General features: G+C 39.6%; 2 protein-coding genes across 2 annotated transcripts; one reads left to right on the plus strand and one right to left on the minus strand.

The window, feature by feature from the left end:
- The first annotated feature begins 32137 nt into the window (after positions 1-32137).
- LOC145819691 (protein IQ-DOMAIN 11-like) lies at positions 32138-36221 on the plus strand. Its single transcript, XM_082913596.1, has 5 exons — positions 32138-32499; positions 32576-32923; positions 34058-34285; positions 35355-35486; positions 35573-36221. Exons 1-5 carry the CDS (start codon positions 32428-32430, stop codon positions 36134-36136), a joined length of 1344 nt encoding a protein of 447 aa, XP_082769722.1. The 5' UTR covers positions 32138-32427; the 3' UTR covers positions 36137-36221.
- A 9234-nt stretch (positions 36222-45455) lies between these two features.
- On the minus strand, positions 45456-49540 carry LOC114313805 (F-box protein FBW2). The gene is made up of 2 exons (XM_028260212.2): positions 49163-49540; positions 45456-46281 (listed from the first exon to the last, which is right to left on the minus strand). Exons 1-2 carry the CDS (start codon positions 49495-49497, stop codon positions 45744-45746), a joined length of 873 nt encoding a protein of 290 aa, XP_028116013.2. The 5' UTR covers positions 49498-49540; the 3' UTR covers positions 45456-45743.
- Positions 49541-72089: the final 22549 nt, after the last annotated feature.

Below are 72089 nucleotides of genomic sequence, written 5' to 3' on the forward strand. Positions count from 1 at the left end.
ATGACAATGCATGAACTGAAATGCATGACAATGCATGAACTTGAAATGCATGACAATGCAAATGAGATGCGCATGATAATGCATGAACTGAAATGCATGACAATGCATGAACTTGAAATGCATGACAATGCATGAACTGAAATGCATGGCAATGCAAATGAGACGCGCATGACAATGCATGAACTGAAATGCATGGCAATGCAAATGAGACGCGCATGACAATGCATGAACTGAAATTCATGATAATGCATGAACTGAAATGCATGGCAATGCAAATGAGACACGCATGACAATGCATGAACTGAAATGCATGACAATACATGAACTTGAAATGTATGACAATGCATGAACTGAAATGCATGGCAATGCATGTAATATGGTAAGGTGTCTGATAATGCGAATGAAACATGCAAAGCAACGCGGATGGAGGGGGCGCAAGACAATGCAACCTAAGGGATGGGCACGGCGATGCAAGCATGGTGTGCGTAACAACGCATATAGATGTGCATAACAATGCTAGAAATGGTGTGCGCTTATTACGAACATGACAAAGTATTGCAATGCAACGTATTTAAAGCAGTTTTCGAATCTCACAAGATACAAAAGGATACGGAAAAGGATACACCTTGCGCGTGCCGAGCACCGCATACAGAAGACACGGTTCGAGGTCAACACGGGGGCCGATTAAGCTTCAAAAGTCTACTTCCTTGCACTGTCTTGAGGAATGAAAGTCCCAAACAACACAACTGACCCAAACAAGGGTATTGGAGGTGCATCGACCACAAGGGGAGTCCATCGGCCATCCATCAGCCACAAAATAATCTCATCGGCCAAACATTTAGCCGATCGGCTAACAATTTGGCCGATAGGCCAAAAATGGTAGTTTCGGGGCAGTTTTGTCTTTTAGCCACGGGTCTTTAAATATAAGGTTCCAAACCTTATATTTTCACTTCACCCTAACTCGAAAATCCTTCCTCTCTCTCCCCAGGTGATTTTCTTCCCTTCGATCTGTGTTTTTTTCCCGTTTTAGAGCCTTTTCTGTCGTTCGATTCGTGAAACCCTCCCCGTTTCGCACACTTTGAACCGATCGAAACTCGTTTTCGGTGTCCCTTTCTCGGTTTCCACCACTTGAGGTTTACTTCTCCCGAGTTATACCTCGATCTTCGTGTCTTTTCCTCACTCCGACCTTTTCTCCCATTTTTTGCCCTCTCGGGGTTGACTTTTGTATTGACTTTTTGCATTCTCACCCATTTTTCAGATTTTTGGCCATTTTTGCACTCTTCTTGAGATGGTAGATGACATTCCATGGGGTGGGGCTCCCCTAGACATGGACGTGGACCCTGAGGTTGAGCTCCTACCTCTTCGCATTCGACCATTCGATCCGGCGACCTACAGGTCGGCGATACACGTGTTGCCTCCCGACGATATCCGCCACTTCAGGAGCTATGCTCGGGGCCCGCCAGTGGAGCTTTTGCTGCGCGAGCCAAAGTCACATCTGTCCTATGGTGCTTCTGAGGTACACTCTTCCCTTCTATTTCATTTTCTGCAATGTAGAACATATAACTGCGGTAGTCGATTCTGTTCTTTAACTGCTTAACCCAGATACACTGATATGTCATATGTGTAGTTCACCGTGAGCACGCCTACACTCGATATCTATATAAACTTGAACACATGCACACACACTGCATTCTCAACCGAATATCCCAAGCACACTGATACATCATATGCTGTAGTTCATCTGTGAGCACACCCACACCCGATATCTATGTAAACTTGAACACATGCACACACACTGCATTTTCCCCAATTCTGAAGGCATTCAAACATTGTACATCTAACACTACTTTACATCTGTTTGTCTTTGAACACAGGGAGATTCCCATGCCTTCCGGGGGTATGGGAATATTGCTGCTCGAGGATGGTACATGGAGCTACCCGATGCGGTTTGCCATATTGTCGACTGGGCTGGCTTTGGGACCTTCTGCATGGGACTCTCGCGTCTCACTACGAGCAGGCCCCTTCTTGCTGCTTTGGTGGAGAGGTGGTGGGACACCACCGACTCCTTCCATCTTTCTGCCGCCGGGGAGATGACGATGGCTCCCTTTGACTTCTCCATGCTCACAGGCATCGGAGTAGAGGGTGATCCGATCCCCTTTGATACAGATATGGATGAGTGGGACGCCGCTCAGCTATACTTGCTTGGCACTTAGCCACCTCTTGCCCGGCTAGGGTTTGTGAGATACTCATGGTTCGAGGATCACTTTCGGATTTAGATGCCTACTACTCGGGAGGAGGAGGAGCAGTATGCTCGTGGCTTCATCATGTTCCTGCTGGGGAGCACGCTCTTCGCCGACCGGGGGAACACTGTCTCCCTTTACCTACTGAGCACACTTGTGGACGTGACGCGGATCTGCGGCTATGATTGGGGTGGCGCAGGCTTGGCTACCCTTTACAGATTTATGAGCTCATCCTCCCGCCGCAGCGGGCAGTTGCTTGGAGGCTACTGGCAAGCCTGGGAGGTACACGTTCCCTTTTCTGTCTTTTCAATTCTGTTTTTCCATTATCTGTACATCACACACACCGCGCGCATGTAATCTGCTTTACACTGGTTGTACACTACACACACTGCACAATACACTGCACATACTGCACTCTGCTTTATCTGTATACTACTTTATCTGATAAGCATACTCATATCTACTTTGTTATATTCTGTAGTTATGGGCATATGCCTACTTTCCTAGGCTAGCCCCAGTGCCAGATGTGGAGGTCCCCTTTGGCGTTCTATTTTCCCATCGATTCGATGTGAGATGCAAGCGGAGGCCACGGGAGTCCTTCATGTTCTTCCGCCATTACTTTGACACCATCACCGCAGCCGAGGTATGTCAAACATTACAGTTTATTTAAGCTTCCCTTTATATCGTACCCTCGATAACAGTAGATAACAAACTGTATATTATTTGTAGATCACTTGGCAGCCCTGGGCTCCATTGCCGGAGACAGTGAGAGATCGGTACACGGGCGCTCAGGAGACTGCCCGATTCAAGGTTTTACTAGAGGGCCCAGTCTGTCGGGCATGGTACCTGGGCGAGCACTTCCTGCGCCAGACCTTGGACTTACTAGAGCAGATAGTCCCGGCGCTACCTCCTACCCATATGAGGCACACTGAGAGATATACCCTGAAGGAGATGGCGGACTATACGATCTGCTGGGACTCGGAGCCCTTTAGAGACGAGGGTGACTACACCGAGTTTATCCAGGCCTATCTGATGCGGCCCCTAATCGGTGCTCGCCGAGTCGAGAGAGAGATGCCAGTGGCGCCAACAGTAGGAGCAGGGGTACCGAGGGCACCTCCGGCCTGAGGGAGGAGTGGGTCCCGGAGAGGGCAGGGAGCTGGATGGCCAGAGTTGCCTATGACGATGACATGTCGAGGATAGGGTGGGGAGACTTACCAAATACCCATCGCTCCTCCTCCGGCTGATCATGAGCTTGTCGGAGTCTATGGCTCGACCCCGGTATGTACTACTACACTTTGCATTCTATACAACCATTTCATTTCATTTCTCTTGATATTCTGCAAAATATTGATGCTTTTAACCCTTTTGCAGGCTTCCGTGGAGTATACCCGTCAGTCTCTGGAATTGACTGCCTCTGTGATGGGGATACTGCAGCGGAGCATCGACCTGTTGACCATCTATGGCATCCCGGTGAGTTCTGTCAACCACAGTCTCAAACTCTGCATAATCTGTTTCATACATAATCTGATGCATCACACTATCAACATAGCACTTGATACACAGTTGATACACTATAATCTACATACTACTCACAGCATTGCTCATGGCATTCATACACTGTACTCATACACTGTATTCTATACTGACACACTGCTCACAGCATTCATACACTGTACTCATACACTGTATTCGGTATTTATACTCTGCTTTACATAGCATAACTGATGCACTTGCCATTTGTCCTTTTCAGGCCCCATTCCAAATTCCGGCCACGGGAGGTGCTCCAACTGGACCATCTGTTCCTGCTCAAGGTGGAGGGGGAGCCAGGCAAAAGATGACATTCCATAGCCGGGGCAGACATAGGTACGCTCATGCTGAGAGCAGTTCGCGAGAGCCTTCCCCCGATGATTCTGATGAGGAGGCGGCGTCTTCCCAGGGTGAGGCCGGAGATAGTTCAGATTCTGACTATGGAGATGGCGGTGGTGACCCTAGACCCTCATCCAGGAAGAGGACCAGGACCAACTCCCGCACTTGAGGCCCTCGATATTGATCCAGACATTCTGCTGCTTTTCTCTTTCTTTGCTCTGTTCAGACATTTTGTTGCTTTTCTTTTCCCTCTTTTTCTTTCTCTCTTTTTTTTCTCTTTTTTTTTTTTTTTTTTTTTTTTTGTTGCTTTATTGACCTTTTTTGCTAGTAGTTTGAGCACATTGTACTGCCTCAGGCAGGTTTTACCTTTTTCTTTTTCGAAACTATGTACTTTTGCAAGAGACATATGATGAAATGAAACAACTATTTTGTTCAAAAGGTGTTACATTTGTACATTCTATGCGTCGCATCGCATCGCATCGCATTACATAACAATGAGATGAGATTGAACTTTTGTTTGAAAATTAGGCACTTGCATCGTAATAATCAGGTAGTGAACCGACTAATGACAAAAACAACTCGATAATCAAAACAAACAACTCGATAAGCTAACCAAGTGTAAATACAACTCGATAAACAAAGCAATGACTTAAAGAATGTGAAATACAACTCGATAAGCAAATGTACAACAACTCGATAAACAAATCGAAGTAACGCAGGCGTGACCTTGCAAAATCATCACCAGAAGGCATTGGAAGTGGTGCCAATCACAAATTCTCAGCATGTTCAATACATAAACAGCCTAGGGAACAAGAAAGAAGGCCATTGGCCAAAGGGAAAGACCACCGGCCACAAGAAATGGCCATCGGCCACAAGAAATGGCCATCGGCCAACATTTTTAGACGATCGGCCAAAAAGGATGGTCAGTCGGCACTATTTTTGGCCGATCGACCAAAAATGGCAAGCATTTCCAGAATGTTGACATCTGTCTTCCACTCAACACCTTATCTTCTATAAAAGTCCCAGCTTCGTAGTTTTCCTTATTTCAACACTGATTTGCATCAAATGGAAGAGTTTCTTGCCCAAAATCTCACAACTTGGATTGCCAACTTGGATGGCTCGAAAAGGCTAAATTTTCGGGGTTTTGGCATAAAAGCACTATTTACGCTGGGTCGCACCCCGCTGCATTTTCCGTTCCTCTATGCCGCGACAAGGTTTTGGAATCTGGTAACACACGTCTTTAGTTTTGGTGGTCAAGAGATGTGTCCCACTCTTGAGGATTTCCAAGCTTTAATAGAATTCGAGCGCGACGAGCAAATCTTGCCTCAGTTCCAGTTCGGCCACGTCCAAGCCTTAGGACGAATGTGCGGCCTTACTGTGCATGACACTCGGTCATTGATTCATGATGGAGAGTTGGACACTCTGAGCTTGGTTTGTCGGTTCTCTGATGCTGGTGACCGCGGCGACCTTCATGGGCAGGGTTATCAACGACATGCGCTATGCTTATGCATGCTATCTCATTTCTTACTAGCCCCGAGCTCCAGCGGGTTTAGCACTCGTTTGATTGAGGTCGCCGAGGGCTTGGAAGAGGGAAAAAGCTGCATCGCCATGACATTGGCCGAGACATTGATGGGTTTAGACGCTTTTCATCGTCGAGAGACAGCTAGGTTTGCGGGGGAGTCCACTACTATTGCAAGTAATGTTTCCCACCCCATCTCACATATGTATTGCTCACGTCACTCGGCCCTTAGGCTCGATTTTTCTCTCAAAACCCTTTTGCTTACTTTTTCTCTCAACATACACCTCTCTATTCTTTAGTCTCTCATTTTTTATCCCTCTCCAGGTGTGGTTGATGGACAAATTGAGCGTGGTGGACTCATGTCTGGCATATTCAGCTCGCAGCTATTCCTTCCGGTGACATCTAGTCGATGCTCCAGATGAGGAATGGTGGTACAACTGGATGTGCAGTTTGTCCGTGGACCATATTGCTTGGCGCTGCCCTTGGCTTAACTTGTCAGCAATGAGTTACAGCATGACCTGTCAGCCCGGGATCCAGTTGATTGGCTTGACACACTGCGTGTTCTATTTTCCATTTCGATTTCGGCGCCAATTTGGACATGATCAAACTTGCCCAGAGGAGGAGATTGAGTGCCCTGCTACATTTCTGGTCCGAGGCACTCAACTAGCTTGGTATGTCGCAGCATGGAGGACGAGATAGCTTCTGGCCCCTGCTTCTACTTTCAGTTGCGCCCTCTCTGATGAGTGCATAGATTGGCTCAATGAAGAGGCACAGGTAGGGCCTAGCTTGGCATCAGAGGCTTCGACCAGCTCTGGGAGGGGACGCAGGGACACCTGACTATGCCCCGGATTTATTTGCTTTAATCAGAACTTTCAAGTTTTCTTTACGAATGTAATGAAAAGCAACTTCAACTTTGTATTCAAGAGCAGGAGAACTCCGTATTAAAATCAACGAAACTAAAGGTTATGGGTACTGAAAATTTTCCGTTTGGTCCAAAAATGGTCTAAGTTGCAAAAAGATTAATTTGAGCAAAATCAACTTTTATTAAAACTTTTCAAAACCATTTTCAATATGGATGAGAACTGGACACGTCTGAGATCTGTCACTGAAGTGCACAACCCCGGATTCCAGCAACTGGAAAGTTGCCCCTAGTCTGAGTAGCACTGCACCGGAGATCACAACCGAGCTTTTAAATGCTGAATAGACAAGGATGGCCAAACATGATCAAATGGACAAAGTTGATCGGGGAAGTGTTTATGGCTGGACTTCAGGATGAAGTTGCCTACGTATCCTAAAGATGAGAATCAAGCCTTACGTAGTTCGGCTTGGGTTCACTCGTATATTAACCCTCACCTTTTACGCTCTAACTTTTGCCAAGACCGCCCTTTACGGGTTTTCAACCTTGCGAGCTCAGTTTTTATAATTTCAAATTTTCTGTGCTCTAACTTTTGCCTAGGTCGCCCTTTCAGGTTTTCGGCTTAGCGAGCCTCTCAGGGAAAATATTTCTTCAACTTGTCCATGTTGATCGGTTGGGAGAACTCTGGGCCATCTAGATCCATCAGAATGACAGCTCCACCCAACCAGGTAGACTTGATGATATAAGGACCAGTCTAATTAGGTCTGAACTTGCCCCTAGGGTCATGGATAGGAGCTCGGTTGTCTTTGAGCACTAAATCTCCTTCTTTCAAATTCCTGGACTTAACTTTCTTGTTGAAAGCCCTGGCAATTCTGCGTTGGTAACCCTTAACATGGTATAGTGCTTTCAGCCTTCGCTCATCAAACAGCATGAGTTCTTCGAACCTGCTCTGCTGCCAATCTACCTCAGCTATCTGACACTCAGCCAGTACTCACAAAGACGGAACTTCGACTTCGATGGGTAGAACTGCCTCCATCCCATAAACCAATGAATACGGAGTTGCCCCAATAGAAGTTCTAATTGACGTCCAGTAGCCCCACAGAGCAAATGGTAACTTATCTGGCCAGTCCCGATAGGTTTCCACCATCTTCTGCAAAATGTGTTTAATGTTCTTATTGGCGGCTTCAATTGCTCCGTTAATCTGCGGTCGATATATGGACGACTTATGAAAAGCCACGTTGTATTTGTCCAATAAGTCGATCACTTCTTTCTTGAAGTGGGAACCATTATCTGAAATGATCTCGTTCGGGACCCCGTAGCGACAGATGATGTTGTTCCTGATGAACTTTGCAACATGCGAAGCCTTCAACACGGCATAAGACTAGGCCTTAACCCATTTTGTGAAATAGTCTATCGCAACCAGAATGAATTCATGCCCATTGGATCCCTTTGGAGTAACAGCCCCGATCACATCAATCCCCCAGACTAAAAATGGCCATGGCGAAGTCATGTTGTATAGCTTCGACGGCGGAATATTCATGCGGTTTGCATGGATCTGACATTTGTGGCATCGCCGGACAAAACCAATACAATCCTTCTCCATGGTGGACCAATAGTAATCCTGTCTAAGGATTTTCCACGCTAGCATTACCCCGTTCATGTGCACTCCACACTCTCCTCCATGGATGGCCTCCATTAGGCGCTTCGATTCTTCTGCATCAACACATAGCTTATGCATTTCGAGATGACCTCTCTTGTACAGTTTACCCCCGCAGACAATGAACTGAGCAGCCATTCTTCTAATTGCCCTCTTATCTTTGGCATTTGCCCCTGGTGGATACGCCTCTTTTTCCAAAAAGTTCCAGACATCGTAATATCAGGGGTTCTCATCTTGAACCTCATCTATGGCAGCAATCAACTCATAGGCCGGTACAAACTTCTGGTCAATGATGATCGGACGCATCCGGACTCCAAAAGGGATGTCTATCATAGAATATAGAGTTGCTAGTGAATCTGCGAACCTGTTGTTCTCCCTTAACAGATGAGCGAAGTTCAGCTTCTCAAACTGAGGAATCAACAAGTCCAAGGTCTGGTGGTATATTCTCATCTTTTCTTCTTTGACTTTCCAATCTCCTTTAGCTTGAGATACAACAAGGTTCGAGTCCCTGATGACGTCCAATCATTTTGCCCCTAGTTCTAGGGCGGCTTCTAAACCAGCAATGCATGCCTCGTATTCTGCTTCGTTATTGGATACTTTGAGCCAGAGTTTGAATGCTAAAGGGATACGGGAATTGTCGGGTGCTATCAGCAACACCCCTATCCCATACTCGTATTGGTTTGACACTCCGTCAAAGTGCATCATCCAAAACTCGTCTTCGACATGCAAAATGGCCTCGTCTTGGAATAGGTACTCAATTGCATCATCCTCTTCCATAGGGTGATCGGCTAGGAACTCCGCCACCGCTCTCTCTTTTACTAACTTGCGCGTCACATACTTCAGATCGAATTCGGAAAGCAAAAGCAACCAATGGGCTAGCTTACCCGTAAGTGCTGGTTTCTTGAAGAGATATTTGATGGGATCTAATCTCGAAACCAGTATTACAGAGTGAGCTAACAAGTAGTGCCGCAGCTTCCTGGTAGCCCATACCAAGGCCAAACAAGCCTTCTCCAGCGAAGTGTAACGGGTCTCATAACCTAGCATCTTCTTGCTCAGGTAGTAGATAGCTCTCTCCACTTTGTCCTCAGACTCTTGTGCAAGCATACAGCCCATTGTAGTTTCATTCACTGACAAATACAAAATCAACGGTTTCCCCGGCTCAAGCGGTGACAACACGGGTGGGTTCTGTAAGTATTGTTTAATCTATTCAAAAGCAGCTTGGCATCGGCTGTCTCATTGGAACTTCATTCCTTTCTTCAGGAGACCAAAGAGTGGTTCACAAGTCAAGGTTAATTTTGAAATAAGCCGTCTTATGAATTGCACTTTACCCAGAAAGCCTTGCACCTCCTTTTCAGTCATTGGTGGTGGCATTTCTAAGATGGCCTTGATTTTGGAAGGGTCGACTTCGATACCTTTCTGTGTAATCAAGAACCCCAGCATTTTCCCTGCTGTTACACCAAACGTACATTTCTGAAGATTCAGCCGTAACTGAAATTCTCTGATCCTTTGGAAGAACTTTTGCAAGGTAGTGTAGTGGCCTTCTCTTTCTTTGGACTTAACAATCATGTCATCCACGTACACCTCAACCTCTTTGTGGATCATGTCGTGCAATATTGTGGTCGCAGCCCGTTGATATGTAGCTCCAGCATTCTTGAACCCAAACGGCATTACCCTATAGCAATAGGTCCCCCACGGGGTGGTAAAAGTAGTCTTCTCCCGGTCTTCGGGTGCCATTACAATCTGGTTGTAGCCTGAAAAGCCATCCATAAATGAGAGCAATGCGTGCCCTGTAATGAAGTCCACTAACTCATCGATATATGGCAGAGGAAAGTCGTCCTTTGGACTGGCTTTGTTCAAATCTCTAAAATCCACACATACCCGGATTCTGCCATCCTTCTTCGGCACTAGAACAATATTGGCCAACCAAGTTGGGTATTCAGATACCAGCAGGAAACCTGCGTCAATTAGCCTGGTGACCTCTTCCTTGATCTTGATAGCCCAGTCTGGGCGGATCCTTCTGAGCTTCTGTTTAACAGGTCAGGCCTCTGGGTCAAGAGGGATCCGGTGCTGTACAATCTCAGGATCGATTCCAGGCATGTCTTCGTAGGACCATGCGAAAATATCTTTGAAATCTTTTAATAAAGCGACTAAGCGCTCGCGCTTCTCCGAAGACAACGTGGACACGATCTGGACCAGCCGCGGGTCCTTCTCAGTACTAACGTTAATTTGGGTGATTTCATCAACCAGCGGTTTTACAAACCTCTCCTGCTCTTGTTCTAGCAAATATTTCAAAAACGGAGGAATTTCTTCCTCGTCGTTTTCATCGAAGTTTTGAAAGTCTAAATTAATGCAATGAATCAAGGGTACAGAAAAGTAATCGAAGGCCACAGCCGTACAATTCTCATTAATCACTTCATCCAGTCCATCTGATTCTTCTGTTACAACAGACTCAAAAAAGAAAGAAAAAGATGACCTAGACAAGACTGTGGCATCCGGGTTATCACTCCCAGGAATACCGGACTCAGACTCAGACGAGTTGGAACCTGATTCCGACTCTACAGACTTGGTGGAATCAGATTCCGGCTCACTACCTGACCCAATGCTACTCGATAAAAATCCCTCCTTGTACTGCCAGACGAGGGAGGGTGCAATGGAGGCATCCAAAATATTTGAAGGTGGGCTCGCAGCCATTTCATTTCCAATCATAGACACTGAGAGATCATCCCCTAAGCACTCATGTACGATTGGAGGATCTGATAGTAGACAAGCCAGTACTACCCCCATTTCAAACTCGGTGCTCCCGGAATCCACTTCCTTACACTGCTCAACCTCAGCTGATGGGTCTGTCTGCTCCTCGGCAACATCAACCCCGGACAACTGCAAGTCGAAGAAGATCTCAAATCCCAGCAAGCGCCTCTTCTCTGCGTTCAACCAAGGCTCTGCGAAGCCGTAGAATGGAAAGTCTTCCCCCTCCCGGACGAAGCGTCCGTTCAGGGTGCCCTGAATAGGCCGATGCATCAAATCAAAATGCTTCCCGGTCTGCTTGGCTCTGGTTCTCCCAGCCATTTCTTTACCTTTCTCACCCAGTCCTCTTTGGTGGGCAGATAACCCAAACCAAAGGTATGCGGGTTGTGTGGCACCTCGGCCGATACTGCAATGCCCTTCCGGCCACTTTTTCCTAGTCCCATCCCAGGGATATGCTGAAGCTTGTTCATGAGGTACACTGACTACGCACTGACATACAAACCTTCATCAACAGCCAAAATGTTCTGAACAACCTGGGCCTCGGTTAGGGTAAATCCTGATAGGAACACATCCTCCGCGCCATGCTTGATTTCCAAAACTGGTGTAGACACCTCTGGCGGTGGATAAATTGACGAATTCCCAAAAACTATAGCCACCCCCTTCCCGTGGGGGTATTTCAATATCTAATGCAGGGTGGAAAAGACTGCCTTCACCTGGTGCAGCCACGGCCGCCCTAGGAGTAGATTAAAGGTCGCGAGAACATCCAAGACATGAAAGTCAATCTCGTGTTATCCTGGACCAATCTGAGTGTGAATCTTCATGATCCCCATCACTTCTCTGCTTGTATTGTCATAGACCCTTATCTGCGTAGTTGGCTCAAAGTCCACAGGCTTCAACCCGATTGCATATGCTGTTCTTGACGGGCATATGTTAATAGTTGATCCTGTATCGACAAGAACCACCAGTACCCACTTGTTTCTGCATTCCATAGAGATGTAGAGAGGTTTGTTGTGATTTGCACCCTCAAGCAGCAGTTCTTTGTCAGAAAAGGTCAACGTCGGGGAAGCTCCTCCCGGAAAGACCAGTCCTACCAGCTGCTTAGGAGTGGTATCTATTGAAAGTTTGGCCTTGTCCGTTGCTGAAAGGACAACTTGTCTATGAACTCTTGAAGCCATAAGCAGTCCCCAGATGGAGATGTCTGCCTGTATCTTCTTCAGCTGTTTCAGCACAATCTCTTCTTTGAGCAGTTTTTCTTTCTGCTTCTCCGCTTCTTTGTCCTTTTCAGACGCCTCTGGTTGATCTAAGTGCGGGGGCTTGAAATAACGCCCGCTCCTAGTCATATGGTCAACTTTGCCAATGTACCAGGTATCATCCGGCTAGTTATTCCCCCAGTCTTTATCTGTGTGGGCAAGACATAGATCATCGTCTTCCCACCACATGCCATCGGCAGCCGACAGACACCTGTCCGGCTCCATTACAACTATTCCTGTGCCCATAACACCTTCCGTTCCTATGCCCGCAGCACGTTCCGTCCCCACAGGGGCTTTGGCTTTTCTAGTCCTCTCAGAATCTTCGATCCTTTCCCGCTTAAACTGCTTCAATATAGCCTGCTGTTCAGTTTCTCCCATTCCCAAACTGCCCATATCTTGAGCAAGATTCTTAACACCGGTGCTCTTCGGCAATGTGCTCTGCTCTTCGGCCCTTCCGGCCACAATTGATGTCCCTGTCCCTGACGAGCTCTGTTCTAGCTGAGATTGTTCAACAATATCCGGCTGGTCGTCAAGCCACCCAGTAGACTCTGCTGACTCATCTAACCAATTGACTGCCACGTCCCCCAAATCCTGCTCTTCAAAGAACTGCAGATTTGTAATGTCTTCTTCTAGATCCGCTAGGTCATCTAGCCCCTGATTAGGTCCATCCTCTCATACTACACAAATCTCTGCCCCCACTAGTAATTCCACATCCGGCCTAGCCTGCCCTACTGATGTAATATAACCGCTCGGGTTGTATGTAAAGTTCTCAGACCCTTCAGGCTCTGACTGATCATTCTCATCTGTTCCCACAGTTAACTCAACTCTATCTTCGATAGATACCACCACGGTTTCAAGTTGGGTTTGGGAGATGTCTAACATGCACAAATCAGTGTTGTCAGGAATGAACACCTCCAGCTTGGGTAGGTGAGAAGGGGTGATATATATACTAGGGTCGTATGACACAACCCTAGTTTGGATTAGATTGATGCGTTTGGGAGGTGGAGCTTGGTTGTGTGGTGGGAGAGGGTTGGTTGTAACATTTGGTTTCTCCGGAGGTACGATCACCCTGTTGTCAATGAGATCCTGAATCTCATGACGCAATCGAAAGCACTGGTCGGTGTCATGACCATGCTATTGGTGAAAGGCGCAGTACTTGGCTGGGTTATGGAAAGCAGGGAGTTTATCTGGTAGTGGCTGCGGCTCCAAGGGCTTCAAATGCCCTTTCTTGATCAAAACCCCCAGAGCTTTGGACAGGGACATGTATAGTGGGGTGAAGGTTCTTTGGCCTCGGGGAGAATACTTGGTTGTTTGTGAGCCACTTCCGGACGTGCCGGTGAATGGTGTGGCTGCAAGGGTCCTTGGGGTGGTAGTGGTGGTGACCATTCCCACATCTGAAGATCTGCCAACTGCAGCACTGCTTGTGCCTGCATTTGTACTGCGGTTGAATGCCCTCTTGGGTTGCTCTCTATCCTGGTCAATCAGACCATGTTTCATAGCATCCTCGATCTATACCCCTATCTCATGTAGGTCTGCAAAGGTGGGGAGGGGGAGAACGATCATCTTTTGCATAAGTTTTGGCTGGAGGTTGCGTACAACCATCCGAATCTGATCTTTGTCAATGGGCCTGATGGTCATTATCGAGGCTTTGGCCCTCCACCGGGTCACAAAATCGGAGAAACTCTCCTTAGGCTCCTGCCTAGTTGTCTCGAGATGCGGGTTGTAATCTTAATTTGTGTATTATAGGAATATTGAGCTATGAAGGCCTCGGCCATCTCCTCCTAACTTCTCTTGACAGAGTCTTCCAGTTTGGTGTACCAAATGGCTGCTACACCCGACAGGGTCCGGCCAAATAAGGAAAGCTTCTGCAATCTGGAGAGGCCCATCAGCCTCAGCATGTCTGAAAAGAGCCGCAAATGCACCATAGGATCTCCAGACCCATCGAAACGATTTATGTACGACATTTTAAACCGGTCTGGCAGCGTCACAGCCGAGTCGGTATACTCATCCTCAATATCCGGAATGGACTTCACACTCTGAGACTTCTTGAACAGTTTTTCAAGCTTGCTCACTTTTAATGCTGTGGGATCTACCTCGAACTCAAAGGGAGAATCTAGTAGGTTGGTCTGTGCTTTGGATAGCTGGGGTAAGATCGGGGACGGAGTCGGCCCGATTGGAATGTCCGTATCATCCTGGACGTTAGCTGCCTCCCCGAGTATTGGAACTCTTGGGGGAGGAACTTGGTGTGAAGCAGATGCTCCAGTTTGCTGTTGTAACCTAGCAATTAACTCTGCCTGTTGGTCCATGACCTCGGCCTGTTGCTTGGCAAATTCTGCTTAACGGGCAGCGTCCTATAGTATGGTTCTCATACTTTCCTGGAGCTGACGCATCATCTCCTCCATACCCGCCATGTTGTGTTGATTTAACTGAATAACTGGTATATCTGTCCCTGCAATAGAAACTGAGACCTCAGCCTAACTATTCACTGGTGGGATAGACCACTGATCTGACGACCGCTGTACCGATACGCTGCCCCTTGCCTTTTTGACCTCCGTCTGGTAATCGGGGGTAAATAAAGGAACACTGCTTGTCCGTCTATCAGATCCCTAGATCGATTAAGTCTACGACCTCTGACCCAGAGTGCTTGAGGGATATCTACTTGGTCGGATGCAATGGTGCTAAACTACCTTGCAAAAAGATAAATAAAGCATAATAAGGAAATAAAATGACCAGAAAAACGGACAGTATAACAGCTTCAATAAAGACCACACACAGTTGGCATACACACGCTGAATGAACTGTTCTCAACCACGAATCACTGTTCTAAAAAATCACCGCCCCGAAACTGAATCTGATACCCGCAGATATAACTAATTCTCAAAATACTGATGCCCGCAGGCCTGATACTCAGACTTGCAAACTGATACGTGTATACTTGTAGAGACACACTCTAAAAGCACATAGCAAGCAAATGAGAGCCAAAACACCCCTATGTTGGGGTAGGGTTTCCCTGTCCTATTTTGGCAGGAGCTAGGGTTTCGCTACGCACACAGCGGTTTCAAACAACCTACAATCAGGTAAGTAACCTGTCCTAGTTTGGAATAGTCACTATGGATTCCGAATATGCACTAGGTCGAATGGTCCAAAAGGGTGCCTCAGTAAAAATCGAGGTTTGTGTTCCCGTCATGGCAGAGCCCGCAATCGGTCAGCCTTATGGCACGCTTCTCGAAGCAAGCCTCTGGCAAACCTTTCAGGAATAGCATACGGCAAACACGGTGTCCTAGGCGCACTAATGCAAATGCAATGCAAAGAGACACATAAGTGTAATCAAAACAAGATATCATGAGTTCGAGTCAAGCTCTCTAAATCCCCAGCAGAGTCGCCAGAAACCGTAGACGCGCCCTTGGGGCCTTTGCTACTACAGTTCGGACTCAAATGTCACGGTTCTGAATCTAATCCTGCAAAGTGCAATGCGAGACCGATAAATCACCAAAGAGTCCAAATCCAGCAAATCGTTTTGGAAAACTGATTTTTAAAAAAGAAGTGTCAAACATGGACTACTTTGCCAGATACAGAGTTACCACCTAAATATTTTATTTTTGGGGGAATTTAAGAAACCCTGACTCGTTGCCTAAGGCCACGTGTCCGTCATCACCGAAGTTGCCTCGGCTTGGGAACTTGGGTACGATTGGGGAAGGTCATCTATGAGCACCCCCGCTCGCCCGATCAAAGATCGGCCTGTACTAAACATGATATCTTGTTTTTGAAAACACATGCGCTCTTATTCTAGTTATTAGCTGGAATTACTATGTGATGCGCACAACACACAAGTATAGACTAGATCGCCAAATTCGGAACAAGGCATTGCATATTCGTTTGTTTGGAAATGGTTTGAAGTTTGCTACTCGCAAGTAGGCTAAAACACGGATTTCAATGAATCGTTCCAATTCAAGTAATCCAACCTTCACCCACAGGCATCCAGGCCGTTATATCACATAAGCATTTAGCCTCATGGCAAGCATGCTGTCATGTTAACACTCACACACATGCAAGATGCTAAAGCATAAACACTCACAGTGTACTCCGAGCCAAAACAAGAAACTAGTTAGAAATCATACATGATCCTAGTTCATGTTAAAATGGCTAATGCATCGCATGCAAAGTGCAACTAGAATAGGCTCGGCTAATCTAAAATGGCATATGAGATGCGACAATTCGATACATGTATTCAAGTAGGAATTGAAATACAATGCAGTTAGTATGATGCGCCGAGCCTGGTGCATGCAATATAGATGAATGGCGCAAACATGCATAGCATAAGAATGCTAATTGAGACATGCCCTAAAACTAACCACTGAAAGCAGGTAAGTAAAAAGGAAAAAGACGTGGGGTTAGAAGACATTCACACACTCACGCACACTTATTACAAAATTCACCCTCTCGACGAAGGGTCCGAAAGAATAATACAAATCAACTAACTAACAAAGCTAATTAATTAATTACAAAACCACTTAACTAATTAAACAAATTAATTAAGCTATGAAAACAGTAAATCAGCCTCGGGAAGAAGGACAAATGCATGCTTGATCGGCTTCGCTCAGAAATCCATCGCCATGCTACATGTTGCCTCTGTTTGCACTGCTCTGCACCTCTGGAAACTGTGCCAACTTCTGTGACATTTCTGAACTACCTTGGGGACATGCTGAGAGTCCATCGGCCAAGAGATAGGGCCATCGGCCAAGGAAAACTGGTCATCGACCAAAAATTAGGCTCTCGGCCAACAATTTGTAGCCGGTCGGCACTAAATATGGTCAATTGACCATCTTTGCCTGTGAAAAGCTCCTGTTGCTACAGCAAAGGACAGACAGAGCATGGCAATACATTTGCAAGACAATGTATGCACAACCACCCTCCCTATCATGTCATGAGCTCAAGGGAGTATGGTTCTCGACCCTCAGACCATCAATCACGCATTTCAATGCATGATGGCCAAAGGAGCCGAATGTGCAATTAATATCAAATGCATACCAAAACACATAAGGGGCCCCAACCTCTATCATGCTTGATCAAGAGGCAAGGGATGCATATGCAATGTTATGCAACCTAGGCATACAAGCAAGCATGCAAGCAACTCATGCATGATGCAAATCCAATGCAACATAAGCATGTTAATGACAATGCCATACAAGGCTAATGGTGACAAGCATGCCAAATGCAATGTAACCTAAATAAGTATGCAAGATGCAACATGAACATTCAAGCATGCAAGGCATGCAAAGGTGGACAAGTATGCAACAACATACAAAATCAGACAAGAATGTGACAACGTGATAAAGGGATAAGCATGCAACAAGCATGCAACAACATGCAAGATACTAAATATGCAACAAGCATGCGACAACATGCAAGGCAAGCATGCAACAACCTGCAAAGGATGGACTTAAACCAAAATGGACAGCTCTCAAATAGGCCCAAATCAGTGGTCAAAATACTAAGAAATGATGGACGAAAGCATATACAAACATGCATGCCAATTGGCCTAACACTTAAGCATAGTAGAGCAACTTTCAAGAATACTTAAAAGGGGACAAATATGGACATGTGACATACATTATAAGCTTTGAAATCATGCATGGAAAGGTGCCAAACCAATCAAACTACACAAGTAAAGCATGCACGAAAGCCCAAAGCTTGAGGCTAGCTAAGGGACTCAAACCATGGCCACACAAAGCAAGTCCCAAAAGGCCAAGGGGACCTAAAACAGTCCCAAGGCAGGTCTAAACAAGACCAAAAACAAGCTCGAAACTAGCCAACACAAGCTAGCACGCGATGCCAAAAACATGAGACATGCAAGGCTACCAAAGAGGGTGTTACACTACATCTATCAAAACCAAACATGGCATGACTCAAACAACAAAAATCGAAGTTATGGCATGTTAGAACAAGACCAAAAACCCATTGAAATGTCATACAAATGACCTAAACATAAAAGCATACACAATGATCCATTCTAGAGGCATAAAACATCAACTCTTCAAAGCATTGAAAGGATGACAAATCCAAGTAAACAAGCATGAAACATGGACTAAAATAACATAACAAATGATGCCAAATCATTGAAATGAGCCAAGTAATGCATGCCAGTGACTTGGATACTCAAAGCTAACAAGCTAGGTTGCATGGTGGCTATACAAAGCATGGCATACATGGTTAAAAAAACTCAAATAAGAGCTCTAGCATACTATAACAAGGCTAAAAGCTTCATGAAGTTGAGCCAAAATTATGCTAGAAAGACATGTCAAAGCATAATGCATGTTAAGGCAAATAAGAGGGTTGCAAGGCAAGTACATGAAGAATGTAAGAGGCCATCGAACCAACTCAAAACAGAGGTGTATTATGGCAAAACAAAGCCTAATACATGCTGAAATGAAGCCAAAACAAGCTAAGCACACATGCTACCTATATAAGCCATTTATGCAAGCATTCAAGACAACAAGGAGAGGGGATGACCCTCTCCTATTTAGGACACCAAAACCACCTCTCCACCACTGAAAATCCTCTGGATTTCAATGGTAGAGAGGCCATGCAAAGCTTAAAGCAAGGGCCAAAAGGGATGGCCTAAAACAAGGCCTAACAAGGCCTTGGAGGGGGTAAAAAACCCCAAACCTCAAAATGACCTTAAACAAAGTTCTAAAGCAAGTAAAAATAGAACTTTTTTCAGTTTATAGCTAAGCTTAAAACAATAAGCAAGAAGGGCTAAAAGCTTAAGCAAGAAAGGGGTATCTAAGGCAAGAATGCTCACCCTTGAAGAACACCTTCAAGAACGCAACACCAGCACCTTTCTCTGATCAAAACCACCTCAAGAACTCTAACACCAACTCCCTAGCAGCTCAGCAACCAAGGATGGTGTTCTACTACGTGTTTGTGTGCAATAGTAAGACAATACTACACTTTAGAGCATAAACACACACACAAATATATAGCAAGAGGAAATATAGAGATAGATAGATATAGAACTTCTCTCCCAATTTTTCAGAACCTCTAAGAAGGGAGGAGGAGCTCCCTTCTTATAGAAATCCAATTCCAAAGCTTCCTAAGCAAGCTAAGAACAAGGTGCAAATCCCTCCATACACGTGTATGGAGGGGGTGAATTGTGGATGCCAACTGTGACAGCTGGCATAAAATTTCTACATAAAGCAGATGAACAGGGTTCGGCCAGAAAAAATGGCCAATCGACCAACATAAGTGCCGGTCGACCAAATATAGTGCCGATCGGCCAAAACTTTTGGCCGATGGAAAGAAAACAAGGCCAATGGATTCAAGCCTTGGCCGATGGGTTGAGGAAATGGCCAACAAGCCACCCTCTTCCCTCAAAAGTAAAAACACAAGTGCTTGGTCCACAACCAAGCACAAAATAGCCAAGTTGAGAGATCTTGAGGTAAGGCGCGCGGCTGAGGCCTCGGAGAACTCAAAACGAACACGAGCATGGATGATCATCGAATGTTCAAACGATGATGTCCAAGTCTTGAGGACGGTAAAAAATGGGGTGTCTACACCCTCTTCGAATCAAATGAATCCTAACAACGTGGATCGTATGTATTTTTTCATTCAAGCAATAGATACATGGACACCAAATCTTATCCTCATAGCCTACAATTCTCATTGCAAATTCAATAAATGAATTCACCCCTTCTTGATACTCCCCAGTGCTTAATCTATTTTTTATTGTCATCCAACCCCTTGTCTATTTGGGCCATCTGAAAGGTTAAAGACAACCATAACAGTAATTAATCTACAAAATATTAGAGAAAGTGTTAGAAACTACAAAATATAAGGTTGGGATTATAGAGAAGACTACAATTTGTAAATATCAGTGAGCTGTATGTTAGGAGAGAATGTTACAAAAGGCAACTATTATTTCCTAAGAATTATGCATAAGTGTAAATCATGGGTATGTTCGACCAATGTAGATGCATCATAAGGTGATGCTTGGTATTCAAGGTGAAGAAGAGGATAATTTAAAAAAAAAAAAATGTAGATACCATAATTGAATTTTGTATGTCAATCTATTTGTCGGTTCATAAAGTGAATTCATACCAACAATTTCCAATTCAATAAAAGGAATAAAAGGGGATAGAGAAGTCAACAACTAATTGCACAAGTAGAGTAAAATTACATGAGCAAGTAGCTCTAATTAGTAATTAAAAAATGCATGAAAAAATTATTTGAGTTGGGTTTCAAAACTATATTAACTTTGTGAAATCAAAATTGTTAACCTTAATATTTTTGGCCAACCCAATGATCTTCTCAACACTAAAAAAAGTTTTGCCATCACTAACTTTCAAGACAGTACTCTTTTTAAAAAGATTGAATTTCTTTTCCAAACATTTAAAATATAATAGAGATTTCCAATGTTCTGAACATAAGGATCCACCTAACACCGTCCAAATCATACTTATCACAAAAATTTTTCCCATTTTGTTTAAGTCATTACTCCACCATTAATTTCACCTGCAATTCATGAAAAATTATCAAGCTCTTGGTGCATGCCCCCAAATACTTCCAAATGAGGAATTCCAGAAAACATAGATAGAGTGTGCTACATGCAGTTGCAATTTTCTAAGCATCAAAATGACAGAAACCAACACCATTAGATTGTTCATTTTAATGTAAATATGAAGAAAATATGCATAATAATAATTATCATACAATTTATTGCAACAAAAATGACAAATCACATGCCAAAAGATTTTAAAATTTAGGTTAATAACAAAAATTGTGAGAAGGGGGGAAATACCACTGGATTAAATACAGGGAAAACAATAACCAAAATTATGACAAGCACAAGCAACTTGTTGGGTAGCTTTTTTTCTTTTTCTTTATTTTTTTATCTTGGACTTCCTCTTCTCATTTATCTTGGCTATTCCGCTTTTAAACTCATGTTTGATGAGAAATAGTACCAAACAAAGGACTCAATTTGTCATCTTTTTTCTTTCTTCTACCCAAGCCTTCTATTTTTTCTTCCCTTCCCTTCTAGCAAACAGTGAATTGTCAAGCAACCAAGAAAATTGTTTCAAAATTTTTCTCAAATCCGCTTGTAATTCACAACTAAAATACAAAAGCTTAGCCAAGTTGTTGATTCTCATCAAGTATATTTCCTAATATAAAAGAGGATACTTAAAGAAAGAGAACAAATAAAACACTCCAAGGAAACATCACAGATTGGGGGACTTCACAGACAACAGATTGAAATCCTATTATCGACATATCCCAGCAGCTTGCCAATCCAATTAAAGTAAAAATCCAGCATAGTTTCGTAATTGTTCAACCAATTAGTTATAGCAAGTTTCATAACTGGCAAAAACAATGAGAGTAACAATTGGAGTGTAGATTTGATAGAAGCTTCTGTCAAATATGCTTAAGAATTTGGACAACCAAATATATTGCTTGATGTAGCTTATCTACACCTTCACTAAACATTCAAGCTGTACATGTCAAGTGCTATTATGACTTAGACATAATGCAGCAAATATCAACAGAAACATTGAGAGAGGGATGGAGAGACAAACAAAGACTGAGTGAGTGAGAGTGAGAGAGATGATTTATACCTCAAATTGTTTTTAGGAAGAGTTGAAGATGCTTTGAAAAATCGCGATCGTGAGGGCCGTGGTGGGTGAGACATTGTAGAACAAGAAGAGTATGAGAAAGACGAGTAAGAGAAATCAAAGAGAAAAAGTGAGACAGAGAGATATAAACATAAAGAGACACAAGGTTGAAAAAAAATACCTAGATGACGGTGGTGAGGCAAAGACAAATATGATAGAGAGGCTAGAACGACGGATGACAACGTTAATGGTAAGGCAAGGTGATTGGCGTGACAAAGGTGTGATGGAAGAGGCGCGTTTTTTTTTTTTTTTTTTTTTTTTCAATACGAGGGTTTGAATTAGTTTAGTTATCCCCTACAACAGTGTTGGTTGGCACTTGTCTCTCTGTGCATTTAGATATCAAAAACAACGTCATTTTGATATATGCGACTAAATTTTATTAGTCGCTAAAAGATTTTACTCTCCCACCCAGTTTTTCATCATCTCACATATATTTTTGGCGACTAATATTTTAAATTAGTGGCAAAAAATAAATTTTTGCAACAAAATTACTTTAGTCAGTAATAGTATGAACTTTTAGCTACGAAATTTTTTTTAGTCGGCAAATGTAATTTTTTTTGCGACCAAAATTTTTTTAGTCAGCAAAAGTGGTCGGCAAAAGTGTAATTTCTTATAGTGATTACAAATATAATAACTTGCATACATATCTTTTTGAAAGTGTGTATTCTAAAATGACCCATTAGCCATACATCAACTATCATTTAAATTTGGGTAATGCAAAAAAATGTGCACCATATGCAAGTTATGACATTTGTGAATTTGATTATTATAAATGTCATAACTCTATTTTATGGTAGTCATAACCAAAAATAATAATAATAAAAAAAAAATTGAGTTATAACCAACCATTACATAAAGTATAACCAAAGAGTTCTTGGATACCAAAATAATGTCATAACTAATGTAACAATATGTAGAGACCCTAGTTTTTGTAATTACCATTAAATCCCTAACCTTGAGTTTATTTCAATAAAGCTCTTGAATTTTTGCTTAATTGCTTTTTAAACCCTCGAATCGGGAAGCATCACAGATTAATTCGAGTAAATCCTAATCGATCCCGGTAGATTAATAATCACCTTTAAAATCATATTATTAATTATTAGACCCTATCATTATATATTAATCACTCTAAACTCTCAATTCCAGATAACGCTGTTTTCGCTCGATTTCTCGCCCTTCTTTGCGCTTTAATTTAACAGGACCCGAATTTATTATTTTAACTATTTTCTAATATTAGTATATTAATAACATATATCAAGGTTTTATAAATTTAGACTTGGTCCCTATTTGTGACACCCCAAATTTTGATAATGTAATACAATGATACATCGGGGTTTAACTAGCGGATACACATCATTTTTAAGCACAGAATACAAATAATTACACTAAAATAAAATATTAATAAAAATTCTTCAAGTCTTTAAATACAGAGCATTTCCTTGATACGAAAAGATTATCTAAAAAGAAATATGAAATCTAATTTCTAAGGCAGCCATGGTTCCGCAAAGCTTTTAGCGATTTCGTTCTCAGTGTAAAACTCGCCTTCACCTGGCATAAAACGCCATGAGCTTGGAATGCCCAGTAAACACACACACCCCGACCCTTTTCCTATTCCAAATACACAAGTAACATAACGGCACAATCATAACATACAACGAAAACAATAATTAAGCAAGGCTTATAATTAAATTTCGGTTCTCAAGAACAACAGTCAATTAAGCTAGTTCTAGGCAACTCCCTGCGGAATGTCATTCCTACCCAACCACTAACACTGGCCATGAGTAATTCTGACTCCTTCTTGGTTAATACAATACCAATGCGTCGCTTATCGCACAATTACCAATGATGCCCACGCACCTAGGTTACATACCCGAGTGGTGACATCACGGTCTGCCCCAAGGGAACGGGCTTCCAAGGATATTCTCCCTGTGTGAAACCCTCACTGCCACCCTTATGCCTCTCATTTCTGTTAAGCAGCTAGAATACCTCCCGTGCCAGGTTAGGGTTCGAAAACACACTTGCACAAGACTTCACAAAAATGGAACACATTCCACTATATCATACTCTTGAATCCATCGTTCATTATCTCGTAAAATTTAATACAACAATAATAACCCATTACCATCCCATTGGATTTCCCCTTTATTGAGTGCACTATGTTCTCAGTTATAGCAAAGCATGATCAATATAATTACGAATCGAAACTAAACAACAAGTAATTTATTCATGGTAAAGCAAATTTACAATTTATCATAGATTACATATCAAGACTAAGACATTCAAGAAACATAGAATATAAGAGTTGCAAACCAAATAAGAGCATATTAACACAAATTTTCAGATTTCCAGATTTGAACCAGTTTGAAAATAATTATGAAAAAAATAATTTTATTGGCCCTAAGGACCTGGCCTCATTTGAGTTTGTAGATAAATAAGTCTAGTTTCAAACTCAATTTACGAAAATAGGATAGGCATTTTAGATTTTAAGATAATTCAGAATTACCAAGATCTATCCAGATTCGTTGACTGTTACGCAAATCAGTTTTTCTCTCAAATCCCTCGCTTTCTTGAGTTCAAACAAATTTTAGTTGAAATAAAACACCAAGATTAAGATTTTGACATAAAATTGGACTCAAGATTATTTTTCTGGAATTTTCTAAAAATAGAAAAAGTTGACTATTTTTCTGGTTCTGTGAGTAACAAACTTACAAAAATTGTTTAGGTTATAAAAATACATCCTTAGGTCTTACCAAAATTATCACATACTCTAGACATACCAAATATTACACCATAAAAACAGATTTTGAGTTTATCGAGATTTGATAGGAAAATAAATTCAAAAGAGGGAAAAGATTTGCTGTTGGAAATTTAAGAAAGAAAGAGAAGCACACCATTTCTTGATTAATACACATTTATGCAAGAGTGTAGGCCTAGACTACAACATATATATACAAATAACATGTATTAGGAGGGGAAAAACAAGTAGTAAAAGAACTTGAGAGAAGAGGTGATGTAGGTTTACCTTTATTATACAAGACTCAACACAATTCTTCCTTTCCTTCTTCTCCTCTCTCTCTCTCTCTCCCCCTCTCTATATATATGCACACTTCTCTCCCTCATTTTAGACATTTTTCAGCCTTGCACTAAAGGAGTGAGAGAGAGTGATCTTGAAAAAATTTTCAGCCATGCACTAGAGGAGTGAGAGAGAGAGAGTGATCTTGGAAAAAAAAAGAGAGGGAGAGGGAGAGAGAGAGAGCGAGAGAAGAGAAGAAGAAAAAGAAGAATTGTTGAGTCTTGTACAACAAAGGTAAACATACATCACCTCTTCTCTCAAGTTCTTTTACCACTTGTTTTTCCCCTCCTAGTACATGCTCTTTATGTATATATGTTGTAGTCTAGGCCTATACTCTTGTATAAGTGTGCATTAATTAAGAAATGGCATGCTTCTCTTTCTTTCTTAAATTTCCAGCAACAAATCTTTTCCCTCTCTTGAATTTATTTTCCTATCAAAAATCCATAAACTAGAAATCTATTTTTATGGTGTAATATTTGGTATGTCTAGAGTATGTGATAATTTTGGTAGGACCTAAGGATGTGTTTTTATAACCTAAACAATTTTTCTAAGTTTGCTACTCACAGAACTAGAAAAATAGTCAACTTTCTCTATTTTTATAAAATTCTATAAAAATAATCTTGAGTCCAATTTTATGTCAAAATCTTAATCTTGGTGTTATATTGGAACTAAAATTTGTTTGAACTCAAGGGAGTAAATGGTTTGAGAGAAAAACCGATTTGCGTAACTGTCAACAAATCTGGACAAATCTTGGTAATTCTGAATTATCTTAAAATCTAAAATACCTATCCTACTTTCGTAAATTGAGTTTGAAACTAGACTTATTTATCTACAAACTCACATGAGGCCAGGTACTTAGGGCCAATAAAAGTATTTTTTCATAATTATTTTCAAACTGGTTCAAATCTGGAAATCTGAAAATTTGTGTTAATATGCTCTTATTTGGTTTGCAAATTGCAACTCTTATATTCTATGTTTTTTGAATGGCTTAGTCTTGATATGTAATCTATGATAAATTGTAAATTTGCTTTAACATGAATAAATTACTTGTTGTTTAGTTTGGATTCGTAACATATATTGACCATACTTTGCTATAACTGAGAACACAATGCACTTAATAAAGGGGAAATGAAATGGGATGGTAATGGGTTGCGATTATTATACTAAATTTTGTGAGTTAATGAATGATGGATTCAAGAGTATGATATAGTGGAATGTGTTCCATTTTTTGTAAAGTCTTACGCAAGTGTGTTTTCGAACCCTAACATGGCACGGGAGGTATTCTGGTTGTTTATTGGAAATGGGAAGCATAAGGGTGGCAATGAGGGTCTCACACAGGGAGAGTAACCCTGGAAGCCCGTTCCCTTGGGGCAAACCATGATGTCACCACTCGGGTATGAAACCCAGGTGCGTGGGCATCATTGGTAATTGTGCGGTAAGCGACGCACTGATGGTTATGCGGTAAGCGACGCATTGGTATTGTATTAACCAAGGGGGAGTCAGAATTGCCCGTGACCAGTGTTAGTGGTTGGGTAGGAACGGTATTCCGCAGGGAGTTGCCTAGAACTAACTAAAATTGACTATTATTCATGAGAACTGAAATTTAATTATAAACTCTACTTAATTATTGCTTTCGTTGTATGTTATGATCATGAAGTTATGTTTTTGTGTATTTGGAATGGGAAAAGGGTCGGGGTGTGTGTGTTTACTGGGTATTCCAAGCTCATGGCGTTTTATGCCAGGTGAAGGCGAGTTTTACACCGAGAACAAAATCCCGAAAAGCTTTGAGGAACCATGGTTGCCTTAAAGATTAGATTTTATAATTCTTGTATTTTGGATAATCTTTTTGTATCAAGGGACTGACCTGTATTTAAAGACTTGAAGAATTTTATCTACAACTATTATTAATATTTTCTTTTAGTATAATTATTTGTATTTTGTGCTTAAAAATGATATGTATTCGCTAGTTAAATCTCGGTGTATCGTTGTATTATATTATCAAAATTTGGGGCGTCACACAATATGTCATAACTAACACAATAATAATTCATAATCAAATATTACAAATATCATAATTAAGGTTAGGAGTACTTAGCAAATATTCTGATCTGCCTAAACCGATCGAATCGAACCGATTCGTTGCATTTTGGACGGATGCGTGATGACAAGCGGATGGTTGCGGATTGATTTTTTGCATTCTGCATAGTTTTGGACGGATGACGAATTTGAGGTTCCTTTGACTGCAACCAAACTGCTAAACTGTGACACCCTTAATAATTTATAAGATTTTATGTTTTTAATTGAAAAAGAATTTAGATATTCTGTTGTATTTTCAATTTGTTTTTAATTTGAAACTCCTTTTATCAAATGACAAGTATTGATATTTGGTATTTTTGTGTAGAAAATATATAGCTTAATTTTGTCATTTTTAAAAAATCAAACTAAATGGTTTTTGAATCAAAAAGAGTAATGAAATAGTTTTAATAATGCATGATTTTCTTGTATGTATTTACTATTGATATTTGACAATTTACTTAATAATCTTTTGATTATGTTGAGTTAGATTGTTATCCAAAAACAAAATGGTGACAAATTATTGTATTATGTTCAAAATTTATAAAAGTTTAAACTATCAAATTGATTCGGATCTATCTGTTAATCCGTTCAATCTGTATCTACTAATCTGACAAACAAATACAAATTGATTTTTTTTAATTTACTAATTCAATAGACGGATCATGGTTTGAAAATTTCCTAACCGCAATCAAATCACAAACAACCCTAGGTACGTATGGTCTGCACTCATTTCTTTTTACTTTTTAGTTAAATAACATTACTGAAATCAGAGAATAATGCAAAATAATTGTCTATGATTGATTAGAGTACTTCCCTTCACTTTAAGGGAGAGAGATGGGAAAATGTAACTGTCCCTTTAAAGAAAATGAGATTTGTGCAATGACAAGACTAAGGGCCCTCAACAGCTGTCCTTCCTATCTTTCAACCTAAGGCTGCTTTGTATCTTCTTAAAATTCTCTGATCTGTTGCACATTCGGACTTTCACCCCTCCCACATACTTTAATAATGCATCACTCATCTATTTCTCTCTTCCCGTAATCAACCAAGAAAAGAAAGCTTGCAGGTACATAGTTTATAGTTGTGTTTGACAATCTTACTATAGCATTAAAAATGAATTTACAAGGATAGATTCAAGATTTTATGTTAATGAGGGTGAATATACACATTAAAAAAATTATAAAAAAATTTATAATTATAAAAAATATGATTAACACACATAATAAAGATATTTTTTTTTATATTCATATTGAGTTAATAATAATTATAAAATAATCTATTTACTTAAGTAAGGTATATTGACTTTATAATATTCTATTTGATTTATTAGAAGGAGATGACATGAAATAAAAAAGAATTATCATATCATAATCTTAGAGCTGACCTTGAGTTATTGAAGACTCTAGGCGAATCTTTTAAATTGAGACTTGTTAGGTAAAATAGCTAGCTAATTTAACTTTAAACTACTTCACCAGACTATGTAAATGTTGAGTTTATTTAACTCCTTTTTTTGCTGAGTAATGTTAGGTATTTCAAATATTTTATTAATATTTTTACTAAATATCTCACGTGAGTATGAGACCCACATGGTATGAGTCCTATATTCATGTGAGATACTTGATAGAATTATTAATAAAATATTTAAAATCTCTAACATTTTTCTTTTTTGCTCTTTACATTTAGAAAGCCATTAAAGGCTCTTCAAACTCAAGGAACTTTTTATTTTATTTTCTTTCATGTCCAACGGTGATATATCAATCATAAATTAGTGTGAATAGAGAGTAAAATTAAAATAATTACAAAGTAAAGTGACTAGCTAAAATAAAATTTGTACTTTTTATCTTATAAAATGACTAGCATAGTTGGAGCTGCGTTTATAATTTTTTTTTTTAAAATTTATATTTGTTAATAGTCACACAAATTCTACTTACATTCATAATCACTAAAATTATATATTAAGGTTTCGTTTGCAAACATGCTATTTTAATAATTTTTTAACTTTTACGAAAAAATATGCAAAAAAATAGAAAGAGTGATGTGACAATTTTTAATGACTTTTTGACTTTTTGAAAAAAATATATAGTTGATAAACAAGACCTAAATATATTTATAATTATATTTACATATATTAAAACATGAAGAAATCAATAAAAGAAACAAAAAAGATCAGTAATGCAACGGATCCAAATATAAAAACTCAGAAATTATCCAGAAGTTTACATCAATGACTCAGGGGTCGTTTGATAATAACTTTTTTAGTTGGTTTTTTGACTTTTTTTAGTCTGAAACTTTTTTGTTTGTTTGGTTTTCTTTTTTGGCTTTTTTGGCTTTTTGGTTTTGGAATGACAAACTTTTTGTTGATTTTTTTGCTTGACTTTTTTTTTGTCCTTTTGTGATTATTTAGCCTAGAAAGTTTGCCAAACCAGGGCTCATATTCATTTCATATGTAGACTCTACATTTCATCAATTCAATCACACAACCTATTACTGGGTACATTTTGAGTCCAAAATTCTAGGACCCTAGCTTTTTTGAAAAAATAAAAAAATGGTTCACCCAATGTATGAAAAAAATAAAAATATAACCATTAAATAAAATATGAATTTATAATACAAAATAAAATTTGAATGAATAATAACAAAATATTAGTTAAATATTAATTATATGGTATTTTTATATGCAAAACTACTAATTAAGCATTCATAATTTATTGGGCCTTCAGTTAGATTGTGAGAGCTAAAATTAGGGATGATTCTCTTTGTACTTAAAAAGTCATTAAAATTTTAAAATTTTAGTTTCTATTATACTCTTAATGTAAATTTACTAATAGACAATACATATTAAATCCTAAAATATTTTTTTTTTTCTCATGATACACTCTAATCACTTATATGTATTCTTTATCTTCTTCCCCAACTTTCATTGTTTTCTCTTTTTTTTCTTCCTCACTCTAAAACTCCAAACTACCCCCATCAAAACTCACTATTATCATCAACATCATTATTTTTCATTCTTGCAAATAGAAAAAAAAAGTTTGAATAAAATCAAACAATGGATGAGAATAATAATAAAAACTGTTTTAGAAACAATCCATTAAATAGGAGGTAAGTATTCACATAAATATCAAAATACAATTCTTGATTTTTTTTATACGTAAAAATAAATATTCAACTTGTTTAATGCCATTGTTTTTCAAACTTTCAGATCCAAACAAAGTTAACATGTTCGAATTTGAAAATTCAAACCAAATAATATTGTTTGGCACTGAAAATCCAAACCCTAATTTTTCAATTTAAAGTTTAACTTCTCAATCTGTTTTCATTTGTTCAATTTCAAATTCGCAGAAATAACCTGATTCATCTTATGGCGTGAGCGAGCTCCGATGGACAACTGTGGTCGGTGGTCGACGCAAAGTTTAAGCTTCAAGCTCGATGAATGTAAATGTGAATGTGAATACGAAGTTCTCAATTTTCAGATTCTAACATAAAGTTTACCCTCTAGTTCTCCTTCGTCGTCCTCTTTCACTAGTCTCCTTCTTTGGTGTCACCTTCGCTGATGTTGTGTTCCTTGTATTTGAATAAAAGGAAAGTTTTCAAAAGGCTTTTCAAATAATTTGAGTTTTTTAATTTGTTTATTATTTGGGTGTATCTTGAAGGGTAATTTGAAAAAAAAATATAGTGTGTATTAAGAGTAAATGATTACTCTAAATAATTGAACAGAGTGTACTGAGAAATTGGACATACTTAATATTTTATGGATGTAAATAGAATCTCCCTAAAATTAGTTGGGGTATCGGTGAGAATTTTTTAGATGACTGGTGGGAAATTTTTTAATCTCAGTCATATACTTGGTATTTTTCATTAAGAATGAAAGTTGATATAACATAAAGAGAATTGTAATTCATTAGACTCATAATAAGACGCAAATTGAAGCTAACACGAACGACAATATGAAAAATAAATAAATTAGGTTAGTATTAATGGAGTTTTGATAAATCTGAAATAATACGAGACAATGCCCAATCCTTAATTGGAGCCATAAAGTTTGTTCAAATTTGGTGGGCCCAATGTGCCTTTGTAGACTTTCAAATTTGGTCGGCCCAATGGAATCCGGATCCTCGGCCGCCCTACCCGGCGGCCCTACCCGGCAGCCCCCCAAAACGACGTCGTTTTGGGGGTTTTTGAATTTTTTTTTTTTTTTTTTCTTTTCTTCTTCTTCGTTCTGGCCGAAGAGAGAGAGGAAGAAGAGAGAGAGAGGAAGGGGAGGGGAGGGTCGCCGTCGCAGGTCGGACGATCGTCGCCTTGCCTCGCCTCGCCTCGCCTCGCCTCCGCCGTCGCGGGTCGTCCAGCGCCTCCGATCGTCGCCTCGCCTCCGCCTCCGGCCCGCCTCCGCCTCCTCCTCCTCCTCCCCCGGTGATTATGGCCCCCCTCCCCTCCCCTCCCCCTCTCTCTCTTCTTCCTCTCCCCTCCCCTCCCCTCCCCTCCCCTCTGGTTCGGCCAGAACGAGGAAGAAGAAAGAAAAAAAAAAAAAAAAATCAAAAAACCCCCAAAACGACGTCGTTTTGGGGGGCTGTTGGGACGGCGGCCGAGAACGGCGGCCGAGAATCCGGACTCGGCCCAATGTGCCTGCATAGGCTTCTCTATAAAATGATTAATCTATGATGAATGATAATTTTATTTATAATGTATTTTTTATAATTTTTTCAATTAATCAAATATAAAATAAATATTTTGATAGAATATTATTTCATTTAATCTCATTTTAATGAACCAAATAATTCAACGCTATTTTCAAATTAATAGATACTAAAATCCCAAACAAACGTGTGATAAAATAATTAGCTGACTCATCTCCGGGTTAGTTTTGTTGTTTTTTTGGATGCAAATTAGAGCTTGTAATCGATATTAATTATGAGAATTTTCTTATGTTTCTGTCTAAATTTTAACTGATTCATGGGGTTATCAATTACAATAATAATAATAATAATAATAACTCATATACTTTCTAATTATAAAAATGTATATTCATGTAAAAAATTTGGAACGTCCACGTGCTGAGCAGATTTTTCAAATAATGAAAAAGATGAGAATCATTCATGAATTATTGAACATGTGAAAAAACATAAACCCATTTTGCATCTGACGAACCATTTCGAGAAGAAAAAAATAATAAAAAACTGCTTTTCAATCCAAACTGCGATGAAAAGTTCTTCGATCCACCATTTATTGAATATGATGCTATAAACAATGGTTTTCTGATGTTAAAAAGGCTACTTTTTTCCTGAATTCGATAAAAGTAGTACCCCAGTTTCCAAAAAGCTTTTCCTATGAGGTGATTATTATATTTATTCAAATTTGGCAATTGGATTACTCTTTTCAAGTCACCATTTTGTTCTTTCCATATTGTTTAGGTACCAATTATGAAAACCCATTTTTCTCTTTAAAGTTTTATTGACATTTGATCACCTGAAGTGCTGGTCCTATACATGGCAAAGAAGAGCTGCTTGAGTCTACTAAAGAGGTTCTTCATTGCAGAGACACATTCAAAACCAGAAAAGGTATATATATATATATATTTTTTGATTCTTTGATCAACTAATTGTACTAGTTTATAATGTAAATGGGTGTTTGTAGGAGAAGAGAAGGAGATGGGGATTGGTAAGGATGAAGCAGAAAAGATTGGCATCAGTTTCAGCACCAGCACCAGTACCAGTGTCACTGTCACTGTCAAGTGAAAGCCCACGGAGTAAAGCAGAGGAAGAGGAAGAGCAGAGCAAGCATGCTGCAACTGTTGTGGCTGCTGAAGTTGCTTTTGCAGCTGCACAGGTTGCCGCTGAGGTTGTTCGGCTCACTGAAATTGAAGAATTTTCAGTTTCAGGCATTAACAGTCAAGCCAATGCACCTCAATCAATTCAACAATGTCAGAGTGGGATTCCAGATCTTGCTGCCACCAAAATTCAAACTGCCTTTCGGGGTTATCTTGTGAGTTTGTTTGTTCAAATCCTTCTTGTTATGATAAATACTTTACTATACACTAAGATTTAATTGAGTTTTTTTTTTTTTTTTTAAAAAAACCAAGTCGGGGTTAAGGCATTCATACCTGTCTGGTCCCTAGTCCGAAGTTGTGGAAGTATTTAGGGGGTGTTCGTTTGAAGGAATTGGAATGGGGGATTGGATTCCATCTCCACCATATTGAGTAATCTGTTGTTTGGTTGAAAAATTGGAGATTAGATTAACAGTCCCTAGGGATAGGGGTGGGATATACAGTCCCTGGATAAGCTCTCCCCTGGATTAACTAGTAAAAATATAAGTTACGTTTGGTAGAGTTTTCTAAATATGATTTGATAATAGAGTTGTATTTTGAGTTTGTGAGTTTTGGAATTATGATTTGAGTGTAGAAAATTTGTTTGGTGAAAGAGTTTTGAAAAGAGTTTTGAATTGAGTTAGGAATTTTTGATGTAACATATGATATTTGATACAAAAACTTATAACTCATAACCAAACACACAACTCAAAATTTTATTAAAACTCATAAAAAAATTTAAAAATTCGGAAAATATTTTTTATTGAATATATAAAAATTAGCACGTGTCAATTGCAAAAAAAAAAAAAAAATTTGCATTGTCCCGGTCAATTGGCCAGACATCCGGTGGGACGACCGATAATCTAAATTTTTTCCGCCTCCGACCGCGTTTTCAAAAGTGAGTGTAAAATTAATTTTTGAAAATTCTAAACAAACATTATGTTCAAATGAAGTTCTAGAACGAACTTTCCAGAGCTTCACCAAACAGAGCCTATGACTTTGGAAAGTCCCATCGAACGTCCAGAGCTTCCAGAGCCATAGGCTCTAGAAAGTCCCACCAGACGTCCAGAGCTTCTATAATTCTGAGCTCCATAATTCTTATTTTTTCTCCTCTCCTTTGTAGCGTAGGCGTATTGAAAAACCATGCATATTTTTGTATTGTTCTGCCGTCTTTTTATTTTATTTTTATGTGCTATTTTGTGGATTGAAACCATTCAATTTCTAAATAACACTACTTCTCTATTTCAATTGAAAAACTTATTTAATTTATTTTTGCCTCGTGTCGCATTAATGTAGGAGTGATGTATTTGCAGGCAAGAAAAGCTTTCCGAGCATTGAAGGGATTAGTGAGGCTTCAAGCGATTATTAGAGGACGTGCAGTGAGGCGCCAAGCTATCGCCACTCTTAAGTGCTTGCAGTCCATGGTAAGTTTCCAGTCACAGGTCTCTGCAAAGAAACTTCAAATGGTGGAAGGGACTTGGAATACTTTTCATGAGAACAAAGAGTTGCAGGGTTTTAATTTCAAAGACAACCTAATCGAGGTCAGTGCAAAAACCAAGTAGTAATAATAATGAATGCATTCATTTTTGGATTCTTTCTTTTTTTCATGTTTTGGTGCTACCCCAGCTAGCTAGTTGGCTTCTTCTGGCTTCTTTGCCTACATCAAGTTATTTTGTGTTGTAGGCATGCATGTGCATGTCTTGAATTCAATCCGAATTGTGTCTAAAACCCGTTGGCAAACTCGCTAGATTCTACCCAGTGTTTTGGTATTTGGTCTATTTCAACCCTTTTTAGAATTTCTTGGATCTTTGTATATTATGAGTTATCTTGGGGTTTTAGGAATTTTTTTTGGGGTCATGAAAGCTTCTATAAAAAGAGGGTTTCATCTTCTCTGTAAGCTAAGCATACAAAATCGCAACTTGCTTTCTCTCTCCACCTAGCTTCTCTTTCTGAATTGAGCATAGAGTGGCTTTCCAAGAACACCCTAGTTGGCAGTCTCACTAATCTTTGTTTCGCAGGCTCTTTGACTGTCAGATTGCTTAACGTTGTATTTGGTCAGGGAATTTGAAAAAGAATTTAGAAAAAAAAAAAAGGAAAAAAGTGTGTGAAATTAAGTAAAATATGATCTTTCTTTTCATTTTTCCTTTTTAAATCCCTTCCCAAATTTCTCAACTGGACATAGCGTAAATGAAAACCTTAGGACAATGTTCTATTATCTGTGCGGAATTCATCAAGTACGAACACCATGTGGTGTTGGCTATGACTTGCTAATTTAGGTATGACCTAAAGTCGTTCTGAGTATGGCAGAAAGTGGTGTTTAGGCCGAGAAAGTGGTGTTTAGGCCACTTATTTCATAACTAGGACCACAATGAGTTGTAACTTGGCATATCACACACACCCTTTTGGGATTGTGTACAGTAACATCACCCCTATAAACAGACAGTCAGAAGACAAATTTCACTGCAGGTCTTTGCCTTTAATCCTCTTTTCTTAATCTTTTGGTTCCATCATAACATTTTGAAAAAACAAATGGTTTTAAAATTTATTAATGTTTCATTCTTCTATTTTGTAGTCTTAATTAAATAGAAAGCACAATATCTGAATTTGCAGATTGATTCAAACAGTCAGAGAAGGTGGGACGATAGCATACTGTCAAAAGATGAAGCAAATGGCATGTTCTTAAGCAAGAGAGAGGCTGCCATCAAGAGAGAAAGGATAAAAGAATACTCGTTGAGTCAGCGAGTAAGTTTGGTAGCTTTATTTTTTCTGTCATTTCACATTTAGTTTCCCCTACTTGGTTATTTACTCAGGAAAGCAAAAAAATTCAGAGGTCCACAGAATCAGAACACAACAAGGTCAATGGAAGATGGAGATACTGGTTAGAACAATGGGTGGACACTCAATTGTCTAAAAATTCAGACACAGTTTTCCCTTCAAATGCAAGAATCAGGGAGCAACACGGAGGACAATTCAAACCGAGAAATTCCCAGAAACAATATTACAAAGAGGAGTTGGATCCTCCAATATCTGCTCCAAAAAGATCATTTGTTCATAAGAAACAACTCTCTGTCGGAGATGACAACGATTTTGCAAGCTCTCCTGTTGTTCCAACTTACATGGCTGCCACTGAATCTGCCAAGGCAAAAGCACGGTCAATGAGCTCACCAAGGCTAAGGGGTGTAAATTTAGATGCTTGTTCTGACACCAATTCTCCTTATAAGCATAAGCTCCCTCCTATATCTTCTGTCAATCTCGGTGGCTTTCAACAGAGATCTCCATGCTTGAAACGTCTTCCAGGTCCGTTAAAATCAAACAGAAGCTTGAAGGATCTCAGCTTTGATTCAGAATGCTCATTACCAAATTGGGATCAAAATGGGGCCTCCTTTAGATAAGCTTCACTGGCAAGTGTAATTTGAACTTGTTAAATTACAAAAAAAACAAAAATTGAGACATTAATACTATTGCTTCAACAAAAATCTACTCTTATGTAATTGTTCATGGTAAGTTTCTATTTTTGAAATCGCTATAAGATAACCTTATTACTTAAAGCTATCAAACATGTTAGGTTTTTATTCTTGGCAATTCCGTTTGAAAAAACTTCTTTCAATTATAATTGTATTCGATCTTTTATTTCAGTAAGGCTTTAAGTTTTAAATGCGAATCAACCTGAATTGTGTCTTGTAAAGAGATGTTTCAAAAGTTAATTATTTTATGTTTGCCACTTCGTTGGCTATGTCGGGAATCGAGCTGCCCGGTCAGCTCGCGGGGATCCAGGGGGCAGCGCCCCTTGGCGGGTCTGGGATAGTGCCTAAGCAGGGTCAAGGGGCAACACCCTCGAAGCAAAAAGAAAAATTGCAATCGAAGTTATTTTTCCGCTCGAGCGGCCATTCCTGCACTTAAGCGGAGATCGCGACTTTTTAGAAGTTTCACTCGCCTGCAAAAGTACTGGGAATTGTTTTTTTCCACTTGAGCGGCCATTCCTGCGCTCGAGCATAAATCTGCTCGAGCAGTCATTCTTCTGCTCGAGTGGAGATTGCGGCTCTATTTTCTATAAATATGTGTTTCAGTTCGTTTTTAGGTTTACAGCTTCCAAATCTTCTTCTTAGGTATTAGGGTTTCTATCTGAAACTTCTTTGCTTGTTTCTTTTGATATCTGTGAGAATTTATATCATGAATTAAGTAGATTATATCAAAGGGTTTGTTCGTTTATTTTGTTTTATTCACAAAAGAGAGAGTTGTTCTTCGGTGGATTCCGAGGAATTTGGGCCTGAAGCTTTGGTGGATTTTGAAGTGGTTTATCGGCATGGATTTGACATCGGCGTTGTGGATTCAACATTGTACAAGACAATTCCGAGATGAAGACGAGATGGAAGAGGCACGTAGGGGTCAGTTCGATTCGGATGTGGATTTGCTAGGTAATTGAGAGTACACCTGTGTAATTCCTTTATGTCTTCTTAGTGGATTGTTTTGTGGTTTTTGCTCGTGATTTTTTTTATCACAATTAGAGGAGCTCCAATTGTGATTTTTTCACGTAAAATTATTGTGTCGATTTGTCTTGACTGTTTGATTGGGATTGTTATTTACTGCACAAAATTTATATATTACAAATCAATATTTAGGGGATTTTTAGTTTTTTCAAAACACATTTTTCTCTATATATCTATCCACATAATAATTCATCAAACACATTTTTCTCCATATATCTATCCCCATAATAATTCATCCACATAATAATTTAAGGGGAAAAAATTACTCATTTAATTCTTCGTAAATTGCATCGCAAGGAAAGATTTTTCACAGTTTTAGTTGTCATTGGTAGAATGGGAATAACAATTCTTTATTGTTTCTTGAAGTGCATCTCCAATCTTTTATCATTTTTTCATCAAATTTAAATTTGATGATAAAATGCTCAAAAGCTATCTTCAATCATTTTATCAATGTCTATTCAAAACATAAAAAATAAAAAAAATCATTTCATCAAATGTTTATCAAATTAAAGGGAGAATTTTTTTTTCCATCAAATTGAGAATTTATCAAATTTTTTATCGAATTTCAATTTGATTAAAATTTGAATAGATAAAACAATGGAGATGAATTTTTTTTCAGCAAATTTGATGAAAATGAAGATTTGAGACAAGAGGCAAATTTTTTTAAAAAAATTGTTAAAAATTTGATGACAAATTGAAGTAGTTCATATCAAAGTAGATTTTTTATTTAAATTTGGAATCAAATTAAATGAAGTAGTAGTCAAGAATTGGATGTGCTATAATTTCATTTTTGGGTAAATTTTTATATTTGCTTAAAAAGAAATTCAAGAGAGTGGTGTCCCTTGACACCACTACTGATACAGTAGCTCCGCCCATGATTATAATCAATTTGGATGAAATATAGATGAGGTTTATTTCTTTCATTGTGTATGATAGTTTTATAGAGAGAGAGAGAGAGAAAAAAAGGAGAGACTGAATGAATGTATGTTGTATTCAATTGTCTAAATTAGTTACAAGAGTGATGCTTATTTATAGAGGAAGCACCGAAAGGAAAAGACAAAAGTTATGTGCAATGATGAAAGTGTATGAGTGGTGTTTGGACTTTACAGCATACAACAGCATTGGTGTTTGGACTTTACAGCATACAACAGCATACAATGTGTGTATAATATATATTAACCTATTTAGTGTATATTATATATTAACAGCCCCCCGCAAACTTAAGGAGGGTAGGCATCCACCAAGTTGAGTTTGGAAACAAGATCACAGAAGCGACCAGGAAGATGAGCCTTGGTGAAAATATCAGCAGGCTGATCGACAGAAGCAATAGGGAGAAGATGAACAGTACCACGTGTAACATGCTGTCGAATGAAATGACAATCAATCTCAATATGCTTTGTGCGATCATGAAAAACATCATTGTGAGCAATCTGAATGGCACTTTGATTGTCACAATAGAGAGAGGTAGCCCTAGAAGAGGAAACACCCAGATCAGTGAGGAGCCAACGAAGCCAGAGAAGCTCCTGAGTAGTATCAGCAAGAGCTCGGTATTCAGCTTCGGTATTAGAGTGGGCAGTGAGGGACTGTTTCTTGCTACGCCAAGTAAGAAGAGAATCCCCTAAGAAAAAGCAGAAGCCCGTGGTAGAGCGTCAGTCCGTAGGATCCCCAGCCCAATCAACATCAGAAAAGGCACGCAGTTCAAGAGAGGAGGAAGCAGAGTAGTGAAGGACATGGAACATAGTGCCTTTGAGGTAGCGAAGGATGTGGAGGAGAGCCGTATAGTGGGAAGTGCGAGGAGCCGACATGTACTGACTAACAATGTGAACAGCATAGGCAATGTCAGGACGAGTCACTGTGAGATAGACAAGACTACCGACGAGCTGGCGATAAAGAGTAGCATCCGAGAGGAGATCCCCATCGAGAGGAGTGAGACGAATCTGAGGATCAACCGGAGTAGAGGTAGTTTTGCAATCGGTAAGACCAGCACGAGCCAGAAGATCGGATGCATATTTGGCCTGTGACAAATAGGAACCAGTAGAATCATGAGAAACCTCAAGGCCTAGGAAGTAGTTAAGAGTACCAAGGTCCTTCATTTCAAACTGACGGTGGAGAAAACGTTTGAGGTGGAGAATACCAGCTGCATCATTACTAGTGATAATCATATCATCTACATATAGAAGGAGAAGAGTGGTACCATGAGGAGTAGTCCGGATAAACAGAGCAGAGTCATAGGAGCTAGAGATGAATCCGAAGTCATGAATGGTAGAACTGAACTTAGCAAACCAAGCTCGGGGCGCTTGCTTGAGGCCGTAAAGAGCACGTTGTAGTTTGCAAACCTTATGAGGTTGAAAAGTGGACCCAAGTGGAGGTTGCATGTAGACCTCCTCAAGATGATTACCATTGAGGAAAGCATTTTTGACATCCATCTGAAAGAGCTCCTAGTGACGAACAGCAGCAACAGCAAGTAAACTGCGAACAGAGGTAAGCCGAACAACAGGGGAGAAGGTCTCCTCATAATCAATACCATATTCCTAGTTGAAGCCCTTGGCAACAAGACGAGCTTTGTAGCGTTCAATAGAGACATCAGAATGAGTCTTGATTTTGTAAACCCATTTGCAACCAATCGCAGTCTTGCCAAGAGGAAGATCAACAAGATCCCAAGTATGAGTTTTGTCCAAAGCCTGGAGTTCATCAGTCATAGCTTGCTGCCAAAGAGGATTAGTACAGGCCTCACGATATGAGGTAGGTTCATAAGTAGAAAAGGCAGCAGATCCAACAATATAATCACGAAGATGGATAGGAGGTTGAGTTACCTGGTGTGGTCGACCCGTAGGAGGATCGGTGGGAGAAAGAACCGATGGAGAAAGAGGTGGTGCAGTGAGAGGTGGACCTTCAAGAAGAGCAGTCTAGACGGGATCAAGAGTGAACAAGGGCGTCTCGATGAAGGAGGAACCTGTATCAAAATCATCAGAGAAGAGATCGATGGAGGGATTAGTAAACAGTATATTAGTGGAAAGTGCGGGTAAGTGAAAGGAGGATAAGGAGGAAAACATTTTGTGCTCCCAAAAAACGACATGGCAGGAGATACGAAGACGTTCAAAGAGAGGATCCCAACAGCGAAAGCCTTTATGTTCAATTCCATACCCAAGAAAGCAACAAAAACGAGAACGAGGTTCAAGTTTGGTGTGTTCATGGGATTGAAGCAGAACAAAGCAGGCAGAGCCAAAGACCCGAAGATTGGTGTATGGAGGGGGAGTGCCATGCAGACGTTCAAAAGGAGTTTGATTATGGATGACAGGGGTAGGAGCACAATTGATAGTGTAGACAGCAGTGAGGGCAGCTTCCCCCCAAAAGTTTTCAGGGTAGGAAGAAGAGAGAAGGAGAGCGCGAGTAGTGTCAAGAATATGTCGATGTTTGCGTTTAGCACGGCCATTTTGTTGGGACGTGCCAGCACAGGAACGATGAGACAGTGTACCATAATGCTGAAGAAAGGAAAGGAAATCTGAATCCCGATATTCCATAGCATTGTCAGAGCGAAAAAGTTTGATGGTTTTTGAAAATTGGGTGTGGACCATTTGGGCAAAGTTATAATAAAGGTGTTTAAGTTCAGACCGAGTTTTCATGAGAAAAAGCCAAGTAAACCGGGAAAAATCATCAATACAAACAACAAAATAACGAGATCTCCCCATAGTAGTAGTAGGAGAGGGGCCCCAAATATCCGAATGTATAAGATCAAAAGGTGCATGGGAAACAGAAGTACTTTTATTGAATGATAAAGCAGGTTGTTTGGCAAGTTGACGGGGTATACAATCGAAATTATCTGGAATTACATGACCCAATTGTCTACTAGAAACCAAAGACTTTAAGCGATTAACAAAAATATGCCCTAAGCGACAATGCCAAAGATGAAAAGGAGATAATGAGGAAGCAGATGTAGGAGCAGGGACTTGAGGAGAGTCAGGAACATGAAGGTGAATGAGTTCATAGAGACGTCCGTGCTTACGGCCGATCCCAATAGTCTGCCCCGTCCGAGGGTCCTGCACCAAACAATCAGTAACAGAAAATGTGATAGTTAGACCAAGTTCACATAATTGACCAATAGAAATAAGGTTTAAAGTGAGAGCATGGATATGATAAACTTGAGATAAAGATAAAGAAGAAGTTGAAACAGTACCAATATGATGGACAGACGTGAGAGAACCATTAGTAGTATGAATTGAGGGAATATGAGGAGAAGAAGAGATGAAAGAAAATATAGTAGAACTGGAGGTCATATGATTATAACAGGCAGAGTCAAAATACCAAGAAGAGTTACCTAGGATCACAGACAAAGCAGTAGGAGGAGGTGTACCAGGAGGTGTACTATGGGAGAGGAGGTGTTTGAACATGGCCTCTACATCTGTTTGAGTAAAAAGAGGGGCAGACGAAGCAGGTGACTCAGAGAAACCCTCAGAGGCAGCAGCAGCAGTGTGATGCGACTGATTCCCGGAAGCAGCAGCAGTGTGATGAGACTGATTCCCGGAACGATGAAAGCTCTCCCGGGAAGAACCACCGCGAAAGGAGTGGCTAGTGGAGGATGAGCAGGATGGATTGCGAAAACAATCTTGTTGCAGATGACTAGGACTAAGTTTGTTGCAGTATCGGCAGGTTTTGACAGGGCAATTGACCAGGAGATGTGTTGAATGAAGGCCCCGATTCTAACAACAGAGGCAGGCAGTGGTCCGCCGGGTAAATGATGGTCGGTACGGAGGAGTAGCAAGAACACAGTCCACATGATGAGTTTGGGGAGTACCGAGACGAGTCTCGTCTGAGAGCAGCTCAGAAATAGCTTATTCAAGAGTGGGCAATGGATGACGATGAAGCAGAGAACCACGGACGGGCTCAAAAGAGGAAGTGAGAGCCATGAGAAAGTGCACCAACCGTTGCTGATTACGATAGATAGTAAATAAACCAGCATCTTCTCGGTGAGGCCAAGTCGGTTCTGAAAGAGCAAGCTGGTCCCAAACAGAATACATTTGAGACAGAAAGTCATTAATAGACTGATTGGATTCTTGGCGCATGCGGTGAAGTTGGCTCTGTAGTTGATATTGATGGGCTCGACCAGTAGTCTGGTATCGTTCTTTCAAAAAATTCCAGATGTCTTTTGCAGGAGCAGTGACAGAGTCAAGCTGAAAGCGACCAAACTGAAGACTGATAGAGGTAACAAAGGTATTGTGAAACCAGGTAATGATTTGGTAATTCTTGCTGTCCCATTCCTCAAGTCGGTCTTCATATGTAGCAGTAGCAGTAGTAGCAGTAACAGTAGTTGCATCAGTGTCTTTCACCGGTTGGGTCACATCCCCGGCGATAATTCGCCAGAGCTTCTTTCCTTTGAGGAAGGAAGACATGGCTTGAGCCCACAGAACATAGTTGGAATCATTCAAAATAACGGAAATGGGATGTGAGGCATCATGACGATCCATAATAATAGGTGAATAGGGTGAAATAAATAGGAGCAGACCTGTAGGAGCAAAATTAGGTAAAACAGAGTGTACCAGTGAGTCCGGAAGGTCGAAAATAGCTAGGAAAGGTGTGCTGTGCAGAGATGACGTCAACAGAGGCTAAAAATGATGTCAGCGGCGCACGTTAGCAAAGTGCAGTGAGAGGCACGTTAGCAAAAGGGGCGCGGCGCACGGGAGCAGGTTTGGCGCACATGGGTGCACAATAGTGGAGCGGTGCACGTGAGGCGCACAATAGCAGGCGCGGCGCACCCAAGAAGCAGGGTTGACGTCAGACGCGAACGTGTGGGCGCGTGGTGGACGTGAGCAGCAACAGATGGCGCGTGTGAGAGTGGTGGCGGAAGTGATGACGTGCCGAGGACAAAGGCGGCGCGTGTGGGCGCGTGGAAGCGTTTCTGAGGACGGGTGTGGTGTCGTTGGAATCGTGAGGAGATTCCGAGTTGTTTGGTGTAGTGCCACTGTGTACGGGACTAAATACCAAAAACCAAGATTGCCAGAAATGTATAACTGGGCTCTGATACCATGATAGTTTTATAGAGAGAGAGAGAGAAAAAGGAGAGACTGAATGAATGTATGTTGTATTCAATTGTCTGAATTAGTTACAAGAGTGATGCTTATTTATAGAGGAAGCATCGAAAGGAGAAGACAAAAGTTATGTGCAATGATGAAAGTGTGTGAGTGGTGTTTGGACTTTACAGCATACAACAGCATTGGTGTTTGGACTTTACAACATACAACAGCATACAATGTGTGTATAATATATATTAACCTATTTATACAATGTGTGTATAATATATACAATGTGTGTATATTATATATTAACAGTGTAAAACTAGATTATATGAATCCAAAATGTGAGTTTACACAATCAATGTCTAAATCTATCACCTCCTAAAGATTTTTCCCCTGGCAAATACATCCATGTTTATCAATGGTATTCATATTTGGTGTCGACATTATAAAATTATCTTGATTGTCTAATTTCTTGCCAGAGAGAACCATGAAAAGACGAAAAGTTATAAGATCTTTCTACTACCTTTTCAGACACCAAAGTAATATGAGTTAAACTTATTTCCAACATATGAAAAGATGTATAGGTACTCAATGACACCTCCATCAAAACTATAAAATGGGAAGGGGAAATAAAGAGAAGATCTGAGCAAGCAAACTATATAAAGTTTAATTGAAAGAAAAAGCATTCAAAACATAACAAAATTTGTTCATTTCCCATTTGTTCCTAAAATGCCAAAACAGTTGTGTCCCAAGAGATTTGTCCCGCTTAAAATAATCGCCATGGTGGCTATGAAAATTAGGAATATATAGGATACCTTTGATAGGTTGTGAATCCAGCTTATCGAAATACATATTTATACTCTCTCCAAATAATAAAAAAAAAACACTTCAGGAAGATATGCTGCATACTAACTACTGGATTTGGGGTATCATAATGTACTGAGCATGGATATTCTGGGACTTAAAACACAGAACACTGAAAGAAATGAAGGTATTCAATGACTCTTCCAAAACCAGAAAAAATAGAAGAGAAAATATAGAGAAAATGAAGCATTGAAGGTTGATAGACCAGTCACTAAAGCAGAGCAAAATTAGTATTTTTCTTTTTCTTGTGATAGCACAAAATCAAATTTGTCCAGAAAGAGATCCCACAAATAGTTACCACAGTGATTATGCAAGCCAGAGTTCCTGTGACAAGTTTCTTAATACATGTCACAGTAGCCTTTGTTCACCAGGATGTTGCAGCAGTTTGAATTCCAGTACCACTGGTTTAGTTTGGTGAAACAGAGTAACAGTGGCAGTGGTAGAATCTTCCTATGGAACTAGACCATATGATAGGCATTTCCTCCGTACAACATATAATGATAATCCATATCACTAAAAAATATTAGTTCACTGTAGTAAGAATCGAACCTGGGCATCACGCTTGGTAAGGGAGCTCCTCATCCACCAGGCCAACCCCTTGGTCTTGAAATGTTGTTTGTTGGTTGAATATGAAACTTAAAATTCAAGCCCCATTAACATTGTTATAACAGTCAACATAATTTTGAGGCATCTCTATGAAGATAACTTGAAAGCAAGTGTTTTTTCATTGCGCTGGTGCCAGTACAAATCTAAGTTAGTGCCCGTTTAAGGTGAACCATCTCTGATAAATCTCCTAGCGCCAACATTACTAGATGTTGAAATAACATGCATTAATTAACTCAATCAAGTGTAACTACAGCAACATCTCTGAGGTATGCTTTCCTGCAGCTTGCAGGGTTGAACCACATCTAATAGGAATGTCAATCAGATGAATAGAGTCAATAATGGATTCATGGTAGGCCAAACATAGAGACAGTAGTTGATCATTCTGACATAAAAACACTGGTGTTGAGTATTCCAAAACATTTTTGCACCAATGAATTGTCAAAAACAGAAAAAAGAGTTCTCTTTGTCGAACAACAATTTACCTAACTTGCAGCTTTAGATCCTGTAATAAGAACTGATACAACTGGCATCTAATGCATAACATTTGCAACATGAATTGACTCTATATAGGAAGGCCATACATATGATTTTGAAAGTTAAATGATTCTATGGAAGTTACAAGGAAAAATATTAAGAAGAAAAAACGGTTACTTTATTTGGCTTTTTCTGAAATGCAGTCAAATTATTCAAGCATGAACATACTTAAGCGCCGAAGAAACACTTCAAGAAAGCAACATACAAAATGAACAAGAAAGCAAACCATTTTCCATCATGTACAAACATATAATGCTCAAGTCAAAATAAAAAAAGACTAACTTTAGATAGCCAGTTCCCAGCTCCATCTTCCTATAATGACATAATTATATCCACCAATTCTTATAGTTTCTTTAGCAAACCTGAAGATGTATCTCATCAGAAAGAAGTGACTAAGATTCCTGTACTATATGCACTGTATACCCATATACGCAATCTCATCATGCATGCATTTACGGTGTGAAAAGTCAAAAACTAGAACATGAAAGGACCAAAAACTAATCCGAGTCTGAGGAAGATGATTGATCACTAGTATCAGCTCCACTGCCATCAGTTTCTGAAGATCCTTCATCCTCATAATCATCAAGCCAGGGGCTCTTGAACACTGCAAGTCGCTTACACTTGTCTTCAAGTTCACCCTCCATCTCCACATTCCAACAACCTTGAATGTCAAGATGGGTAAGTTCCTTGCACTTGGTAAGGATAGAATCAAGCCCATGGTCACCAAAACGCCCAAAACCAAGTTGAAGATGACGGAGGCCTGCCATCGTATCAGCTATGATCATTGCCTCGGAATCATCAATCTTAGAAGTCACCACTTGTGTGGGATTTTTCCATTCTGGTGGGGGCATGTTCCGTTTCAAGTGAATGAGGGACTTGCACTTCTTTCCAAAATATGTAAGGCCTTTGCATGTGATCTTCAAACAATAGCTAATGTCCAAGATAGTGATATTCACAAGTGACCCTGCATGCTTCTCAACCACCTTATCAGTGACCTCGCTCATAGGAATTTGCAGGACCTTGAGATATCTCGCGCTACAAGTTCAGGGAAAAGGGAAAAAAATATTACGTCGGTCTGATATACTGTTGTATCACCATCAACACATTTAACTCATGGAATAACAATGTTAAACACATGGATGTCACAAGAACATCAACTTTGTGATAGTTTTTGACGTAATAATTTCCCTTGGAGCATTTTCAAAAAGCAAATAAGAATATTGATCTTCAAAGATCAAGAACTCATTGTCCTATTTTATCCCAAAATATTTAACAGCCTGTATATGCAATGATATCGATTATACATGTAATGGAAAAAGAAAAAGAAAAAAAGAAAAAGAAAAGAACCACACACACGGAGGCTTGGTTATATGTTTTACTTCTTTATGTTGTCATAGTTATAAATGCAAAAATCACTTCAGACAATAGGACAGTGCCACTGAACACTGCTTTAAAAATTAACTGGTTATATCTCGTTAGTTTAATGCCAAAGAGCTCCTGCAACTGAAGGAAGTAACTCGAGCTATGCTACATATTTTGGGTGAAATGGATTGTGAACCACAATGGTATCATCCTAATAAAAGAAAACCAACTCATTCCAATTGAGTAGAAATGAATCAGCCAATCTAACTCTCAAGCATCACATGTAATACTAGAATGTAAAATAGGTATATAAACTGAAGTGCCATAAGTCACGTACGAATTCATATTTATAAAAGGTTTGAAAGATTAGGCTACTTGAATTTTCTCTCAATCCCCACCAAAACTTATGTATAGAAATGAGTGGCATATTCATATATTTATAAAAAAAATAACATTAAAACCAAAAAAGAACAGAAAATCTTTCCATTCTGCACCATTACCATTGGAACAGAGTGACATTCATCAAATTAACAAACTAAAATAAACTACTGCCATCTTTTCTTGAATGCATATTTCTTTATTACGATCAAAACAATGTTCATACAGCACGAAATTCTCAGGCCAGACATAAATGAACATGTAGCTGGAACTGGCTTAAAATTCATTCATCACATCCTCCACTTTGTTTCTTATTATCAAAATATACTTGCATACATGATTATGAAGCTTTTTTTTCTACCAGCAAAGGAAACGTTGAAACAAAGATGGTTCCTTCCTTTTTTCTAACCAGACCAAAAGAAAACTTTGCTTATAAGAGATTTTTCTTTAATTTTTTAATTTTTTACAGAAAAATCAACAGCCCCAAAATGGAAGAGAAATCTCAGTACATGTAAATAATAGAAGTATCAAGAAAACACACAAACAGACAACAAGCACGTGTGAAAGTTGTGCATGCACACACATGGCGGCTTACTGAAAATACCAAAATGTATAAGTTCTAGGTCAAGCCAATAACCAAATATACAGTGCAAATTAACCACATTTTAGCTAACTCTGCAGCATTCAAAGCATTCAAAGCAGTTATATTGAAAATTGAAACAAATATATAGGGTGTTTGATTTCACACGGATCCCAGCAAATGCAGATCCAAAACTGTCATCAAATCAAACCTAAAATTATCTTCTCTTCAAAAATAAAATGTGTTTGTCCATGTGTATGTATAGATTAATTAGATGTATCAACTGGAAAAATCCCAAAATAAATGGAGAGAAACATAACAAACAGACATACTTACATTCATTAAAGTAACAAATCAAACATAAATCATGCTGGCTTCTTGTGTGTAATTCATATTCCTACATTTCAATCAAAACAAGGTACATGAATTGAAGCAACATAAGATCCTCAGACCAATAAAAAACGAATACTTAATTGGAACTGGTCTAATGTACTTTCATCATCACTTTCCAGACTTGGTTTCTTCCCATCAAACTATTTGTTTATTCGCGAGTAGTGATCATTCTATTGTCAAAGTGAGCATCCGAACCAACATAATTGTACCGTTACTGATTAACACAGCAAAGCGAACTCCAAACACATTCCATTACATAAACTTAGATAAAAAAAAAAGGTTTAAGATTTGATAATGAACTAAGATTCTCAGGGCCACACAACAATCATAAGAAAATTGCCAATCGCCTTTCATATTTGTTTCTCACTATAGAAACAATTATATCTCACGAACCAAACTAAGCAAAAAAATCAGTGTATATGTCAAAGAAAAGCAAAAACAAAATCACACAAATGTAACAAGGGCTTTTTCGATCTTTCTTTTTTTTTTTTTTTTGGGGGGGGGGGGGGTAAACTACATTGACACTCCCTGAGATTTGGTCCAATTACATCTCACCCTTGACGTTTTGAAAATTACATTCCTAATCCTGCAGTTAATAGCCTCATTTCACAAACCCCCTTTACTTATATAAAGGACAACAACTCTTGATAAAAAAAATAGAAGAAATTACATTGGAATAAAAAAAAAATTAAGCAAAGGAAAGGGGAAAAAAAAAAAAAGAGCAAGTAAAACGAATAAAGAAAAGAGAGAGTGCGTGAGTTTAATATTTTCAATCTATCTAAATAATTACAATGACAAGAGTCCGTGTAATTTTCTAAATGTCAGAGATGATATGTATTAAATTCAAATTTCCAGTGGTGTTCTTTTATGTTTTATTTTGATTTTTTCACGAGTCATACAAAAGATGGCACACTGAATCTATTATATCAAATTTTGATTTCTAAACAATGAACGGAGAATACAGGGCAAATCAACCACATTGGGGGCAACTCATCTAACATTAACACAATCAAAGCAGCAAATGCATCACCATCCCCCACCCACAAAAAAAATTTAAAAAAAAAAAAAAAAAAAAAAAAATCAAACTCACATTCATCTCTTCTCTTGTATAAAAAGCAACGCGTTGTTGCTTAAATGCTCATATTATTATGTTAAAACAAAATGAAAGTGGGTTTGCTTGTGAGTGCGTATATGTATACATACCAGTTGGCGATGAAGGAGAAGGCAGAGTCGCTGAGCTTGTAAGCAGAGAGGCGGGTGAAGGTGCATTTGCTGCGACGGACGAGCTTCCTGACAGCGGAGTCGACGAGGTGAGGGGGGCGGTTAGACCTGCGGCACCACTGCTCGATGTCGATGTCGGTCCAGCAGTAGGGGCCAGCCACAGCCTCCAACCAGGACCTGCACACCAGACCCACCGTGTTCACCCTCTCCTCCGCCTCTATCCTCACGAATATCTGAGCCAGCACCTCTGGGTTAAGCCCCTCCCATCTCCCCTCCTCTCCACCTCCACATCCCACCTTCTTCTTGTTACTTCCCATCTCTCTAGATATGAAACGAAGCCAGACAGACCATTTGAGGGGGTGGTTTTCCTTCTGCTTTTGTAGGAGAGCTATCTATTTATTTTTATTTTTTTGGCAAATTACAAAAAAAAAAAAAAAAAAAAAAAACTTTAAGGTTTTGCCTGTTTTACAATTTAAACCCTTAAATTTTTAATTTTGACAATTAAAGCCTTGGAGTTTATTTCGTGTCCCAATGTAACATCTGTGTTTTATGAAGTAACGGAGAAAGTCATTTTTAGCCCCAAAACCTACCCAAAACGATACCCTTTTTTATTAGCCCTATATAAAAGGCCCCAAATCTTTGATTTCATCGATTTCGTTGATTTCATCATCATCATCATCTGATCAACAGAAGAACAAATTTTATATGTTTTTATCTGTTGCAATACCAAGCCAAACCAAACTTTAAATAAAAAACACAAAACATATTTTTGAACAAATTAAAAACAGCTCCATTATCATCATCATCATCATCATCATCATCATCATCATCATTGTCATCGCCATAACCTCAAGAAGAAAAGAGAATAGAGAGCTCTAAATCCATTTTTCAAATATCAAGACCTGTATTCGAAATGTGCAAATCCGAGTTTAGAGAAATCTGAAGAACACATCCTTCTTACAAAGGCTAGGGTTTCGACAACGACCTTCAAATGGCGAATGCTAGGATTTCATCACTCAGATCTAAAATTGAGGTAGAGATGGCAGAGTGGAGGACGGCGGTATTGCTTCGAATGATAAGAGTTGAGAAGAGAGAGAAAGAGATATGAGGAGAATGAGAAATGGAGAGGAAGAGAGAGGGGGTTCGGATCCAAGAGCGGGGGAGTGGCGAACTGCTTTTAACCTTCGCGATCTAAGACAAACCTTTGAACCTCTTTGCTTGATCTCTACCGAAGCTTTCATATTAGGGAAGTTGATGATGAGGAACGATCGATTTCAGCGAGGAATGATGTTGGCAAAGAAATTGATGTGCTTGGTGGGGACGTTTCGGACCATGATGGTGGTGGGGTTGCCATAGTTTTATATAGCAAGTTGCAGTGGTGGTATGGGATGGGGTGTGTTCTCCGATGGCTGTGAAATGATTTAGGGGTGGTGGTAGAGCGGTTGGGAAAATGGGTAGTGTTGGAGAATGAATGGCTGAAAGTGAAGTTTGAGAAATAAGGAGGTTTGATCCTCTGTAATATGTTCATGGTAAAAATAACTTTTGTTTTACATTAATTTTGAAATAACAAGTAAGAGAATGACACGTGTTAAAAAAACAAGTTCTCTGTTAGTTTAGTAGACGGAAATAGACGGAGGGCATAAATTATGACACATAATAAAATTCAGAGTTTAAATTGATGAAATTGAAACCCTAGAGTTCAATTTGAAAAACACGTGAAACCTTAGGGTTTTTTTTTTTTTTTTTTTTTTTTGTAATTTGCTCCTTTTTTTTTTTTTCCAATTCCGCTATGTAGCTCGAATTGGAGGCCCCAGAACGACCTGAATGTGTTGGCAGGGCTTCTTCTAGTCTTTCGTCCAGTTGCCCAAACCTGCGTGAAACCACGCGTTTGCACCAAAAAAAAAAAAAAAAAAAGACAAGAAGAGAGGGTAGAATGACAAAACGGGTGAGTGACCTAGCAGAACTGGCCGACTGACCTGGATGCTGCTGCTGACCGTCAACGACCACTGAAATTCTCCCTTTGTTGTTCGCCTTTCACCATCGACTACTCTGTGTTTCTCTTTAACTCCTTGCATGGGTCTATGTTTCTATTCAACTCCTTATCATCTTCTGTAATATGTGTATATATGTATATGCTTATGAAATATTCGAATATAAGCCCCTTGATTGTCTGCTCTGAAGGTGTTTGATGATTTGCTTATGTTGAAAAGGTGGAGTAATGATCTGGAATAGTTAATGTTTCTATGCATTTTTACTTATATGATGGAAATTTGTGGGAGGAATCTTGAAAATTTTCATGATATACCAAATTTGTGATGATGATATATTATGATTTGGTGATGATATACTATGTGATTTTGATATGTTGTGTCACGCCCCGTATTTTATCACTCGGATAACATTACCAATATTCATTAATTAAGTCCATTTACAAATAACATTTCATCCTTGGATGAAATGATGAATAATTAAATATACATGTTCCCTTTCATTATACAACAATGGCATTTACATACAACTAAAAGAAATGTCATGAGGTTTACAATAAAAGAGAGGACACTACTCTTTATAAAAAATAGCACTCAGCCAAGCAACAAATGAAGTAGTACAATCCATTACTACATTACACTTATGAAATGGAAAAACCCATTGTTTGATCTTCAAATCCGAAAAGCATTCCCTGTACACATGTACAAGCAGGGGGTGAGCAATCACTATCTCACCAAGCAATCTCATATTAAAACATTAGAAGATATGCGAGTACCAAAATACTCATACATATACGTGAAATCATATCATGTCAAAACTATATGATTTTATTACATAATCTCTTAAATCCAATTTATTTAATTAACCACAACAAGTTAACTTAAATAAATAAATATGTTTCAATAGTAGCATGACATCCTTTTCAATTCATTTAATTATCTCATTATCAATTGAATCAAATAATTAAACAATTTATCAAATCCATTTTATACAGTCTTATGAGATGAATGCATATGCCATGTCATGCTCAAAATATTTTTCTCATCTTTCAAAAATCTTACGCACAATGCCAATTTGAAAACACATTAATCCAACAATTTCAATGAAATTCCAAGATGGTAAATACGACTCAGGTAATCCCTAGGCTGGTGTCTACAAGTAGACTATACAAGAAATACCAATTTGTCATTTTTATCAATATTAACTGGAAGGCTCAACACTTGTAATCTGTCATTTTTACCAGTATTAACTGGAAGGCTTGACACCTATCCGCGCGGTTTTCTGGTCTTTCACCAAGGACACATAGGCCAACTTAATCAAATTCATCTATACCACATTTCAAGACTTACTACTGTATTTACCCCAAAATCATTTCATGAAAACTTGTTTCCCAGCATTCCTTTCTCAATGCAAAGTTTTCAAATCAAATTTCAAAATTCATCATTATGAAATGAATTGATATGCCAATGCAATGATTAATAATACAATGCAGTATTTCTTCCACTTTCAATACTTCTACACAATATTCTCATTGTGATCAAAATTCTCATTCCTCATTTCAATATAATTTCTTAAGATGAATATAAATACTTTTATTCCAATTCATCCATGGGATAACATAATTCTCACACTTAGAGTAATCTCAACCATTTAGTCACTTCAAGACTATATCAACATTTTGATTCAAACAACAATTTCCAAAACTTCAACAATTCTCATATTCCATGAAAACCATCATTTATATGTAAACAAATAAATAATTTTTCAAACATCATTTATTTTGGCACACAAAATAAATATAACAACATCTTCAAAGATTGTCAACATCTTTCTCAAAACCCCCCAATTTCTAGGTTTTCTTACCAAAATCACTCATCTTCATTTATTAAAAGAAAGTCACCAAAAACAACTCTCTTCAATCCTCATATAACAACCCTCATCTTGTCTTAGTCATATTCATGAGCATTTATATGATTTTGCCTTGTTAAGTTTGTACATGCAGACTTAGATTTGTTTTGCCTAAGCAAAGGTTCTTGTCTTGTCTTGATGCTATCATGTTTTGCCTAAGTGTTATATGCATGCTTTGTTCCTTACTTGGTGTGTTAAGCCTAGGTCATCTATCCTTGTTGTCTCAAGCCTAGGTCACACCTTTGAACCTCTTACACCTAGGCTGTTGAACGCCAACACCTAGGACCATCTTTGTCACGACCCCATTCCGCCCCTAGTAGAATGGTGCCGTGATGGCCAGTAATCCGAGATTACCGAAGGCCAACTTTCAAAATTCACACATAATTAGAGTATTACATATGGGGCTAACATGTGCAGAAGCAATATATACAAATCTAATTAGTCCATAAGAGCTGTGCATAAGTCAAATGAAATGGCATACATCTTTACATAGCTTTACAACTTGAATATAAGCAAAATAAAATGCATATTACATCTTGACTAAAAGGCTTTTCAAGCCGACATGTTCAAAATACATAAGCCTCAAGGTTTGCCGACATAAATATTGCCGACATAACATGCATCCAAAACATCTTGCAAAACACACATCTCGGCGTAGCCGACTTCTTGCTTGTTACCTACATATATACATAGGGAGGGTGAGCTTGGATACTCAGTGAATGGTATAAGTAATAAAGGGGTTAAATGAATGATTCTCGAGGTCTTTCAAAACAATACATAATATATCTTTGTCAAAACCATACTTATCATAGCTTGTACAAAATATGAGATAAATCTTGTTCATCAAACTTGATCTTACAAAACTTACATACTTAACATGCGTCAAATCTTAAAACATGGGGTGACAACATTCCGGACAAAACAAACAAAGATGCCACGAAAGCTTAGAGTCCCCTGGCACGTACGGACTTCACATGTGTGCTACTAATGCTTATAGTCCCTTAGCATGTATGGACTTCACATGTGTGCTACTAATGCTTATAGTCCCTTAGCACGTATGGACTTGTGCCACAAATGCTTAAAGTCCCCTGGCACGTACGGACTTCACATGTGTGCTACTAATGCTTATAATCCCTTAGCACGTACGGACTTCACATGTGTGCTACTAATGCTTATAGTCCCTTAGCACGTACGGACTTGTGCCACAAATGCTTAAAGTCCCCTGGCACGTACAGACTTCACAAGTGTGCTACTAATGCTTATAGTCCCTTAGCACGTACGGACTTGTGCCACAAATGCTTAAAGTCCCCTGGCATGTACGGACTTTCAAAGATTGACATCAAAACAAAGCTCACTTGATAACTTTCCATTCAAAACAAAGCTCATACTTGATACATAAAATAGGGATATCATTCATGCTTAACAAATACTTTTATCAAAACAAGGCAAAGCTTTATCAAAACCTTAAGAGCATATCTTTATTAAAAATACCACTCACATAGTTCTTGGGACGTCGGGATCAAGGCAAAGGTCCAAGTCCTACAAACACGCGGCAAAGTCTATTGAATGCACTCTTAAAAACAAGCTTCACATGAATGCAAATAATCTAGGGAAAACATGCTGGAAACATCTAGGGAAAACATGCTGGAAAACATCTAGGGAAAACATGCTGGGTACCAACCAGGTCCTGGAATGGATGCACAGAGATGATCTAGGCTAAAACGACCTAGCTGGGTGAACTCAGGAGGTCTTGGCCGAGGTCCCACACCTCTTGGCCAAGGTGTGGTTACCTAGGCTTCAGTATGCAGCTGCCTGCCGAGGTGTTACAAGGTGCCGGCATGGGTGTACCATGGTCGGCCTAGGTGTGCATTGGTTAGCCTAGGTGTGCATGCAAGATAAACTAACGTGCAAGTGATCATGCAAGGTAGACCAAGGTGTGTGATCTAGGCAAGAGTGGTCTCGGTGATCACATCTAGGGAAATGAAGCCTGGAAATCTGGGTTTCCTCCTTGAAGAACATAAAGAACATGAGCATGAAGAACATGAATGCTAAAATCATAACTTGTTATTACAAGATTTGGGATTTCATGCTATGAGTTCGAAAACATGGACCTTGGTACCTATACTTGAAGATCATATGAAAACAAACACGAAAACATGCATATTGATACAAACTTTCAGATTAAAACATGGTTTTTCCTCAAGAACACATGAATATCACTTTCTCTTTCTAAAACCGAACTTCAAAGCAATGCATGGTTCATGAAACATGCTAAATCATGCAATGCGATTAGATCAACATAAAGAATAAGAAGAGTAGATCACGAATCTAACCTTAAAACACGGATCTAACGGTTCGATCTTTAGGGATCAAGCTTGGAAATCTACCTCTCTCTAGAATTCCTCTTCCTCTTCCTAGTGCTTCTCTCTCTTCTAAGACAAGGATATAGCAAATGATACATTTCTAGGTCTGCCGGCTGACTTAACACTCAGCTGGGACACATGGCAACGGTTGGTTGGTTCTTCTCAAAAAGGTGGCTGAGTGAAAAGACAAGACTATGACAAAGTGTACTCAACAAGTTAGATGGCAAGGGCACTCCGGCAAGTAATGATCTCGGCTAAGGACATAGGCTTCGGCAAGTAAGGTTCCAATGACCTCGGCTAGGAGGGATAACACTTGACCTAGCTGTGCCACACCTCAGCCTAGATGTGCCACACCTCGGTCTAGGTCATTCCAATCCCGAAACAAGATCACCAGGTGCAAGGATCAAGGATCTAGGACGCCTAGATGATGCACATCTCGGCCTAGATGATGCACATCTCGGCCTAGGTGATGCACACCTCGGCCTAGATTATGAAATCTCGACCAATATGCCTAGGTGATGGTGGAGGTCACCAAAGTGGTTCTAAGATGATCCTAGGTGTTGGCATGACCTAGGCTTGGCATGATCTAGGCTTGGCATGACTTAGGCTTAACATGACCTAGGCTTGGCATGACCTAGGCTTGGCATGACTTAGGCTTAACATGACCTAGGCTTAACATAGCAAGGAAGGAACAAAACATGCATACAACACTTAGGCAAATCACATAAGCACAAAACAAGACAGATACCTTTACTTAGGCAAAACAAGTCAAAGTCTGCAAATGCAAGCTTAACAAGACAAAATCATGCAAATGTACATGAACATGACTAAGACATGAATGTGGGTTATTACAATCTTGGAGCTACCTTGGTTGACCTCCACCATCACCTAGGCATATTGGCCGAGATGTGCATCACCTAGGCCGAAGTGTGTATCATCTAAGCCGAGATGTTAATCATCTAGACATTCGAGACCTATGATCCTTGAACCTAGCAACCTTTTATTCCGGGACTGGTACGACCTAGGCTGAGGTGTGGCGCATCTAGGCCAAGGTGTGGCACACCTAGGTCAAGTGTTATCCTTCCCAACCAAGATCAGGAAGTCCTTACTTGCCTGAAGCCTATGTGTTGATCCAGGATCATTTCCTTGCCAGAGTGCTCATGCCACCTTGCTTGTTATACACACTTTGTCATACTCTTGTCTTTTTATTCTGGCACCTTTTTGAGGAGATCTAATCAGATGATGCCACGTGTCCTAGTAGTGGTTTAAGCCAGCTAGCAGTGAGGAACCCATATCATTTGCTATATCTTTGCCTTAGAAGAGAGAGAAGTTCTAGGAAGAAGAAGAAGGAGTTCTTAGAGGGAGAACTAGATTTCCAAGCTTGATCCTTAGAGTTTGAACCGTTTGATCCGTGTTTTGAGGGTAGATTATTGATCTACTCTTGTTGTTTTTTATGTTGATCTGATCATATTGCATGATTTAGCATGATTCATGAGTCAAGCATTGATTTAAAGTTTTGTTTTCGAAAGAGAAAATGATGTTCTTGTATTCTTCAAGAAAAGCCTTGTTTTAATCCGAAAGTTTGTACCAAGTTCTATGTTTTTGTGTTTGTCTTCATGAAATCTTTAACTATGGGTACCTAGATCCATGTTTCTGAACTTATATCATGAAATCTCAGATTTTGAATAAGAAGTTATGATTTTAGCATTTATGTTCTTCATGTTCATGCTCTTCAAGAGGAAACCCAGATTTCCAGACTTCATTTGCCTAAGTGTGGTCACTGAGACCCACTCTTGCCTGGGCCTCACACTTAGGCCAAGCATCGTATCTCACCTTGGCCTACCTTGCATGATCACTTGCACCTTAGCCTATCTTGCATGCACACCTAGGCCGACCATGGTACACCCTTGTCGGCACCTTGTAACATCTTGGTAGGCAGCCGCACACCTAGGCCTAGGAGACCACACCTCGGCCAAGACTTCCTAAGTTCACCCAACTAGGCCATTTTGGTCTAGATCATCTCTGTGCATCCATTCCAAGACCTAGTTGGTACCCAGCATGCTTTTCTAAGAAGAAAAAACTGTTTTTTGACTCCCAGCACATGTTTTGCTTTGTCTTGATGTGGTTTTGGAAAGAAATGCTGGGATCATTTTCATTCATGTAAAGTTTGTTTTGAGAGTGCATTACATAATCATCTTTGAGCATTCCTTCTTGTTTTCTTGAAATGCATTCAGTAGACTTTGCTATATGATTGTAGGTCTTGGATTCTTGCCTTAAGCCCTACATCCGAAGAGCTATAGTGAGTGATATTTTTAATAAAGTTATGTTATAATGTTTTAATAAAGCTTTGTTTTGTTTCGTTTTGGAAAAGTATTTGATCAAGTATGAATGATTATCCTTTAGTTTTTGTATTAAGTATTATGTTTGTTTTGATAACATTCTTGGAAGGTCCTTTCGTGCTAGGGGACGTTAAGCCTATGTAGCACCTATGTTTGAGATATCTCTTTGCCATCGATGGTCATGTACGGATGGTACCACCGACGGTCTTGTACGGGTGGGTTACGTTTTGCCACCGACGGTTTTCTGGGTGGGTTGTCTAACCGATTCTGGGTCAGCCACCGACGGTCTTGAACGAGTGTGCTTCGATTCCGGGTTGGTTATTCCTTTGTTTTGTCAAGAATGTCATCATTTGTATTATGTAGATGTTAGTAAACATCCCAAGAAGTTTTGAAAGACTTTGATTGATGAACTTGATTCATCCCATGTTTTGTTACAAGCTATGATATGTATTGTTTTGATAAAGATCTCAGATATCATTCATCCAAACCTTTATTATTTATATCATTCACTGAGTATCCAAGCTCACCCTCTCCCTTATATATATGTAGGTGATGATCAAGAAGGCGATGTCGCCTAAGCTTTGTTTGGAAGATGTTTTTGGATTCATATTTTGCTAGCATCTTGAAAATTATGCTTCTTAGCTTTTGGGTTATTTCTTTGTACATTTCGGCTTGAGAAGCCTTTTGATCAAGATGTATTATGTACTTTAGTTTTATCTTGTATTCAAGTTGTGAAACCATGTTAAGATGTATGTCATTTTACTTGATCTATGAACAACTCTTATGGATTACTTAGTTTTAAATTTATTACTTCCGCACATGTAAGCCCCATATGTATACTCTGATTGTGTGAAACTTTGTAAGTTGGCCTTTGGTAATCTCGGATTACTGGCCATCACAGCACCATTCTACTAGGGGCAGAATGGGGTCGTAACACCTCATAGTTCAAAATCCTCAATTTCTATTTTAAAAGGAACAAGAAAGTAAACCCACTTTAAAAAAAATCTCTCATCTTCTTGAAGCAACAATTAATTTTCAAAACAAATCAAATGATGATTTCGAAAATCATCTACATCTTGCAAAAACATATATATAACTCAAAGAAAATCCTTACTTATTAAATGTTACCATTCCCATCCTACTATGTCAAAAGTTATGGTATAATCTTAATAACACACTTTTAACCATAACGGATATAACTTTTTAACCAAAACTAATTTAATCCACTAAATTAGTAAGTTTATTATATTCAAAAAATTTCAAATTAATAATACCAAACCTAACTTCACATGCCTCATCCCTCAAACATACTATATTTCAACATAACCATTTTTTATGCCAAACTATTTAAAGAGGTAATATTTTTATCAAATTCTCTACCAATAACAATTTCACAACTTTTTCTAAAATTACTTAATCAACATGATATTTACATAAAAAATTATGAAATATGCCCAATAGTAACATTTTCAAGGTTATGAGTTTGAAAGTCCACATTTCACATTTTTATTTTCATAAAAATGAACACAACTTAATCATCAACATATCATCTTTTATAAAATATCATGATTTAACACTTTTAGAGTTTTTAATCCCAGAGCAACTCTATAATTTCTACTTAAGTATTTATTCCATATTCCTCAACATCAATTTATTTTTCTTCTCAAAAATAAATTTCAAAACTCAAAGATGAGATAAATATTTCAACATTATTTTCCAAAAATAAATTATCTAATCATAATTTGAGGTAGATACAACTCATACAACTATTAATTTTATTTTATTTTTAGATTTTTAACAAGTATTTCCAACACAAGATAATTTTTCCAAATCAATTTCAAAATAACAATATTCTTAACACTTCAACCTAATTTTTCTTTAAAAAATTACCAAACAAAAAACTGAAAAAAATATATATACGCAATACCTTTTATAATGACATATTTTCTCAAAATAATCCTAGCATAACTTTAATGTAAAAATATAAAAAAAAAGTTCCTATAGACGCGCCCCGAGGGCCTCATGCTACAGTTCGGACTCAAATGTCACGGTTCTGAATCTAGTCTCGCAAAGTGCAATGCAAGACCGATAAATCACCAAAGAGTCCAAATCCGGCAAATCATTTTGGAAAGTAGATTTTTAAAAAAGAAGTGCCAAACATGGACTGCTTTGCCAAATACAGAGTCGCCATCTAAATATTTTATTTTGGGGGGATTTAGGAAAACCTAACTCGTTGCCTAAGGCCATGTGTCCATCATCACCAAAGTTACCTCGGCTCGGGAACTTGGTTACGATTGGGGAAGGTCATTTCATGAGTACCCCTGCTCGCCCGATCAAGGATCGGCCACTACTAAGCATGATATCGAGTTTTTGAAAACATATGTGCTCTTATTCCGGTTTATTAGCCTAGAATTACTATGTGATGCACACAGCATACAAGTATAGACTGGATTGCCTAAGTTGGAACAAAGCATCGCATATTCGTTTGTTTTGAAAATGGATTGAAGTTTGCTACTCGCAAGTAAGCTAAAACACGGGTTTCGATGAATTATTCCAACTCAAGCAACCCAACCTTCACCCACAAGCATTCAGGCAGTTATATCATATATGCAATTAGCCTCGTGGCAAGCATGCTGTCATGTTAACACTCACACACATGCAAGATGCTAAAGCATAAATGCTTACCTAGTACTCCGAGCCAAAACATGAAACTAGTTAGTAATCAAATGCATGATCTTAGTTCATGTTAGCAATGGCTAATGCAACACATACAAAATGCAACTAAGATAGGCTCGGCTATTCTAAAATGTCATGTGAAATATAACTTGATACACGTATTCAAGTACGAATTGAAATACAATGCAGTTAGTATGATGCGCCGAGCCCGGTGTGTGCAATACGAATGAATGGATGCAAGCATGCGAGCATAAGTATGCTAATTGAAACATGCCCTAAACTAAACATCAAAAGCTAGTAAATAAAAAGGAGAAAGACGTGGGGTTGGAAGACATTCACACACGCACGCACACTTATTACAAATTCGCCCTCTCGACGGAGGGTCCGAAAGAATAATACAAACCAAATAAATAATTAACTACTCTAACTAATTAAATATTACAAAACCTTAATTAATTAACAAATTAATTAAGCTACTAAAGCAGTAAAGCTGTCTCGGGAAGAGGGTCAAATGCATGCATGCTCGATTCGCCTCACTCGGAAACCCGTTGCCATGCCATATGTTGCCTCTATTTGCACTGTTATGCACCTCTGAGAACTGTGAAAATCCTTGAGATGCCTCTGAATTACTCCTTGAGCATTGTGGGATATCACCGGCCAAAAGACAGGACCACCGGCCATTGGGAAGTGGTCACCGACCAAAAGTGGGGCCATCGGCTGGACTCTGGTAGCCGGCCGGCACTGAAAAGGGCCGACCGGCCATCTGTTCCTGCAGAACTCTGTTTTTGCTACAGTAGAGGACAGACAGCGCATGGCAAGGAATTTACAAGACAATGTGTGCACGACCACCCTTCCTATCATGCTATGAACTCAAGGGGGTTTGGTTCTCGACCCTCGGGCCACCAATCTCGCATTTCAATGCATGATGGCCAAAGGCGCTAAGTGTGCAATTTGATATCAAATGAAATGCACAAAAACACATAAGGGTCCCAACCTCTATCATGATTGATTCAAGAGGCAAGGGATGCACACACAATGCTATGGAACCTAAGCATGCAAGCAAACTAATGCAATATGAGCATGCAAGCAACAATGCTATACAAGGCAACTAGCATATAACAATATGCAAAGACAAGCATGCAAACAAGCATGTAACTTAACAAGTATGCAAGATGGATGAGCATGCAACAACATGTCAATAGGCTAACATTTAATAACATGCAAAGGCAAGTATACTTAGACCAATGTAATACATGCATGATGAACTTAACAAAGCAACACAAGCATGCAATAGGCAATAGGCATACTGTCATGACCCGAACCCGCCCCTATGGGTTAAGGACATAACCGGCCAGTAATCCTGAGATCACCTACGGCCTCAAAACAAAACATGATGACTTGTCAGAGTAAAGGGGCCAAACGGAAGCAATAATTAGAAACTTTGTCCATAGAGCCGTGCTTATATGCACATCAAACAAACCATATTCAGATACGTTAATAACCCACATCAAAGGTACAGTTTCACAAAATCCATTACAGACAAGATCATTCAAAACGAGCCATCCTATAACAGACTATTTACAGATATACACAAGGCCCTTGCCAACAAGACAAAACATAAGTACGTAGCAAAAAGGCAAGGTAGGTCTCAAGAGTGAGACACAAGGCTGACTTCCTCAAACTCGGATTTTCCTAGCAGACTTCACTGGGGCTGGGTTTGGACTTCCCTTGGCTCACCTATAAACACATGAATGAGCGTGAGCGATAGCCCAGTGAATAATATCAAACATGACAGTTACATAACAATTTGTAGAACAACATGCTCCAAACGGCCTTGGGCCCAATTTATACTTCTATTTAACAAAGATATATGACTATACGAAATGCAAATCAAGTAACTCTAAACATTCTGGCCTTTGGCCCATTCGGGTTTCCATTCATGGCAAAACGGCCTTCGGCCCATTCATTCATGTCAAAACGGCCTTTGGCCCACTCTTTCATGTCAAAACGGCCTTCAGCCCACTCATTCATGTTAGAACGACCTTTGGTCCATTCATTTATATCAAAAAGACCTTTGGTCCATTCATTCTTATCAAAACGACCTTTGGTCCATTCATTCTTATCAAAATGACCTTTGGTCCATTCATTCTTATCAAAACGACCCTTGGTCCATTCATTTACATCAAAACGACCTTTGGTCCATTCATTCTTATCAAAACGGCTTTTCGCCTATTCATTCATATCAAAACGGCTTTTAGCCACAATCCCAATGAACAACTCATAAGGTTTATAAGGGAATAAACAATTAGACATTGACAAGCTTTCGAATGTTGATAATACTCACAGTGATCGGTTTGTTGATTTGCCCTGGAGCTTGACCCTACACGTTTCATGAACACAAAAGGGTCATTAACAGTTCAATCCGTTCCTTAATTCACATATTCCTCTTTAGGCCTTATTCTTATCTTATCAACTCATTTACAATGCTTAACATATGCCTAAGAGTGCTTATAAGTGAAAGAGAATGGAAAACGAAACACAGAACGCATGAACAAAATTTCAGAAAACAGGGTCCCCGCTCGAGCGTAGACTTCCCCGCTCGAGCGGACACTATAGGCCTGCAAAAGTACTGGTTGCCTGAAAATTACACTCAAGCGTTAAATAGGTCGCTCGAGCGGAAGGCCCGTCAAAATAGTTCCCACGCTCGAGCGTCAACTTTCCCGCTCGAGCGGAAACCATGTCTGCAGGAAATGCTGGGAGCTCGATTTCTACGCTCGAGCGTAACTTAACCCGCTCGAGCGGACATCGAAAATCTGGGTTTTCCAGATTGAGTTCTTGAGCTTCATCTTGACATTCAAAGGCTCTAAATGCATGATTTCGGTCCAAACTTCACAAAATTATATACTAGCATGGTACAAACATAGGATTACAACATATTGAAGCTCAATTTCATAATTTATCTACATGCATGTCCCAAAATGTGTCAAACTCAATCATTAACATAACAAATTCATGCTTATATCTTCTCAATTTGTGCATGCATGTCAATTCTTAACTCCATCAATGCAAATGGTGTTCATTCTCATGGAACACAACAAAACATGCTTGCATGTAGGATTTAACACTCATATTTCCATATTCATCCCAATACATGCTTGATTATGCAAAAACATGGTGATCCTATACATGCATGTGCATTTTAACTTCAAATTCATCAAGTAGAGTACAACTCTTGTTCTTGATCACCAATTAACCTTTAATTCACAAAATCACAAGTTCAAACTCATGAATTCATAAACAATCACTTACCTAGAAGCTCAATCTATGGTCGGTTCTTGAGTTGGACTTCAAATTCATAACCTTGGGCCAAAAATTACACAACTTTCTCCCTCTCTCTCTCTCTAACAGCCGACCTCCCCCCTTTCTTAGAGTTTGATCAGCCAAAAATGAAGGTATATGAGAGAATGAGGAGTGTAGTGCTCAAATACAAGAAGCCCCACTAGCCACATTTAAGATATTAAACAATTTGAGCACAATGCCATTAAATAATTCAATTTAATCTGGCCCGAATCATTTTTTCGATTAAATTTCACCGCAGGCTCTAAAAATTATGCCAATCACAATGGCGTAATCAATTTCGGGTTCTGTAGCCGATAAGGCCCTCAATTATATTTCCAAAGCTGATTATTCAAACAGATATTCCTACGGTGAACAGATAAAATTTCAAAATCACATATATTCACATAATGGCACTTAAAATTATAGTAAACACGTAATCATACTCAATTTAAGGACCAATTGGCATACTACGGAATAGGGGTATTACACATACAACCTAAACATGTGAACACGTATAGCATGCAACAACATGCAAAATGAAACATGCATGCAACAATATGGTGAGATGGACTTACACTAACATGGGTAGCTCTCAAGCATGCCAAAATCAGTGGCCGAAGTAATGAATTGATGACATGAAATGCGAGACAAACATGTTCATGCAATGGCCCAAGAATTAAGGCATAAGGACACAACACCCAAACATGAGCAAAGGGGGGACAATCATGATAATGTGGCAATGAAGTAAGCTCTGAAATCATGTCAAGAGTGATGTCGAATCATGCACATAGGATAAGCATAGCATGCTAATGGACTTAAAGCTCAAAGCTAGCCAAGGAGCTTGTACCAAGGCCACATCAACCAAGCCCCAAAGGGCCAAGGTGAACCAAAACAGTCCCAAGGTAGACCAAAACAAGGCTAGAACATACATGGAATGAGGCCAAAACATGCTAAAAAGGTGAACACAAAACATGAGGCATACAAGGCCAACAAAGGGGTGTTATACTACACCTATTACAACCAACATGGCATGGCTTAACCAATGAAAATTAGAGTTATGGAATGTCAAAATAAGCCCAAAAACCTACTGAGATGGCATCCTAAAGGCCTAAGCATAAAGGCATGCACAATGGTCCATCCTTGAAGCACAAAACAACAACTTTTCAAAGCAATGAAAGAGTGACAAATACAAGTGTATGACCATGAAATATGCACTGATATATCATATGGAATGATGCCAAATCATAAGAATAGTCCTAGCAATGCATACTAATGACTTGGACATTCAAAGCCAACAAGCTAGGTTGAACCATGGCTATACAAAACAATGTAAGCATGACCAAAACAACACCAAACAAACCTTAAGCATGGTAAAACAAGGCTAAAACCTTCTTTGGGTCAAGCCAAAATCATGCTAAAAACAAGGCTCAAAGCACAAAGCAAGTTAAGGCAATTTCATGGAAATGCACTACAAGTGCATGATACATGCAAGGGGCTATCAAACCAACTTTAAACAGAGTTATGACATGCTAAATAATGACTAAAAACGTGCTGAAATGGAGCCCATACATGCTTAACAAACATGCTACTTTGGTAGGCTAACAGGGCTAGCAAAGGGGATTTACACTACAAGTGCAATAAGCATGCAAGAGATGAGCAAGACAGCCCAAAAAAGATTTATGGCAGGTCTAGAAAGTAACAAAAATGAGGCTAAACAAAGCCTCCAAGAAGTAAAAACACATGCTCTTTTGGAGAGCCATCAACACAAGTAAACAAGACAAGAGGAGGGGGGACAACCCCCACCCATTTGGGCCTTCAAAATAGGGTTTTTATCACTGAAAATACTCTGAATTTCAATGGTTAAAATGCCACAAAAAGTTGGTTTCAAAAGCTTAGGAAGTCGGCTCAAAAGGCTTTACAAGCTAAAGAGCAAAAGAGAGGACAACCCTCTATCCAACCAAGGCACAAACCAAGACTTTTAGGACTGAAAAACAGAAGAAAAACACACCACCCCAAAAATAGCCTCAAAGTAGTTCAAAAACTTATGGCAAAGCTAGTATGCCAAACAAGCTAAATGGGAGAGAGATGTTACCCTTGATGCACAGCTGCAAAACCAGCCCAAAATCTGAGCTAAGACCAGCTTTTGAAGCTCAAAATGATCCTCCAAGAACCTCAGCCCAATGGGGGTTAACTTTGATGAAGGATGTATATGCAAACAAGAAGTATATATCTACCTCTATGGACTTCTATGCACAAAAGGGCAATGGAGAGAGGCTCTACAGAGAGAGGCCGAGGTTTTTAGGTCTGAAATTTCTAGAGAGAGAGGACCTTTTAGAGTGAGAAGCTCCAAAACTTGCTTAGGAAGTTCTATTTTGCAAAATGGGAGATATAGGTTCATATATAGCACAAATCAGCTTTTGGTCGAAAATATCTGATTATAGGACAGCTGGAGCTTGCTAGAAACAGTTGGAGATGAAATATCTGTCAAAAATATGAGTTTTGGGCATTTCTGGCTGGCCAGCCATCTTTAGTGCCGGCCTGCTACTTGTGATGGCCGGCCTGCTACTTTTTTGGCCGGTCTGTTACTTTTGTGGCCGATAGCAAATATTTGTGGCCGGTAGCAAATTCTGCTCTGTAGGTCCAACTTCAAATGGGCATAACTCCTTCATATGAACTCCTTTTTAGGTCATTCTTGAGCCTAAACTGAAGCCCTAGAAATAAGCTTTCCAATGGTGCAGCCTTGCATAAAAATTACAACTGTGCAAGAAGTTATGCCTCTTTTGGTGAAGCCACTTAGTTTTGGTCCTAGCCGGATTGATGCCCAACTTCAACCAATCATATCTCCCCCATCCGGACTCGGTTTTAGGAGATTCTTAAGTGAAAAACGAAGCCCCGGAAGTAAGATTTCCAATGGTTGTAGCCTCATAGCTTAAATCCAAGTGTATAGACAGATAGATTTGATTTAGTGAAGATCGCTCGACTATTTCTTAGCGATTCATACCCATCTTCTTCCCCAACTTGGTTTCTTCTCTCTTCTCCTCTTTTCTTCAACTTCAAACCCCTAAGTAAGGTGTTTTGAAAGATTTTTCAAAGATTTCAACTCTCTTTCATTCATTTCAACTTTGTCCTTGCTCGGTTTACCGAAAAGCGCAACATTTAACAAAATGCGAGCCTCAGAGCATCTTAGAAATTTTATTTCAAAAATGTTTTAAAAGATAGGGTTTTAAGGTCTAAAAACCATTCAAAATAACTTTGGTCCACAATAGGGTATGAAGTTTGGATTTGACTCTCCTCTTGCTGAAGAAATCGAACCTTTACCTTGCACATCTTTCATCACCGAGTAAACCATCAGTAGCGCCCAAGTCTTAAGGGCGGTCAAAAATTGGGTGTCTACAGTTGCCCCTCTTTGAAAGAACTCGGAAGTCAAGAAGTGACGTGAGTGAATGTCAAAGCCCAGAGACGACCTGTTTTTGACAAGACCGAATACTTGGACAAACAAACAAAATACAGAAAAATAAATGGTTATGCCCACAGGCTACCTACGTATCCCATTGCAAGGAATCAAACCAGCGTAGTTCAGGGGCAAGATGCAAATGATATGTAAGAGGATTTTGATAATTGGACTTATACGCTACGCGCAGCCGATTTGAAAATTGGACTTATACGCCACGCGAAGCCGATTTGAAAATTGGATTTATACAAGAAGGAATTACACCTGTAGAGGATTTAAGGTCTCCTAGACCCGAGAGTGCACAACACAGTGCGAGTGATACACAAACCCAGTGTGCACAAGATAATGTGATGCAGAGTGAATGCACGAAACAAAGCTATACAGGTGCACAAGACAGTGCGATGTGGATTAAATGCACAAAACAGTGCGATACAATGCACTAACAAGTACAGGTAAAGTGCGCAAGATAGCGCGAGGCAATGCACAAACAAGTGCAGGTAAGGTACGCAAGAAAGCGCGAGCAAGTTCCAACAAATGCGAGTAAGGCGCGCAAGATAGCGTGAGCAATGCACTAACAAATGCAAGTAAGGTGCGCAAAAAAGCGCGAACAAGTTCAATGCAAAAGATACAAGCATTTTCTATGCAAGATGAGAGCATGTAATGAGATGCACAGGATAGTGCGATGCGCAATAAAGCGCGAGTATAAACTGCACAAAACAGTGTGATGCGCAAGAAAGCGCGAGTGTAAACTGCACAAAACAGTGCGATGCACAAGAGAGCGCGAACAAAATGCAATGCACAAAATAGTGCGATGCACAAAATAGCGCGAATGAAATGTAATGCACAAAACAGTGCGATGCGCAAAATAACACGAATGAAATGTAATGCACAAAACAGTGTGATGCGCAAAATAGCGCGAGTGCAAACGCAGGATTTTAAGGTCTCCTAGACCAAAGAATGCACAAGATAGTGCGAGTGGAGATGCAGGATTTAAGGTCTCCTAGACCAAGTGAGTGCACAAGACAGTGCGAGGCAGGGGTGAATGCACAAAACAGTGCGATACAATGCATTAACAAGTGCAGGTAAAGTGTGCCTAACAATGCAACTAGAGTGTGCGTAACAACGTAAGTAAAGAGGTGCATGACAATGCTACTAGAGTGTGCGTAACAACGCAAGTAAGGTGTGCATGACAATGCTACGAGTGTGCGTGACAACGCAAGATAGAAAAGATACATGACAACGTAAGTAAAGTGCGTAACAGTGCAAGATACAAAAGTGCGTAACAGCGCAAGTAAAATGCGTGACAGCGTAATATACAAAAGTGCGTAACAATGCAAGCAACGTGCATAACAGCGCAAGATAGAGATGTGCAAAACAATACAAGTATAGTGCGCGACAGCACAAGTTAAAAAGGTGCAAAACAATGCGAGTAGCGTGCATAACAATGCAATAACGTGCATAACAATGCAGGTGGAGTATACATAACAATGCAACTAAAAGGGTGCATAACAATGCAAGCAGAGTGTAACATCAACAGCATGTTTGAAGTAAACTATTGAATAAGGAAATACAGGTCTTAACGAGACCAATTCAAACGCAACCTCCAATTTACCTCTCGGAGGACTTGGCAACACGCTTAGCTCAAAAGGGTACACCCTGTTCATATTGGCGAGAGGTAACATCTACATGTGAAACCCTCAGGTGCTGCTTGAACTGCCATTCTGACTTGAAGCAAGCTTACACTTGGGGTCGAGATACACTCATACTCCAGAGAAACGGCGAGGCTTGAGAAGGTGCACCTAGAATGCAATCCCAGAATCTGAAACAAACTCAGATGCTCTGATTTTTTCTATTTTCTTTCACTTTGCAGTCCGGAACAAATATAGCTTCAGATAGGTCCTGGTTTTACTGTTCTCATATGACATGGGTTGAACCCTACAGTTTTATGGAAGAACAAAACCTGTTTTGCACAAATATGGAGAATGGCACAGTACTCTAAGCACAAAACGATTTATTTTTGAAAATGAGAGTGAGAATAAGTTTTCAACTGCGTATTAAGTCTACGACTGGACACAGCGCATCACGACTCAACAAAGGAGAACAAAGGTAAACAACCTAAACACACCTATTGACACTGGAAACGACTCAAAACAAGAATCGAGACAGACAAAACACAACAAAACACAAGACTCAAATGTGCACAGGGAGCTTGTTTCTCCAGGTATTGTTTCCCACCCTTTCTTATTTGTGATCCTCACATCACTCGACCCTCAGGCTCGGTTTTCCTCTCAAAAGCCCTTTCCTCACTTTTCTCTCAGCGCACATCTCTCTATTCTTCAATCTCTCATTTTTTATCCCTCCCTTGGGTGGTCGATGGATAAACAAGAAGTTGCGGGCTCTTGCCCCTAGCATTCTGCTAGATTCTCATTCTTCTGCGCACAGTTAGTGAATTTCTCCCATAGAGGGGTTGTGGTGCGACTGGATGTGCAGCAGATCTGCAATGGACATCGGTTGACGATGCTCTGCTAGGGAGTTTGGGCGTGATCAAACATGTCCTGATGAGGGAGTGGAATATCATGATCCATTCTAATCCATGCTTCACACTTGGCCCAAAATCTCGCTGCTTGGAGGATGTGAGAGCTTTCTGCCCTTTGCTGTTTGCTTTAGTTTTGCCCTTTTCTGACAGGTAGAGTGCACTTCTTGGCAAGTAGAGTGCCCTTTTTGGCAAGCATGGTGCCCTTTCCGGCAAGTATGTTGACAATGGGGAAAAGATAGAACACCTGACTCAACTGTGCCTCTAGTTCATCATTTTGACCATTTTTTGTTTTTGGCTTCTGCTAAAACAATTTTAACCAAAATGAGGGTTAGATTAACATGCTTGTTCGATTTTTGATTTAAAATCATGCAAGTCAGGCTATGAGCACTGAAAATTTTCCTTTTTTGGGTCCAAGAAATGGTCCGGTTTTGGAAAAATGGAATAATTTTTTAAAAAATTAGTCAACCTCAGTAAAAATTCTCAAAAACTATTTTTACAGATGGCCATTGCTCGACCAACACGAAACCTACTCTCAAGATGCGCAACCTTGAATCGGGAGCAATGGAAAATTGCCCCTTATCTGAAGGACACTGCACGGCAACGGCAAGTTACCCCTTGTTTAAATAGTACCGTAGCACACTGTATGGCAACGGAAAGTTGCCCCTTGTTTGGATAGCACCGTAGCGCATTGTAATCTGCCTTTAGAGTAACGATCACAACCGAACTCTCGGATATAGAGAAAACAAAGATGATCAAAACCATTGCATAGACACAATCGATTTGGAAGTGTTTGTGGCTAGACTTCAGAACGAAGTTGCCTCCGTATCCCAAACATGGGAATCAAGCCTTACGTAGTTCCAGTTAAGGGACACTCGGGTATTAACCTCTCCTTTTACGCTCTAACTTTTGCCAAGGCCGCCTTTCTGGGTTTTCGACCTTGCGAGCTTTGTTCTTCTTTTCTTTTCAATTCTTTTTGTTCTTTTTCATTCTTAGCATTTTTTCTCTTCTTCTTTTTTCTTGCTCTAACTTTTGCCTGGTCGCCCTTCTGGGTTTCCGGCCCAACGAGCCTCTCAAGGGTAAAAGTGTTGCTTTGTCCATGTCAAATGGTTTTGAGATCTCGAAGCCATCTGAATCCAGGAGGGTGGCTGTTGTTTGCTAATGATGTTGGAGTCCATCCAATGGGGGGCTTAATTTGCCCCCAGTGTTGTGGATAGGAACTCGGTCGTTCTTCAAAAAAAGAACTTTTTCTTTCTTCCTTTTTGGGATTTAGCATTCTTGCCAGTCTTCATTGATTTGCAGAATGATCCACCTTCGGCTCTTCGAGCACGTCTGATATTTTTGGCCCCTAGTTCGAGGGGTGCTTTTGATCTAGCTTTGCAAGCTTCTTTTGATGACGTCTGACCTTTTTGATCTGATTTTCTGCCTCTTGTTCGAGGACTGCTTCAAATCTGGCCACTCAGACCTCACATTATGATTGACCGTTGAACATTCTGAATCTAATGTTCAAGGTTTGAAAGCAAATGGGTTGAGTCTTAAGGCTGAGAGCGATCCTAGGCTGCATAATCTCAAAAGCGATTCCACACAGGTCTTCGCAGGACGGCACAAAACATTTTTTGAAATCTTTTAAGAAAGCGACTAGTCGCTCGCACTGAAGACAATGCAGAACCAATCTGGATCAAGCCAGGGTCCTTCTTAGTACTCACATTAACAAACATGGTCCCATTCATTAAGGGCTTAGCATGCCTCTCTTTCTCTCAGATGATCAAATTTTGCAAAACCTGAGGAATTCCTTCCTCTTTGTTTACCTCACAATGTTCAAAAAGTTTTGAAAACTTAGGTCAATGCAATAAATTTCAAGGCACAGAAAAGACACAGTTTCTTAGTCAAATACTGCCCTCTCATTCAAAACTTCTATCACAACTGGCGCAAGGCAAAAGCAAACTCAAGGGCGTGAAAATCACTGCTGTTTCATTCATAACTATTGGCACAACTGGCTCCCTGGAAGAAACAGACTCAAAAGAAAGCAAAAAGACAAACAAAAAACAAAATAGCGATGCCCGAGGTAACACCCCCGGAATCACCTGACTCTAACAAAACAGGACTGACTCGATACAACAAGACAGACCCGAAACAAAAAGACTGACTCAAAACAAAGAGACAGACTCAAAACAACACAACAAAACTGACCTAAAAACCCAAGTAAAAAACTAGCATTCACAAATGCTCAAAACAGTGCGTGTCATACGCCACATCTGAAGTAAACCGGGCGCTGCCCGCAGGTGGTTCATCCCCTGATCACATCACATTA

The sequence above is a fragment of the Camellia sinensis genome, chromosome 2 (assembly GCF_055761805.1).
Source record: "Camellia sinensis isolate YWXY chromosome 2, ASM5576180v1, whole genome shotgun sequence".
Taxonomy (NCBI): domain Eukaryota; kingdom Viridiplantae; phylum Streptophyta; class Magnoliopsida; order Ericales; family Theaceae; genus Camellia; species Camellia sinensis.

Coding starts and splice junctions, on each gene's coding strand:
- LOC145819691 (XM_082913596.1), top strand. CDS start 32,428: ATGGCAAAGAAGAGCTGCTTGAGTCTACTAAAGAGGTTCTTCATTGCA. Junction 32,924..34,057: donor CTGCCTTTCGGGGTTATCTT/GTGAGTTTGTTT, acceptor ATGTATTTGCAG/GCAAGAAAAGCTTTCCGAGC. Junction 35,487..35,572: donor AATACTCGTTGAGTCAGCGA/GTAAGTTTGGTA, acceptor AAAAAAATTCAG/AGGTCCACAGAATCAGAACA.
- LOC114313805 (XM_028260212.2), bottom strand. CDS start 49,497: ATGGGAAGTAACAAGAAGAAGGTGGGATGTGGAGGTGGAGAGGAGGGG. Junction 46,282..49,162: donor TTCTCCTTCATCGCCAACTG/GTATGTATACAT, acceptor CTGAACTTGTAG/CGCGAGATATCTCAAGGTCC.